Consider the following 57,855-nt stretch of genomic DNA (forward strand, 5'->3'; position numbering starts at 1 on the left):
GGGAATGCCAATTAAATTCAGTTCAACCAATCCCTAAATGCCTAAATCATACAATACATGATTAAACAAACCTATTGCAATCTGCATATATGATGATATGTACAAATTATGCAGCATAAAAATAATTTAGAACATGGAAATCTAACAGAATCAATGAAAATATTAGAATAACAATATTGATTTGAGACTTTAATCGAACATGTAAATGACATTGAAAAAGTGACATAGTGATAACAAGTGAAATACATATCCAAACTGCATGTAAAGAGTAATGATAACAGAATCAGAAAATAAAGCTAATTTGAGTTAGAGACACAAAAATCAAACACAATGTAATGTAATGCAATGAAATGAAATTCGGTTGAAGTGAGTACCAAAGCAGTGATAAGCTTGGAATTCTTGCCGCGTTCTCTGGTGACGACGACTTTGTGAGTGGAATTGGAAGATGAAGTTGGAGTGAAAGTGGAATCGGTTGCTGAAGAAGCGGTTGTGGGAGATGGAGAAGGAGTGATTGGTTGAGAAAGGAAGAAAAAATGTTGCCGGTGAAGTTGAAGACGAGGAGAAGGTGAAGAGTAGAGAGAGGAGACAGAAAAAAGAGCCATTGAAACGTGTTGGGTGAAGATACCTCTGTATCAATCCAGCTGTTATCACATCAGTCTAGCATTATAACACCCACAAAACGCGACAAAAAGCCATTTTCGATTAAATAATGGGTCTGTTTGTTAGAGATTTAAAAAAAATCATTTTTTTTGAAAAATATTATTTTTAAGAAAATCATTTTTTTTAGAGATTTTAAAAAAATTCTAAAGTTATTTGTCGTTGTTTACAATTATTAAAATTTATTTTTTTAAGATAGTGAGAGATGATGAATGATAAAAAAATCGATTTTGATAAAAGTTACTGAAAATAGATTTCATTTTGATAAAAAAATGATTTTTTTACTAAAATGATTTTTGAAAAAATCTGAAACAAACATAAGTAAGATAAAAAAATAGATTTTTTTTTAAATTTTTTTTTTTTTAAAAAAAAATATTTTTTTGAGAAAAATCTGAAACAAACAGGCCCAATGAGTCTCCTCAATAATCTAGTAGTAGTAACGTACTGTACTATGTAAGTGGGGAAACTTATTAACCACTTGAGCCAAATATTTTGATTTAAATGTTGAATTTTTACCTAACAAATAAAAATACAACTTTGATTAAATCTATGAATCTAAAATAAGATGTGGCATACTAAAATTATATTTTATTGTTAAATTTTTTTTTATGCAGCTCACATGGAAAAATGCTCTTAAAAATTACACTATTATACAATAAACAAATAGTTTTTTTTTATTTTTACAATGAGCTGGGAATCGAACACAAAACATGTAACGTACTATCCAAACTCCTCACCACTAGACCAAATTTAGTGGTTTAAACGAATAGTTATTTTTAAGTGATGCAATACGTCGAAGCCCGCTTAATTTCTATATTTTTTTTTTGGATACAAGTTCTATATTAATTAGATTAGATAAAAGTTATCAATGCGATAATCAAGTCACGAGATTTTCTCATCTCATTTAAAAAATTAGTCTTTTGGATTGAGCTCTTGTTATGGTTTTTGTTTGTGTTTTTTTTTGAAAAATTGTGATGGTCTTAGTTCTAACAAATGATTTTATTAAACTACATTATCTATAGGCTATATTAATGTGCTTCATTAAACTAATAAAATGAATAAAATCAACAAAAAGGAAATGGCTACTACCACCGTATCAATGTTGCTGTTAGACGATAAATTCTCTCCTCATGTTCCTTTTTCACTTCTTGGATTTCCGTTTTTGCCCTTGTGTAAAAAATTTGATTCCTGTTTATCGATTTTTTTCTGCTTTGAAAAAAAAATTCGGGTTCTGTTTACCAATTTTTTCTTGAATTCGCACTAACAAAAAATTTGGGAGGTTAAAATGAATCATGGAGGGTTAGAAGATAATTTATCCTATTAGACATCGATCTTAGATGGTGTTTGGACTGGGCCTTCAGCCCAACAACCGAAGAATTTCCCTTCATCGACAGTCGAATATGGCCCAAGCATGACAACCCAAGGACGTCGGCTCTGCCCAACAGTCTCAGTATCAGTATCCTACCATATTGTAACGTCCGACACGGAATGATGACGGGGGCTATATATATATATATAAACACTCCTCTCATGGATATGAGTTAGGTACACTATTTTTACTATACTAAATTATTTACTTCACACTTTACTTACTTGAACGTATCGAAACACCTGCAGGTACAAAACTCCCTTCCACTTATCGGATTTGAAGAAGATCACCACCTGACTAACTAAAAAAATTTATATCAAAAATATTATTTTTGATATTTTAAAAATATTAGCCACACAAATTTCAAAATAATTTTCTTATATTGAGTATTAATTAACATTTTCTTTGGCAAACAACAGTGGGCAATTAAAAAAAATACTAGTGGGCAATCAACGGCACCGTCTGTTTTGCTGGTAATGATGACTAATGGTGGTGATTTGCGTCCCAGTTCCCCAACATAATAACAACACTACCATAGTGCAATGCTGCTGTTCGACTATTTGTTTATCGGTCATGCTAACCAGTGTCCCCGGGGCACTAGTTAAGAAACTAAAAAGGGAAAGAAAAGAAAAAAATTGTATTGAAAAAACAAAAATTTAAACTTTTAAGATGTTGACTTCACAAGTTTCAAGATAATATTACTATCTTTAGTTACCTTAACCAGTGCCCCGGGGGCACCGGTTAGCATTTTCCTTTGTTTATTTAATTTTGCTCCTTCACAATTTATAGTTCAATTTTTTCCGTTAAAATATATAAAATTAGAAATTTATATTTAAAAGAGTTTAATACTATTTAGAAGATATAATGCACAAATTTTAAAAAACATTGCTATATTTATATTATTTTTAACATGTGCGTAAATATGTTAACATTTGTTTTTTCTATTAACATCTTAGTGATTCAAAGTTCAGTCATAAAATAAGTAAAATCTGATTAAGAATTGTTCGACTAAAAATTGAACATAAATTCTGCCAAACAATTAATCATTTATGGATTCTATCGAGTATACATGAACAAAGTAACAAATTATACTACATAGATCATAGATGGCTTCTATTGTGAATCACCATCATAAGTGATCATTGTAGTCTGTAGATCATAATTTAGATTTACAATGGTTCAATTAATATATTATATTGTTTTTATTTCTTGGTATTTAATTAATCTGTTCTTTGCATAGATGTAACATACCAAAAGACCAAAAATTAAACATATACTAGTATAGGCCTGCTCTCGAAGCATAATAAAAAAATGTTGCTTAAAGTGGAAAGAACCACTGTTTTCCTTAAGATAGCAACATTCTCAGATTCTATATAATATTATATTTCCATAATAATGCCCTTAAAGTGTATAAATAGTAGTATGTAGCTCATTGTCTAAGATTGCTGATTTGCTTCCCTCACAGGAAAATCTCACGAAATGGTAAGTAACAATAGTTGTATATTGCACTCGCACGGTTGGTTCAGACCATCCACAGAATATACAATACAAGTTCCACATGTGAGCTAAACATTGTTTCTCTATTTCTTTTTGACTAAAGGATTGTCTCTATGGGGATTGGAGACAATTGAAAGATGAACCTTTTTGGTTCATTCATCACTCATTTTTCTAATCTAATGATTAATGATCTTAGCTAATGATCAGAGTAGGTTGATGGCTAGCAACATGTCCGTAGTTGAGCAATTCACGGAGGGAGGATTTGTACCTGCAGGGAGCTCCGACGCTTAAGTCAGTTAAGAGTGAATGAATTGAATACCTTACCTCCTATAGAGAAGGGTTTTTATAGAGCTCCCAACACTGGGCCAAAGGTCTCCATTATGAGCTGCGTTTTACCAGCCCATAATGGATCGATGACTTCCAGAACTTCTCCTTGGATGGAGGAAGAAACCGTTTGTAGTCCTCATCGTGTGGAGGAGCACGTGGGAAACATGTATCCTGCTAATGTGGACGGGTAAGGCTACGTCTTATTGGGCCGTCTTCGATGTCCTAGCAGATTGGGATTTGGGCTAGCTCTAGGTCCAGTCCAGAACAGTTAATAAATTATAAAGTGCAAAAATGAATGACTAAGATTACTATAACATGTAAATGAGAGAAAACATTGAAGAGATTCAGATTCATCTCTCAAGTTTTGATATGCATTTTTTTTTATTTGCTCCAAATTTTGCTCTCATTTCAATAATGACGGGTCTAGTTTATAGAAGACTATCCTTTGTATAATAAAATAAATTCAAAGATTAAACGAAGTAGAAGAAATTAAGCCGATAGCTCTTCCTTTCATGTAAACAACTTCAAACTTACTCCCACCGGTAAACCAAGATATTTATTGATGATGAAAATAGTTATATATATATATTGATAAGTAATGTTAGTTGTTAGCTTACAATGTTATGTTAGTTTTTTTTTTTTGGTCGGGACTTGAACCCTGGACCTTCTGCTCCTTAACCCTTAGCTCAACCAGTTGAGTTACCCATCCCACCCGAAAATAGTTATTTGTTGGTTTGAATTGGTCTATAAGAATGTATCATCTGCGGATATGGATATGGATTGCACACTAGAGATGAAATACTATCAAATTTGAATTTCTTACTCCAAATTCTTTCAACAATCCAAGTGACATTTGTTAAAAAAAATAAAAATCCAAGTGACATTGCTTTAATAAAAACCTTCCACCACCGATAAAAAAAACAAATTAGTTTCAGGATCTCCTTGATAAAAACCTCTTTGAATATCCTCTTGATCGGTTGGTAATCCATTAAATAAGACCGAAATGTTATTAGTAAAAACTCACTCTTTAATCGAATGAAATTCATATTAATGAAAAATATTTTGAAAAAGACATTCACATTGATTTTATCCTATTAGGAGACTCATCTTCTTTTTCGCTACATCAATCAATCAGGTCAACACAACAATAAAAGCACCCACATGCACTATGTCCAAATGTTCAATTTTTCTCACTTTTCGTGAGATAGTTATACATAGGCACATGGTGTCGTTTCGTTTTCTTACTTCATTCACACTTTGTGAGAGCAACACATCATCTAATTTATGCAGGTACATCTATCATCGAATTGAAAAGGAAAAAATAGATACCTCCACATAAACATGTAACATCCATACAAACACAAAGCTAATCGTGTAAACTTTTTTTAGATCATCTAATAGAGAGAGATAGAGAATGGCGGCAGTAACTATGACTCTTATTGTAACTAAATATATCGCTAATTAGCGACCCGCATAAATGAATTAACGAGATTTCAGTTATCTTTGCCTGCACCATAACCAAGGAAACATTACGTAATCAAGGCTGGCCCAAGGGTAAAGCTACCTCACTTTAGGCCTCCAACAAAAATATATTTTTTATTAAACAAAAAGGCCCTGTATACATACAAAAAAAAAGGCCTCATTGCTTTAGACCTCACTTAATTTTGAAGATTATTGGGCCGGCCTTGTACGTAATCAACAAGAGAAGAAGACTCTGTTGAGCTTAACTCTAATTCGACTTTATCTAATGACTTGAGCTATGGATTGCATGCAATTAAAATATCAGCACGGCAAAGAAGAAATGCAAAGAGGCAAGGACCTCTAAATTTCACGCAATAGCTAGTGCAGGTATACTAAGATAATTATTGCGATAAACAAGTTTAAGTTCATCATTACTCCTACGAGTCTAAACGAATGATTAATCGAGTTCCTACCATTCTAGCTCAGGTTATCAAAATTCAACTCCACTCCACAATTAGGAGGGATTCTTCAGAATACAACAGATCAAGCAAGTTACAAGGTAGAAATGTTAACTTTTTCTCGTTCAAGCATGATGCTGTTGTGAGTATTACTTCTGCACTACACTTCGTTTAGCTTACTTGTTGCTGGTGTCCTCCATAAATGGGGTAAGCCCCATAACCAGCAGCATACATGCTCGGGTCATGAGGATGATGCAAAGCATATCCATACCCATCATAAACAGCTCCTCCATAATACGCCGGCGAATTCCAGGGACTGCCAAAATCCGTTCTAAACTGCTAGCCAAAGAGATATGTCAATTGAGATAGAATAATTACAAAATACAATTAATGACAGACAGCATGGAGACAATCTACTTACTCGAGCAGTTACTAGAAAGTTTGTCTTTTTTAAATAAAGTAAATTACGTAACATCATTAAACGAGCCATACTCTTCAATAGTTATTATTAGAGTCTTCTTTTGAATATGACAATTCATTAATGAACGATGTAATTATCAATATAATTTGATCGATCCACATTAAGCAAAAAAATTCAGAGCATGGTTGCATGATACTTCAATAAATTTAGCAGCTGAGAACAAATAGAATCATTTTCTCTTTACTAAATTGAAGCCGATGCTATTACTAGATGAGTTATTGGTCAATAAATTACAGTTGCCTCTATAGATCAATAAACCTCACAAGGTGACTCGTAAATGTATAGGTCTAAGTATGTGGTAGAGAACGAGTACCTGCTTATTTGCTGGGTTGCGACCCCAAGAAAGACGGACTGTTTGCTTGCCAATTGTTGTACCATTTAGCTTCTGCAATGCCTCTTCAGCGTTATTTCTGCAGATAAGTTGTTTTGAATGATTAGTGGAAACTATGTATCACTTCTCAATATGAAGAGATTTGAAAACGGATATAAATTTTACCTGTTGGCAAATTGTACAAAACCACATCCTTTTCCGACAGGGATCTTAACAGAGACTATCTCACCATACTGGGAGAATGGTTGTCTGAGATCTTCAGCAGTAGCACTAGGGTCCAGTCCTCCAACAAATATCTATAATGAATCCTTATAAAATTAGTGAAAAAATCAATTTCTCTAAAAAGAAACTTAATAAAAAGCTGAAAAACTAACAGTTGTATTTGTAGAATCAGCTTCAGATTGGCTAGGTGTGCCATTTGACTGGCCTCCTGTACAAAGAAACAAACTAAATGAATACTAAACTAGTAGAGATGTTCCAGAATTTCGATGCATAATTCAGGTGAAAAACAAATGCAAATGTTAAATCGGAGAGATATTGAAAAACATCCTAAACAAGGTTGAAAATTGCAACGTGGAGAAATGAACGACTGAATGGCCAGAAGTTCTATGAATGTATAACTTGCCTACTAAGGAACAAATACCATCATGCGACACTTCAATTGGTAAAATTGGAAGACATAGTAATTGACATTTCAAGCAACATATGTATCTATACAAAGATATGGCAATAACATTTTCTTAACAAAATTGATATCGCTAATTATACCTTGCGACACTCCAATTGGTAAAATCGGAAGACATGGTAATTGACATTTCAAGCAACATATGTATCTATATGAAGATATGGCAATAACATTTTCTTAACAAAATTGATATCACCAATTATACCATAAAATCATGCATACATTTATATGAGCAATAAAAATGTGATTCAACATGTTACTTGACAAAAATACAAAACAGAACAAAATAAAATTGAGGATTGAAAAGAGTTGGGATACCTTGTTGATAGCCAGAGGATTTCCTAGGAGTTGCAGCACCAATTCGCATAGGCCTGCTAGAACAGTAAACACCATTCATTTCATTCATAGCCTTTGACCTCTCATTATCATCTCCAAACCTGACGAAACCATAACCCTTTGAACGACCGGTATTGGCATCAAAAACAACTTTAGCAGCTTTAACAGAAGGATATCTATTAGAAAAAGTTTCAAGCAACATGCTATCTGTAACATCTGCAGCTAAATCTCCTACAAAAATTGAAAGATCAGGGACATTATCTGAGCGTTTGTGATCTCCTGTGCTAAATGTCGCCCAGTTAAGGCGGAAATATTGCTCTGTGTTGGGCATCAACATCCCAGCATAATTCTGCAAAACTTTCTCAGCTGTCCCATGTGAATGGAATTCCACAAATCCATATCCCTCCGTTTGACCAGTCTGCTTATTGCGAATAACCTTAATCGAGAAAATCTGCAAAAATACATCACAATAAGATCCAACAATAGTTTATCTATCTCAAACAAAATAAGAATCTCAGCAACCATTTTTCTACCAAAACGAGAAACTCAATTGTCCTAATTAAACACCACAGTATTTATTTAGATTACATAAAGGTCTCGATCAACAATCATTTTTCTACCAAAACAAGAAACTCGATTGTCCTAATTAAACACGACAATATTTATTTAGACCACATAAAAGACTTGATCGAATATTACAAGATTTTTCTATCATAAAAAAATAACTTTTTTTAAAATTCTTCAAAGTCCCATTCCAATACACCCTACTAAGCCTATGTTTGGTATCACAATGGATATGCCAGAATCATATTGGCCCACCATGATTTTCCAAAAGTTACACTCTATAGCTTCTGCAAAATCACATTGGATCGCCGCGATTCGGCTTACTCACCGTGCTAACAAACATACATTAAGCCTTCAAAATTAGATTATTTTTTTCACCAAACAAGAATGAATATTTTTTTTGCAATGATGTCACATTTTAGTTAAAATTAGCCACCTGCAAAAACTGTACCTAAACCCTTCAGTTCACCACTTGTCAGAAGTACTTGAAACTATACAAAAAAATCAAAACTTTTATCACACTTAAGAGTACAAACATTCCAATTACTCAATCTTTAGTCCTGATTTAACAATTGACGAGTACTTTAATTACACAATCATTACAACAACAACAAGAACAAAAAAACCGTTTCATTCTAGCTAGGTTGACAAAAACACAAAAGAAACAACATTAAGTATAAACGACAAACCAATCATCAAAAAACATAACGTAAAAACCAAACAAAAAAAGTACGATTTAATGTTCATAAATAAAAAAAACATAAAAAAACAAAACCTCGCCGGTAGAAGCAAAACAACGGTGAAGATAATTCTCATCCATCCAATGATGCAAATCACCGACCCAGATGGTCTTATTATCAGCACTAGATCCATGATGCACGTGAGGCACATGTTGTTGATGATGATAATGATAAGGCAAATAATGATGCGGTGGCGGCGCATAATGTTGAGGCGGTAACATATGATGTGGCATTACCATTGCCGGCGCTGGATATTGCATCGGAATCCACTGTTGGTGTGGCGGAACAGTAAGTGAATGCGGCGGCGTTTTGTTAGGACGGTGTTGAGTCGTCGTAGTAGTAGTAGTAGTAGTAATCTGTTCCGTTGGTTTGGAATTGGAATCAGAATTAGCACCGTTTGATGATTGCATCTTGTTGTTGTGTGAGTAATAGTAAATTACTAATTGCACCCCGTTCTCTCTATAAAGAGACAAGTTGGGTTTTGGTTAAGAGATAGAGAGAGAGATGAAGGAAGGAATTGAATTGAATAGAATAGAATCTGGATTTTGAGTGTTGCGGCGAGCGAGGGTATAAGGATTATGTGAATGAGTGAGGGTGGGGTATTAACCGTTGGATTAAATGAGAGGGTTAGATAATGAGCGTTGGATGTGGTAATGCTGAGTTTGTTTAAGTACTTGTAGTAGGGAAAGTACTATGCTGAGTTTTCAGAATCCGCCGCCACCTCTTTTCTTTCTTTCACTCACTTCTTTGTGGGATTTTATAGTACCTAACCTCTGTGTTGGTTTCTTTACCTCGTTTGTGTGTCTTGCTACGTAAGCAGTAATCTTCGCTTTTTTTTACCCTTTACTGCTTTTTTACTATATCTGTGTGTGTGTGTCGGGCAAATTAGCATATAGGGAGTATATACATATAGGAAAATTCTAATATTAACTATTTATATAAGTGGTTTATATGTGGTAAATGTAGATACTGAATATAAATAAAATTGAAATAATTATTTAATTAATATTGATTTGATTACAATAATAAAAAATAAAGACGTAATTCATATTCAACTGACGTTAATCATATAATTATTGCTGACTGATTTATTATTTACTTTAAAAAATATTGCTGACTGATTTACGTTGGACTAGTCCACAATATAGTCTATGGTTCTGTTTGGCAAAAATAGTTTATGGTTGATAAGCTAGCTGATAGCTTATGGCTGATGGCTGATAACTTCTAGCTGATTGAAGTGTTTGGTAAAATTAGCGGTTCAACTGACTGATAATGTAAAATGACATAAAAGGACATCTTTAATTCAATAATTGATCCGACCAAACCCGTTTAACCCAGTTTTTTAGTGGGATGAACTAAGGTCAATATCTTAAATTGACCTTACCTACCTAATTCGCTTAAAAAAAATCGAACGAATTGTCCCACGGTCATTTTTAAAAAAAAATTGTTTTACAAACTGAGATTGTAATTAGGAATCGATCTCAAGTATTTCTGAACAATTCGTCATATGTCTTGATTAAACTATATTTTCAATTCTATTTATGAATATTACCGGCTTCTCCCGCTATCATGTTCTCAATTCCAGTGTTAGTTTCCGAGTGCCGCCTCAATGTAAGTAGCTTAATTATAGTATATTTATTTTCTTTATTAATACTTTCTTCGATTTTTCTTTACGGAGTCTTTCTTCGATCTTAATCATAAGCAAATTTTCAATTTTTAGATCCATTGAATAACTAATGTATCTAGTCTATAATTAAGACTTGATACATTCATTATCCAATAAATCTAAAAAATTGGAAATTTACTTATTATAATTAAGATGAAGGGAGCATGTTACATTCTTTTTTTGGTACAAAAATGTTAATTACGTTCTTTATATAAGGCAAGTACTGTAATTACATGATAGACATGATTATGAATATGTGAAGCAAGTAATTACGGTATATGTCATTGAATTAATTGACAACCTTATCACTTTAGAGGCCTAAAAACACATTGATCAACTGAAATTAAACTCACAATTGTGAGATCTCGAGTTCGAACCCGGGTCACGACATTCAGTCTAACAATTTCGTTATTTTTTGCCAATTGAGCTAAGACTTATGGGACATCGCTTTAGAATGTTTACTACCTCTATTCTTAAATATAGGATTTTGTTGACTAAATCACGGGTATTAAGAAAATTGATAATTGTAATAAATTTATGGCTTAATTAGTAATTAAAATGGTCCCTTAAAGATATTTATGGTTTCAGATTGATCCCTTAAAAAAAAAGTCTGAATAGGTCCCTTAAAGACATCTCCGTTAATCAGTTTGGTCCATGAAAAAAGGTCTGAATAGGACCAAACTGATTAACTGATATGTCTTTAAGGGACCTATTCGGACATTTTTTTCTTTAAGGAACCTATTCAGATCTTTTTATCTTTAAGGGACCAATGTGAAACCAAAAATGTCTTTAAGGGACAATTTTACTAATTAAGCCTAAATTTATTGATTGTATGTATTGTTTTTACAATTTTATCCTTTAAAAGAGATAATTTATTTACCATTTATTGATTGTATGTATTTAATGTAAGGTTTAGAAAGAGAGGTAACATAATTAGGGGTATGTTTGGTAAAGCAATAATTTATAAAATAGAACAATAATTTTTTTAAAATGATTTTATAATTAGGGACGAATGTAGTATTAATATGTTAATTACATTATAGATACATTAGTTTTTTAATGAATCTAACCTTAATTATAGATCAGATAAATTAGTTTTCCAATGAATCTAAAAAGTAAAAATTTGCTTATAAAATTAAGATCGAAGGGAGTAACTTTTTTTAAAGTTTGAGTCAAAAGAATTTTTTTTAGTTATATAAAAATATTAATTATAACTTTGAGAAATATATTTGTACCAAAAAAAACTTTGTAAAATATAATAGGCATTAAAAACACATGAACAAATAAAAAAACAAGGAGATATTTATGTAATTGTGAATTTGTGATAAAAAAAAACCTCTTAGTAGAAAATAATAACCCAAAAATAAATAATTATTTTTTAGTGGATCGGTCTGCCAACTCACAAATAAATGAGGCGACTTTAGTATTTGAGCCCAAACTTTAAGTTAACTCCGTCTGTCCAATATTTGGACGGATTTAAATTGGACGGATCATCCGCTTTAGTGTTTTACCAATCATATTAGAGACAGATCATAATTTATGGTAGTTCAAAATTAATGATGCAATAACACGTTGATTTCATATCAGATAGCGGGAGTGGTTATGATGCATAAGCTTTTTCCTTCACCATACATAAATAATGAAAATTGCTTAACGCACCCCCCATAAATTGCTTAATGAAAACCATTTTTGTTGTGGAATGGTTTCACATTAGATGTACTTATAATGCCAAAACCATTTTTACTGTCGAATGGTTTTAGAGAGTTGTAATCCAAAACCATTTTGCTTGTGGAATGGTTTCGTGTGTTATTTATGTTAGGGTGGGGGCGCGCTTAGCAATTTGGGGGGAGCGCAAAACATTTTGGGGGGCACGCTAAGTAAACTGGGGGCGCTAAGCAATATGGGGGCGCATTAAGCAAACTGGGGGGTGCGCTAAGCAATCTGTGTTATTTATTCATGGCGTGCATAAGCAAAACTTATGCACCATAACTTATGCCTCAGATAGCTATGATATTGATAAGTGCCAAAAATTGGTAATTTTACATATATATTTTAAGCACTTATCGACTTATTTTAAAAGTAATTTCATATAAAAAACCAACTAATTGTAAATATTAGTTTTAATGAGAAAATTAGTTATTTTTGCTATTTCTATCTAATTCCAACACTTTTTGTAGGAAAATTTGGATTTAATGGAATTTGGAATGAAGAGATCAAAATTTTGAGTATGAGTTGTTGGCTAAGCGACGTCAAAGCGACAGACAAAAGGACGCAAGCTGTCAGAAAATGCAGAAAAATCAGTGTCGTCGCTAAGCGAGAGATAGCGAGGGATAGCGAGCCAAGTCAGTGGCAGGAGGAGCTGTAGCGAGAGATAGCGAGGGATAGCGAGAGATGGTCGCTGAGCGAGCTGTAGCGAGAGCCAGCGAAGCTGTGGCGGTTTAAAGTACTTCAGAGTGAAGAAACCTGCGTCGCTAAGCGAACAGTTCCGTCGCTAAGCGAAGATCCACTTTTCTGTCACTTATAAAAAGCCACTAGACTTCATTTTTTCTTATCCCATTCACATCCAACCACTCTAAACACTCAAAAACACGTCTAGAAGCAGAGAGAGATCCAAGGAGGCAGATTTAAAGGGATTTGAGGGTGGATCTACAACTTTTGTTGGGAAATCATCATTGATGTTTGTTCATCTCTCTTTTCTTCTTATCTTTTATGAAACTATCATGAAAATGAATAGTTAATCTCTCTTTTGTTGGGATTAGATGTAATTTACTCTATTAGTATGTATTTATCTTGATCATGGTGTTATGTATGATTTTAGATTATCTATTAATGTTGATATTATCTTTGATTTCAATGTTTTATCCTTGGATTTGAATTGTTATAGACATATACCTTTTGAATCTAAGAACTAAGATGATATCTATTGAACACTAAATTCTAGAGATAGATTTAGGTTTAATATTCACTTTTTGTATCGGATCTTAATGCTATTGTATTGATTGATCATCTGAGACATCAGAGGTTAATAGGTACAATAGATATCTCGGCGTTATCCGGACACGGAAACGTACGACGAGCGATACGTGATAATATTGGTAGATGGCTAAAATCTATATAACTGATTAGGGAAATACAAATGAATGAGTTAATGAAATCTAATCCCAGCAATCTTGTCTCTCTGTTATTTCCATCTTTTCTTTATCGTTATCATACTTTCTCGAACTTTCACGAACAATCATCTTCAAAACCACTCTACTTGAAATTATATTAATTGTTGAACGGCATCGATATCGCATCAGTCCCTGTGGAGACGATAAAAACATACTTACTTAAGTACATTTCAACAAAATGGCGCCGTTGCCGGGGACTGGCGTTTAGATATTGGAGCATTGCAACAATTTATATTCTTTTAAGTATTTGTATATATTTGTTTATATTGTAAAGTTTTTGCTTGTGCTAATCCTTCTTTGCTAGACAAAGAAAATTGTTTTTCTTGTTTGTTGAATCCTTTTTCAGATTCCCTATTAAAAGTAAAACCATGACTGATCGTGGTTATTACAACTTCTATACTCCGGATGAGTATGAATCATATCAACAGTTTCCTCCTTATAATTATGGGCAAACTTCAGAGGCTAAATTGGAGGAGACCATGATTAAATTCATGGAAATGCAGCAACAACAAATGCAACAGATGCAAGACCAGAACCAACAATATCTGAAAAACAGTCTTGCACGGGCCAAAAATTTGGAAAATCAGCTTGTTCAGTTGGCTAAATAGTTAGCCAATAACAATAACCAAGGAGAAACATTTCAAACCAACACACAAACCACTCATGATGAGAAAGATAATAATCCAATGAAAAATGAGGAAAGTGGAGAGAGTGTGAAACGTGTTGAAAACAATGAGGAAGAAAGAATGCGCGATGAATGTGGTGAAGAGAAAATAGTGATAGAAATAGAGACACCACACGAGGTAGAACTTCCTCAAGAGTTGCCATGTATTAAGAAGACTAGTTTTGTTGATAATGAAGAAGTGATGATGGGTGCAGAAGAAATTAAGGGATTACTTGACAAGGAAATATCAATTGAGCAAAAGAGGGAGATGGAGAACAAGGCGGAGATTGATCGGGTGATAGATGAAATATATGCCTTGTTCAATATGAAGCAATTGGGGAGGATATGGACTCCGCAATATCTATATTTCAAGTTCATGGAGTTCCTCCCAAACCGAAGGAAAAAAATGGATGATGTGTTGTCCGTTTCATTTTGGCCACCCTAACATCTCAGGCGTCGAGCTACCGACGCTAACCAAGCTCTTGTTGGGAGGCAACCCAATTTTCTTTCCTTTACTTTTATTTAAAGCATTTTTAGTTTCTTATATGTTATAATAGTTTTTGAATATGTTGTCCAATCACTTTTGAAAACAAAGTCTTTGAATTGGTGTGAATTTCATCTGAAATTCTGTTTTCTGCTATAGTCGCTGAGCGAGACCCTTGCTCGCTAAGCGAGCTTATCAGAGCTTTTGGAAATTCTGACAAAAGCCTAGGGTTGTATGTTTTACCTTGTTGTAAATGCAGGCATAACTTCATTTTCATGGCCTGAGGACAGTCCACACTTGTTGAAGAGGGAGAATAGCAGAAGCAGAGGATTAAAGCACGCCATATACAGTGACATTTTATTGTTTCAGTCATTAAATTCATGTTTTATGTTTATTGCAAATGTTGACTGAAATTTTTGTAAACATACATGGTTTAAACTTTTGTGATTGTTACATGTGCATATGAATTGAAAAGTTTAAGTTTGTGATTAATCAAATTCAAATGCATGGTTAAAATGACTTTTCTTTTAAATTGCATTGCTTGAGGTCAAATCTTTGTGATTATCTTTGAATGTTAGGATGAATTTGAACTAAGTAGCTTTATTCAATTTGATTTCATCCATTCCTTCTTAACATGATTGATTGATTATGAATCACGTAGACCTAGCCGGGTGAGATTGTGTGAACCTTCCATTGTTTATATATATGAGAGCCGGCAATTGTGTTTAACTCTGTTGATTTTAACTGAATCTTGCTATTACTTGATGTGTTTGATGTCATGGATATGATCAAGGCCTTGTTTCTTTTTGAGTGGTAACTACTTAAGCCAAAATAACCTACCTTGTGAGTTAGTGTGATCCTTTGCTACCCCCTTGAGCTAAAAATTTTGAAAATTTGTTTCTTTTGAACCCTTGAACCGAAATAAAGAAAAACAATGACTTAACCCTTGTCTTAGGATGATTGAGCATTGAGTTTAAGTAGGGTTGAAAACAAGTTGGGGAGAAAGAGGTTATTTGTTTGAATGGAAGAAAAAAAAAAAGTAGTTGAAAAATATGAGATGTTGAAGATGGTGATTGAAAAAGAAAAAGAAAAACATTGAAAGTCATTTGACACACAAATGTAAATCAAAGAAAATGTGTTACAAAAAGAAATTAATAGAAATTGTGTCAAAAGAATCACCAAAAGTAAAGAATGGGGAAAGTGAAAGAGGATGAATAACTTATGTAATGTTATGAAGATACTCAAAGTTTATGCTCTCTTATCCTTAAGGCTTTTTGAATCCAAAGAAAAACAATTATTTTTTGTAGCCTAGCCCCATTACAAGCTTAAGAAAGACCTTAGTGATCCATGATTGATAACATGTCTTGTGATTATGTTGAGATATATGTTTGAATTGATTTGTTGTGAACACATTGCTTGGATTGAGAGAAACACTACACCCTTGAGTTGAAACACTTGTGAGAATTGTGATTCTAGTTGATTGTCTTGTTGATTTGGAAAGTTTGAAATCTTACTTGAATTTTGAAACTATTTCACATTCATGCTTTGATTCTTTGATGATTATGAAGGTTTGATTTTGAACTTGCAATAAATTGAATCATGCAAACTTGAAATGATTTAAATCCAAAGTTTTTGATTGATTGCAAAGCTTGAATGAACTATGCACAAATGATGTTTGAACCAATGTTTTGAGAGTTTATATTTTGGACTTTTGTTTGAGGACAAACAAAGTTCTAAGTTGGGGAGAGTTGATAAGTGCCAAAAATTGGTAATTTTACATATATATTTTAAGCACTTATCGATTTATTTTAAAAGTAATTTCATATAAAAAACCAACTAATTGTAAATATTAGTTTTAATGAGAAAATTAGTTATTTTTGCTATTTCTATCTAATTCCAACACTTTTTGTAGGAAAATTTGGATTTAATGGAATTTGGAATGAAGAGATCAAAATTTTGAGTATGAGTTGTTGGCTAAGCGACGTCAAAGCGACAGACAAAAGGACGCAAGCTGTCAGAAAATGCAGAAAAATCAGTGCCGTCGCTAAGCGAGAGATAGCGAGGGATAGCGAGCCAAGTCAGTGGCAGGAGGAGCTGTAGCGAGAGATAGCGAGGGATAGCGAGAGATGGTCGCTGAGCGAGCTGTAGCGAGAGCCAGCGAAGCTGTGGCAGTTTAAAGTACTTCAGAGTGAAGAAACCTGCGTCGCTAAGCGAACAGTTCCGTCGCTAAGCGAAGATCCACTTTTCTGTCACTTATAAAAAGCCACTAGACTTCATTTTTTCTTATCCCATTCACATCCAACCACTCTAAACACTCAAAAACACGTCTAGAAGCAGAGAGAGATCCAAGGAGGCAGATTTAAAGGGATTTGAGGGTGGATCTACAACTTTTGTTGGGAAATCATCATTGATGTTTGTTCATCTCTCTTTTCTTCTTATCTTTTATGAAACTATCATGAAAATGAATAGTTAATCTCTCTTTTGTTGGGATTAGATGTAATTTACTCTATTAGTATGTATTTATCTTGATCATGGTGTTATGTATGATTTTAGATTATCTATTAATGTTGATATTATCTTTGATTTCAATGTTTTATCCTTGGATTTGAATTGTTATAGACATATACCTTTTGAATCTAAGAACTAAGATGATATCTATTGAACACTAAATTCTAGAGATAGATTTAGGTTTAATATTCACTTTTTGTATCGGATCTTAATGCTATTGTATTGATTGATCATCTGAGACATCAGAGGTTAATAGGTACAATAGATATCTCGGCGTTATCCGGACACGGAAACGTACGACGAGCGATACGTGATAATATTGGTAGATGGCTAAAATCTATATAACTGATTAGGGAAATACAAATGAATGAGTTAATGAAATCTAATCCCAGCAATCTTGTCTCTCTGTTATTTCCATCTTTTCTTTATCGTTATCATACTTTCTCGAACTTTCACGAACAATCATCTTCAAAACCACTCTACTTGAAATTATATTAATTGTTGAACGGCATCGATATCGCATCAGTCCCTGTGGAGACGATAAAAACATACTTACTTAAGTACATTTCAACAGATATATATGCATCAAAATGAACTTAGAGCATCCACAATGGAGCACTCCATTTTTGAGTACTTAAATGGTCTCACATAGACACATCATCAAAAAGTTCTAAAATGGGTACCAATGGAGCATTTCTTAAAAAGTTCTAAAATGGGTCCCATCAATAACTCCACATCATTAAAATTTGAAATTTAATTTAAAATAATATTGTCAAATTAAATTTTTTTGAATATATTAAATAAAGTGGGTCCCGTAAAAAGAAGAGAGAGAGAGTTCTTATATTAGAAGTGGTACCTATTAGGTACTAAAATGTGTTGTGCTCCAATGGTAGTACCTAATAAGTACCATGAGTACCTAATAGGTACTACACCATTGGAGATGATCTTAATTAACCATTCGTTTAAATCAGACATTTGATACTGGATAATCTATATGCCATCACAACAAAATTTAACTAGGACTTTTAAAATTATTATAGTTTGGACAATTTTTTATTAGTATGTCATAATGTCTTCATTTTTTTTTATTGGGGGTCACAAACTTCCCTAGCTTCAAGAGTCAACTAATTAAATCTTTATGAAAATCCCAAGCTTTCCCTGAACACAAGAGAGAAATAATACTAGTTTTAAATAATTTGAAGAATACTTGAAATTGATTATATATATATATATATATATATATATATATATATATATATATATATATATATAGGTTAAATTCTTCTAATACAGTTGTAGATGATCGTAAAATAATTCATATGTAATTATCTTAAATTTATATATTGCAACTTATCTCTTTTTTAAACAAAAAAACTTAAATAAACTATTAAGTAGCTAGAAATTAGAAATTGAGAACTATTAATTAGATGAAATTCTCATCTAAATTAGATGAGAATTTCAATATTAGTTTGAATCTGAAACTTAGGGTGAAGGTGAAGATTGAATAGCTTAGGGTAAGAAGAAGATTGATTCTGAATGAATCTGAATCTGAGTGTGATTGCATGATAAACGAGATGAGTGAAGACGATGAGATGGAACGAGATGGGTGAAAAAAAACGGGTTCCGAAAGGAAAAAAGAGGGAATGAGAGTGATTGTTCCGCGCTATGATATAAGCCACGACGGTTTAGAGGAAACGACTGTAATCCTCACAATTGAAAATAGCGACGACTGTTTGTAGGAACTTTCGCGGGTCATCAGTCGCAAATCAAACCTTTTTTTTTTTGTAGTGATATAATCAAACAAATTATCGAGAGATATAAGTCAAAAATGATTTTCCATTTTCCATCTATTGTTCCAAACAAGGCTTGTTAAAAATGACACACCACCAAAATAGTACCTTAATTAATAATCTTATGCCTAATCTTAAAATAAAATCTTTCATATGTACAAAAAATATAAGTAGAATCAGAGACTTCTACATTTTATTAGTCATTGTAGAGAAAACTCTCATATGGTGTCCCGGTAAGCACTTTTTGGACTTCATCCCAGTTTTCAATTTGCATTGATAATGGGGCGGTATGTATCTTCACTTGACGACTCTCCAGTTCTCTGTATGGCACCCTCAGAAATTCTTGTACATCCTTCAATTTCTATATAATAAAATGAAATATTCAGAAACATATATATTGGATGTGTTTGATCGGCTAAAAAACAGAGAATTTGACAACTTTTGTTGAATCCTGTTTGATTTGAAACTGGTTATGGGACCGAAACCGAACAAATTAGGTAGCAAGTTACCAAACAAAAACAAGATTTTTGTCCTTACTGAACCACATGACATCTTTTTTCCACGGTACAACTATAAAAAATACGAAAATACCCATTTTATTTTCTAATATAAAAATATTATCGCCCTATATTCTTCCGGTACAATTTTATCATGTCCTGTATTATCTTGTTCTATCTTGTACTGTTATGTCCGGTCTTTATATTATTTTACGAATCAAACGCACCCATAAATTAGAAAGTTCATAATGGACACATACACCTAGTAAAATATAGGGCCGTTCCAATTAAATTAGAGTCCCGGCTCTCATTGTAAAAATGGACCTTTAATAAAATAAAAATAAAATTTGTTATAAAAGAGAAATCTTCTATTTAAATTGTAAATAAATACAAAAAAAAAAGTAATTTAACTAGGGGGTGCAAACAGCAAGTCAGCATAGCATAGTGGGTGTAAACAGAAAGTCAGCAATTTACTTGAGTGGGCTGAGCTGGTGGAAGTAGATGATGAATTTCAGTTTACACCCCAAGGATACACCGACTTATTATTTGCACCCTAGGTTAAAAAAAAAAACAAGGCCCCAAATATCTGCAGACCCAGCTCTGTAGAGCTGTTTGCACCTCCCTAAGGCTACCCCTGGTAAAATATAAAAAGACAGGTTGTAGAATTATGGTGTGGCACATGAGAAACATAATGTGCCCCCTTAACAAGTTAGCTAATCTTTGGATAGACGGTGAGTTTTAATAGAATTACGATGACACTATAATTTTATTGAAGTTAAGCATAACTTTTGCCAAAATCAGATGACTCGCCTAATTCTTTCAATTTCACTAAGAATCTAAACATACACTTAGTCTTACCGTACGGTTGTTGACAAGATCCTCGTAGTAAAGAACAACGTGCCGGATGTTCTTAAAATATGCTACAGCTTTTGCAACTGTCTCCTCTGTTTTCTTTAGCTCTGGTATCAATAACGTGACATTGATTTGTGGCTTGTACTTTGCAAGAATTGTAGCCTGCAGAAGCATAACTGAATAAGTTCTGAAATCAAAGGAGAGTATAAGTTGAACAAAAGAGTGAATAAAGTAGAGAGACCTCCATTGTAGAGTGCACATGAGACTTATGTGTTCCATTCAATAGCTTAAAATCTTTGTCATAAGTATTGGCTAGTACAGATACCATTCTACGCAGCAAATTTCTTCTGAACAAGAATATTGCAGAAACTTGTTTCTGCTCCAAGTATTCCACTATTTCTTTATGATGATCCATCAAACCCTTCATAAAAAATAATAGTAGTTAGGGAAATAACAAGATACAAGTATTCCGTCAAATCACTCTACTACAGTTACTTTAATGGTATGACATTGAAAAGAAAAAAAGAAGAGAGAATTCCTTTTTTTTTTTGGTTACAAAGAAGAGAGAATTCCTATTGGACGTCAGTGTGAAATTAATTTACACCGACAATACATATTGATTAAACTCTTTATTTTAATGGTAAAAAAACAAGAGAAAATAAAATATACACTAACGGTGCAAAATAATTATACATTGTCAATCAGTAACAATATGTATTTCAACATATCACATACTTTCTTAATATGAAATGAAAGATTATATTTCATATTGATTGTAAGTGTAAAATTAATAAAATTAATTTACACTGACAATGCGTAATTGTTGTTATGGAAACCATGTAAGTAATTAACATGATGCTTACCTGATTAAGCATCCATTTGAAGCCAACAGCAGCAGAGCACTCATTTTTGGAAGCACTAGTGAACCAATCAAGATTATAAACTTCATCCATCGTCTTCAAAATTAAAGAAACGTTTTCCCTTCTTTTGCTAACAGAAAATATTTCTCCATTGGAGCTTACGTTAATATGACTGTTCAAGAATGTCTCAAACCAGCCACTCCCAGATCTTTGCATTGATACGATGCAAAAATACCGAACAGGATTGCAACTACATTCGTCTCTGCAAATTCATCAATCATAATGGAAATTATTTTGATAATGGTAGTTAGGTGATTTAATTTTTTTAATTACAAAATAACATCCATCTTTTAATTACGAAATTATCTTAAAATTTAATGAAAATTTAAACGAAATAAACTCAAAATTTGGCGTAAATGAAGAACTTATATTGACATTAGTAACATACATGACCAACTTGTAACTTTTTAAATCTAATGAACCAAATTAAAATTTAAAATAAATTTAAGTCAAAAATCTATTATTGATAAGCTACTTTTAGCAACTTGTTTCTCTCTATAATAAACAAATACAATTTTTTTTAAAATCTTATGAAATTGATTAGAAGAACAAAAAAAATCAGCCATTTAATTTGGTATAAGATGAAAATCATTTTTACTAAGTTTAAATGAAGTATAAAATCAAAAGAAAAAAATGACTACATGAAATACCTGCTATAAGTTTTGGGTTCTGGATAATGCAAATAGGGAAGTTCCCATTCTTGTACATCTGAAGGACGAGGACATGGTTGCTTGAAGACACTGATTCCTAAGAACTTTGAATTTGTGCTGATACCTTTTAGCTCTAAACAAATTGAGCAAATGTATATTACACAAACCAATGCAATAGCTAAAATCACCAACCTCAATGTTAATGGAAATTTCTTTGTTGATTTTATATCTAGTGTGTCCTGTAATACATGAATTATATATACCAATGTCAGTCTCAAATATAAGCATTGTTAACAACTTAATATTATTACCAAAGTGTATGCAATAGTAATAACAATAAGAAAAAGAGATCACACATGTTGCTTACTTTGGTTTCCATCTAAAGATCTCCATAAAGAAAAATAGAAAAGAGATCCAAAGAATATTGAAGGGTATTTTGTTTCACAAATTTCAAAGGTAGAGAGATACATGGCGAGAGAAGGGGTCAGAGAGTAGTATATGTCTATACCATGCAGCAAAAAAAAAAAAGTAATGTGGCCAATGAATGACCATGTATAAATATGTCCATATATATATACCTTGCACTTGCATGCATCCCTTTTCTTTAATTTAAATAATGTAATATTTCGCAGCTAATAACTAAATTTATGAAAATTGCAAAAATTATATAATGTACTATTGTGGCAAGTGTGAGTGGTTCTGTTGGGTACATCACGAGGGGGTAGTTAGGGGGATCATCCACATTAGGCTCAAGAATAACTTCACAAGTGAGTTGGACACCACACTTTAACCAAAAACCTTAAGGGCCCGTTTGGTGCACAGGATAAGAGACAGGATAGGATAACTATATCATATCCTGTCTCAATCCAGTGTTTGGTGACACAACATGATATGATAAGTTAATCCTGAAGCTTATCCTATCCTGTTTCTCTAGTTAAAATCCTTATCCTGAATTTGAGCTGGGTTACCAGCAGGATAGGATAAGAAAAAAAAAATCGTTGATTTATTCTATAAAATATATTTTAAAATAAAAAATTGAAAATTAATAAAATAATTTGATAGTAAATTAATAATAAAATAATTAATTTTTAAATATATATGTGATTTTCTCACAAGGGTAATTTTGTAATTTATATAATCTAAAAAATCAAAATTCTCCTAAAATTACAATATTTTAAATTAAAATAATTATTAAAAAATTTCAAAATAAGAATATTAATTTAAATTTAATAACAACTTAAATATAATTCTTTTGCAATGGTAGTTTTATTATTTACATATATCATATATTTATTTAGCTTATCTAACATGTATAATTGAGTTATTTATTTGATCATGATCCATATAAAAAACTTAATTTGCTTATTTTCTCATGATTTGTATTTAAAATTTAAAGTTATTTGATTACTTTTTCTTTTTGTACAATTACTTATTTATATTTTTATTTATAAAATTCAAAGTATTACAATATAATTTTTAACAAATAACAATTGTTTTACGAGGGTAATTTTGTCATTTAAATATGTTATGTATCTTATCATATTGGTATGAACAAATATGTATTAAAAATATGATATAATAGTTATCATGTTTGTTATCCTGTGTGCACCAAACACATGATAGGATAACTGAGGATAACTTTTATCCTGCTGATATCCTATCCTATCACTATCCTATTGTATATCCTATCCTGTCACTATCCTATCCTGCGCACCAAACGGACCCTAAGGTGTTAGGTTTATGGGTCCTCTCACATATAAAGTGTTCAACCTCCACTTTTCTAAGCAATGTGAGACTTAACACTCACACTTGTCGCAACAATCTCCTCCTCAAGTGCGAGTCCATCCATTCTTGGATATGCTCCCCCTCAAGCGGAAGCTTTCTTCATCCTACACTTGTACCGCTGTTAGCCACACTGCTCAACGAGACCTGCCGCCTGACCACCTTTGTCAGGAATTTTTTTTGATACCACTGTTAGGTCACGAGGGGGCAGCTAGGGGGATCATCCACATTGAGTTTAAGAACAACTTCACATGTGAGTTAGACACCACACTTTAACCCAAAATCTTAAGGTGTTAGGTTTATGAGCCCTCTCACTTATAAAGTGTTCAACCTCCATTTTTCTAAGCAATGTGGGACTTAACCACTCACACTTGCCACAACAAAGCTTCAAATGAAAAATTGATTTAAATAATTTATCTTAAAATATGATTTTAAGTATTTCATTATTTTATTATAAATTTTTTTGGATCAAAAAATTTCAAAAAAACTCTTAAAAAGAAGCTATTTCAAATAGCTTTTTATAAAAATTATTTTTTAGAGATAGTTTTTTTTTTTTTTAAAAAGTGAGTTTTATCAAGTAAAAATTTCTAAGATAAATATTTAAATTATTAAAAGATGAATTTAAAATAACTTTTACTCTTTTTAACCAAATTATCATAAAAATTATTTTTAAAAATACAAAAAATATTACTTTTTTAAAGTTAAGGATACACAAGTTTTTTGTGTTGTACCCATGTGAGTTGGAAGGACTGTGAAGGACCATATGTATATTGTCATTTATCAATTAAGAAACAAGTTTTTAGTATATGCTATATGGTCTTGGATTGCGAGGACTCTATTCGGTAAAGTAAGCTTATTGAAAAAATGCAACTAAACAATTTTTTTTTTGTCAGATAAATTTATACTCCAACTCTACTTATAATTTGACTTAGACACAATGATTGGTACCTTGATCACAAAAGTTATGTGTATCCAACTCTACTAATTAAAATATTAACGGTAACACACATGAGTCACTCTCATAAAAACTCTAATAAAGATTAGAAAAATATGTAAATAGTAAGCTCCTACGAGTTAAAATAACAACCACACATTCCTTCTCAAATAAAAAAAAATAAAAATCAACAACAACACACAGCTTGATTTAAATTATTGTTTTTTATTTGCCGATTTAGTTCTATAGTATAGTCTTTCCAAGAATAATTCATTTTATTTTTTCTGTTTTTGTTGCAGGGTTAACCCCATGTTATTCACACACAAACTTTAAATTCAACTCGATCGGGGATCATCTTGGTTTGTCCATCACTCCATTGATCACAACTTCTCATTCAAGAGAGTAATATTATTCTCAACAGTGTCATCTCTTATGTCTTAATCTAATGGTTGAGAATGTTTAAAAAAATAAAGTGGTTTAAAGAGAGAAACAATAGGGTAGATCAACAACTACAATTATCGCGCATGACAGACGACATGAAAGGATTTGTTGACATGTAGCGGTTGTCTGTGAAGATAGGCCAGACTGAGACATAAGGTCTAGCTTACAAGAGCTGCGAAGAGAAAAACACTAACATAGTTAAAAAAGAAGTTCATCAAAATTCAAGATCTAACAAATCGAATAATTGAAAATGATTCTAGAAATTAATATTTGTGAATCACGAATATCCAACTGGTTTATTAAGTTTTTATAACGTATTTTATTTTTCTTTGACAAATAACACGACTAAAAGAACGTGAGCGCACAACATATTTTTAAGATAATACTACTTGATCATATAATGTGAAATAGAAATAAGGTTATATTAATTAAGATATCTTCTTTTGAGCACATGCTAGTCACGTCGACTTTGCATAATATACACGATATCGTTAACAACTGATCTAAACTAACGAATTAAGACATATGATGTTTATTTATTGTTAAGCCTGTTGAAAAGGAAGTTGAAGAAGGCAAGGCTAAGGGTGATGCTCTTTTCAAGGCTATTGAGGGTTATGTTTTGGCTAATCCTAATTACTGATCCATCTTCCAAGTTTGGCTACTATCATCAATAATAATAATAATAATAAACAAAAACATGCTTGTTAGTTTTGTTGGTGTCTTTTTAATGTAATAAGTGTTATGTTGTCGATTTCACATTTTGATGTACGTGTATCTCACTTATCACTAAATCAATCATAATACAAATTAAGAGGTTCTTGACCGACATACAAAAGTACCCAAAAAGAACGCAAATCTAACGAATAAGACCACTGCTTATCAAAAAGAAAAAAGAATTAAGACCACTTATAATTTATTTAACACATATTACACAATAACACAATCTAACGAATTAACACACCACTTATAATTAACACGCTTTATTATAATAATACAAACAAAAACATAAACACACGTAATTGAACTTGTCCTGGATCCGTCAAAATAAAATTTGAACTTGTCCTACCCAGCTAGCTATTGACATATCTATAATCCATACACTGAAATTTTACGAAGAAGATCGATTTCGTGAAAGGTCCAAGCAATGTGAATTTTTTTTTGTTATTATTTTATATATTAATTTTTTTAAACGTGCACGAAGCCACCAAAGTAATCGCATTTTCATCATATGCTTAACTGAAAAATGTCATATTGACCGAAAAAAAAAAGGAAAATTGCAGATTCGATTCATACGGTTGTACTTGGTGACAAAAGACCCAAATTATTTGTGATAAATTATACACGTAGACAAAAGACCTAAATTATTTGTGAATTGTGATAAATTATACACGTACTTAAGTATCTAAGTATCTTTATAATTACAACTAATGATATCGGAGTTTGTTTGGCGTTTTTTGAAGAATCATATTTCTACTCGTGATAACTTTTTTAAAAGGTGGTATTTTGAATATTGATGCTCAATATGTGTTCTTGGTTTTTGTTCTAGTGAGTCGTTATTACATATTTTCTTCATTTTTGATCTGTCCCATATAAGGTGTGGTGTGGTGTTCTTTAATGGTTAGAGATACAAGCGCTTTTCATAATAATCAGCTTGTTCATACTAAATATATTATTTTTTTAATCAACTTAAAAATTAATTTTTACTTATAATAATGACCGAATAGTACTAGTATTATATTTTATCTTCCTTCCTTTCATGAGATAAATATGTATTATTAATCCTTTGTAGGTTCGCAAAATTACTTTCACAAGAGAAGAGGATTCGAGAATTGACAATTCCGCAAACTAATATGACCTTGATATAAAGAGACATCAACTTGTTATTCATGAACATGCTTAGTTTTCGTCCTACAACTATTTTCGAGTCTTTCTATGTATCAATTATCTATTTTATTTTATTTTTGAATTGTATTGGATTCAATTGATGTAAAGAATAAAAGAAAAAGTGTGCTTATTTATTTTTTAATTTCATGAAAAAAGATTTAAGTCAATGTTCTTCTGAATACATAATAAATTAACTATGCCAACGGTAAATGGTTAGAATTTTCTTTTTAATGTTTTGTCTATTTTTGGGTACAATTTAATGTTCAGTCTATTTATTTAAATGAATTAATATGCACTTATTTATGAGCTATACTATTATGTAAATTAATACTCCCTCCGTCACAAATTATAAGAGAAAAAACAAAAGTCACATTTATTAAGAAAAAGTAAAACATGATAATTTGAAATACTTCCTCCGGTCCTTTTTATAAGGAACACTTAGGGCAAAAAATTTGGTCATTTTTATAAGAAACTTTGACCAATTTTCAAATGTTTTAAATGTTCAATTTCACTTATACCCTTATTTATTATGAGAGAGAATTTAAAAATAAGTAAGTTAGTTGAATAAAGAGTAATTAAATAAGGGTATACATGGAATAAATTTAAATTTATAAGAGTATTAAATGAAAATAACTATGTTAAATGTGTTTCATTGGTCTGTGTGATTTTTTCAAAGTGTTCCTTTTAAAAAGGACCGGAGGGAGTATATTTTTGTGGGTTTTTCTAAGGGTGTGTTTGTTTCAAGGTATGAAATTGCATTCCTTGGAATGATATTCCTAGGAATATTATTTCCAGGAATAACATTCCTACTCATGTGTTTGGTTAAAAACTTAAAATTTAGATTTCCTGGGAATGTTTTTAAAATTTATATAAAATAAAAAATTGAAAAAATAAAAATGCAAATAAATGTGAGTGGTAGTGGGAAGTTATGAGAAGTTATAGGAAGTTGAGTTTTATTCCCATGAGAATGTTATATTCCCACCCTATTAGCATGAGAATAACAAGTGTAGAAGTTATGTGTAATTAACATTCCTGAGATTAAAAAATTCCTGGGAACAAACTTTCAAAACTTGAAACAAACATAGCAATGTTACATTCCAGATCTCATATTCCCAGGAATAACATTACAAACCTTGAAACAAACACACCCTTAGAATAAGTTGCATTGAAAAATGGGAGAGCGAGAAAATTAAATGTAATTTGCATTTAATTTTATGAGATTAAGAAAAAAAAACATTTATGAAAATGGTTTTTTCCTTATAATTTAAGAGAAAAAAATTGGATTCCTTAATTCAGTATGAATATTGGTTCAAGTAAAGAAGTATTTGATCTTTAAGCAAGCAATTAAGAGCTCAATATTTAACTAATGGGTAAATGAATTCTCTAATACGAGTCATTTGAAAAAAATTGAATTCGATTTTTAAAATAAATAATTTTTATTAGATCTTACTAACTCACAGTTTAATTAACTTTAGATTATCATATCTCTTTTCTTTGAAATTTGAAAAGAAGAAATTAACACCCAAAAATAAAGGAAAATATATGTATAAAAAGAAGAAATTAAAGATTTGAACGATTATAAAAATGTCTGTTATGTTACATGTAAGGTAATATTCACACTAAGATCAGATGTCAACCACCCAATAAATTGAACATGCAAAAGCCACATAACAAATATAATTTAAATTGTCAAAAAGATATAAAAATTGAAGGAGGTTAATATGAATTTGGTGACGTTACTAGTTTAAATAAATTTTAATAAAATATTAACTAATTTTTATAAAGAGGAGATATTCTTGATGCATTTGTGCACATACTTTAAAAAAGTAGAAAAAAAAAAGAATTAAATAATGTGTATTTTTAATATAATTAAATGATAAACAAAGTATTGTGAGTGTGCCTAAATAATGGGTGGCTCAACGAATTTTGGAGAGGCTCTAATATCATCTTAAAATTGGATATGATCTAACTCAACCCTACAAAATCGACTTGTAAGGCGATGATTGTCTCTTACTTATAAACCTAACTCAACCATACAATACCATATATAGTTCAAATTCAGAAAATTTTGGAAAACATATTTTGAAGTTTTTTTTAAGGGAAAAAAATTCAGAAAACGCATTCCAAAATACGTATTTATTCAAGGACAAAAATAAAAATCCGAAAGTAGAAAAGAAACACGGGAAATTGAATGAGAAAAATTAATTGGAAATAATGTTGCTCATTCTTTGGCCCATATATAGTAATATAGCCCTTCAAGAGCTCAGCATGATTTGAATTGAGGAAGCTCCTCAGAATATTGTACAGCTCTATGTTGAAAATTTCTATTACACCCCCCCCCCCTCCCCCGCTCCCCTTATGTTTCTCCTACCCACAAAGTTCGTTTTTTTTTGCCCTTATTCTGAATATATTTATCAAAGTTAAAAATAATTAAAGAATTTCGGTAGAATCCGATTTTTTTATTTTTAGATTTTTTTTTTTTTTTAATTTAACAATAACTACATAATTAACATAATCAAATAATGCATTTAACATAATTAAATTTTTTGCACACAACATTATAGTTTTCCAACACCTTAATGCCCCAACTTAGGTCACAAGCAAGCGTTACCAAGCTCGGCTAGATTTTTCACTTGTGCTTTATTTATATTTTTTATCTAGATTTTATGTTTATACGTCGTTATGAACTTTGTATCGTTTGGATATTTTGTTTATAATGGGACATATTGATGAAAGTACAAAAATAAGTATTTTTAATATATCGTATCCACAGAAACTAGTGTGATATTAATTGTTCATTCACGATTTCCATAATTTTAAGTGCGGGTTTTATATGATTTTTGTTTCGGAACATAAAAAGTGCGATATGAAAATATTTAAAAATGCAGAGAAGAGAAATTGTCGGGATTAGACTTTATTATTTCATTCACATGTATCATTCAACTATTGACATATATATTTCATTCACCAATCATTATTACCACATATCTCTCATCGAACGTATCCGTGTCCAGATTATGCCGTGAAATCTATTGTATCGATTACATATCAATGTTCTTTTGGTGTATTTTAATTGGATATCAATTTGTTATGCATATTCAATTATTTCAAAAAGCAGAATTCGAACCACATAAATATATACTTACAAGTAATATTTTTTTTTTCGAAAATATTCATATTCTAGAATCCAATTTTTTATTATTTTGAAAAATAGATTCCGAATAATTTTAAAGAACAAATACAACTGTGATATAACTAAAAAATAAACTTATAAACATTTTTGACCAAAAATATAAATTGCGGGTACTTCTCTTAGTTAGATTTTATCATTGGTTAGATGCAGAATTTATTAGGACTTAAGCAAATGAAGAGAGCAAAATTCAAAAGACTAGTCCAATAGGCGGAAGAGCATAATGACTCAAGTACCACATTGAACACTTTGATATACTTAATGTAGAACTCCTAATATTGCCACACCCTTTAAGAGTCGAAGTCCACGATGACTTTCACTCTATCAGCACTGACCCGATGATAGCTCTTTTCTTTTCGACTACTTCATTCACCTATCAGTATTCGGTGGAGTACCTTAATCCAACCTATAAAGCTCTTTCCATGACCCAACCCTCAAGAAAATCACCAATTGTTAAGACTTAAAACACATGAGGAGAACCCAACCCGAAAGACTACTCCAATAGGTAGGAGAGCCTCATGGCTTAAGTATCACATTGAACACTTTGATATACTCGATATGAGACTACGTACTAACCGAACGGTCCAACAAATTTAGAATTCTAAAATAACGTCTATTGTGAGAGACTTTTTTAAAGTTTAAAATAAAAATTGAACATGCTCTATAAAAATGAGGCCAAGCTTTGAACAATTGTCAAGAAAAGATATGACACTTTTCTTAAATTATACATTTATATTAATTGAGTTTTTTTACACTTTTCTTAAACCAAAATCTTGATGTCTAAACTTTAAATTGATATATTCAATCTTGTTGATATATTCAATATTCTTCTCACTTCAAACACAACTAATTGAACTTGTCCTGCCCAGCTAACATATATCCATAATCCATGCAATGGGCAATAGAATGAAAATTTCTACATAGAACAATCTTATAACATACGTATACATGCTTTCTCTGATTCGCAGCATTGTAGTTGGATACATCCAATCCAAGTCATTGAATACCACCATGTACTTGACATTGTTGACAACAACTATGTTACATAAGCATGTATAACTAATTGAATTCTTTGGAACGCATATTATGTGGATATGTACCGGTACATTTGTTGATGTGGATAATTATATTTGATTTACAAATAATAATTATTGATTTTTCTATATTAATACTATTTATGGACCAATCACAATCATCTACCTAAATTATATACCGGTATATATATCCATATAATATGTGTATCGAAGTGTTCACCCTATATTGTTTCAAACAAATACAAAGCCAACCCACGCATGCATGATGCATGACATTGACATGTATAAGTATAAGTACTCTCAAGTTTCTTTAAGAAGTAAAAAAAACCAAAAAATACTCTCAAGTTATTATCAATATATAATCAGTCTAAAATTTAAATTACTACTTTTTTTTTGACCGAAAATTTAAATTACTACTATCAATTAATATATATGTAGAAAAATTTGTCTTAACGCTTTGGCGTGGACCTTCCATTAATTTAAGAGAGAATTATTCTTATTGTAAGGATTGTAGCTCAAGTAACCAAGGCAGCCACCATATTTTACGAAGAAAATATCGGTTTCGTGAAATTTTGTTATTAATTTTTTATTTAAACGTGCACGTAGTCACCAAATTAACTGGCCATGGCTAACTGAAAAAAAATGTCATATTGACCGGAAAACTAAAATAAAATTGCAAATGGGCATTAAGTATTCAACTAAGGTTATGCGTGTCAAGCATGGTAAGGTACTAACAAAAGTATAAATTGGGCTGATTTATTCAAATCATATCTTTGTACTTTTTATTATTTTATTTTTAAATGGTAATCACACGAATGTACGGTCATGCAGTGACAAAAGACCTACTTAATTCTTTATAAAAGGACCTAGTTATTTTTTTTTTGGTACAAAAGGGACCTAGTTATTTATTTGCCATAAATTATAAAATTAAGTATTTTTATGAATTAGAATTACTCATGATTTTTTTTCTTCTATTTTTTTTAGACATGCATCCAATTAAATTCACTACAAATTAATATTTTATATGATTTAATTGTATGCATGCTAAAAATAGTTTATTCTATCAAATTAGCGATGCATAGAAATTAATGGATCTGGATTACCTGCAGTTGTGTGCAACTGCAGGATGACACAGTTGAGTAACTTTGCCCAATTATTATTTAAATAATATAAACAAATTATAAACTAAAAAAAAGAATGTGGTTTTCTGCTTCGGCCGGGGGAGAGAGTGTTTGTAAATGAAGATCGTCTCTTGGAATATAAGAGGGTTGGGTGGGTTAGAGAAGAGGAAGGCAGTGGGAAATTTGGTAGGGGAACTGAAGCCCTTTATTCTCTGTCTGCAGGAGACAAAGTTACAAAACTACGACGTTCTCCTTTGTTCTAATCTTTGGGGTAGCTCTTTTCACGGGTTTTCCTTTCGTCCGTCGGTGGGGGCTTCGGGCGGGATTTTAACTTTGTGGGATTCTTCTGAGGTGGAGATGTGGTGGACAGAGAGTCGTGAGCATGTGTTGTGGTGTCATGGTCGTTTCACTAAGTCTGGCAAGGAGTTTTTTGTGGCGAACATTTATGCCCCTTGTGATGATTTGGCTAAGCAACGGCTGTGGGAGTCTATTTCGGAGCGGCTTCTCTCGCTAGTGGGGAAGAGAGTGTGTGTTTGTGGGGATTTTAATGCCGTGAAACATGTGGATTAACGACGTTCGGTGCGGGGTAGTCATCGTTCCTTAGATCACATTCCTTTTAGTAGGTTCATCGAAGATAATACCTTGGTTGATCTTCCCTTGATTGGTCGTAAGTTTACTTGGTTTAAAGGGGATGGTCTCTCAATGAGTCGCCTAGATAGATTCCTTCTTTCTGAGGAATGGTGATTGGCTTGGCCTAACTGTAGGCAGGTAGCCAGGCTGCGAGGGCTATCTGACCACTGTCCTCTGGTCTTATCTGCGAATGAGGAAGATTGGGGTTCTCGCCCGTCTAGGATGCTTAAGGGTATGTTTGGTTCGGGGTTTTTGGAGGGGAGGGGAGGGGAGGGGAGGTGAGGGAATATTTTAAATGTTTTGTGTTTGGTTCAAATTTTATGAGGGGAGAGGAGGGGAGGGGAGGTGAGCAAAATCCCTCCAATGACCAATTTTTGCTTCCCCCCAAATTGGGGGGATTTGGAGGGGAGGGGAGGTGAGGAGAGATGAATTATTATAATTTTAATTACATTGACATAATTATCCTCATATTTATTTGAAAATACCAAAACTTTCCTTTTAAAATTTATATTAAATATACTAAGTTATTTGCTTGTTGCCATTTTTTTTACGTTGCTAACATCCTGTGTTTATTTTTTACCTGTACTATTTTTTTTTTAATGTACTTTTTTTTACAAGATACTTGTTTTTATTTTTTACCTATCCTACAACATTTTTGGATGAATACTTTTTTTTTATATATAATAAAATGAACACTTTTTAATTCATTGCACTCTACATATATATATATAAACTATCAACAAGTTTTTTTAGGAAAATTAACTATCAATAAATTGTTTTATACATATTTTCATATTCTACACATTATATTTTAGAAGTGTTCTAATATTTTTGAACATAAAAAATTTTGTTAGAATTTTGTATTTGATTATTTATGGAGTTTTCGGTTATTGAATTTTCATATTTAATTGTTTATGTAGTGAATACTGAATAATTTTAAAATGTTGAGATTTTGTAAAGATGACAAGGATAAAAAAGTAAATTAATTTTAGAATTCCTCCCCTCCCCTTGTGAACCAAACACATATTTAATAAAAATCTGTCACCTCCCCTCCCCCTCTTTTGAACCAAACATAAATATTATCCTCCCCTCCCCTCACTTCGCCTCCCCTCCATTAAAATTCCCACCCTTCCCTCCCCTCCCCTCCCCTCCCCTCCCCTCCTTCTATTTCGAACCAAACAGACCCTAAGTGTTGGAAGGATGTGCCTGGCTATCATTCGTTCGTGCGAGAGAAGTGGAATTCGCTTCAGATCGATTGTTGGGGTGGTTATGTGCTTAAGGAAAAACTTAAGTTGATTAAGGCAGGGCTGAAAGAATGGCATATGGCTCACACTCAAAATCTCCCTAGTCGCATTGACAAGTTGAAAGCTAGGCTTTCGGCCCTCGATGTGAAGGGTGAGGAAGAGGCTCTTTCTGAGGAGGAGTTAGTGGAGCTTCAGGGGGTTTCGGTGGATATTCACTCGTTTTCGCGGTTGCACGCCAGTATTAGTTGGCAACAATCCCGTTCTCTGTGGCTTAAGGATGGAGATGCTAACTCGAAGTATTTTCATTCGGTTCTGGCGAGCCGCCATCGAAGGAATGCTATGTCTGTTATTCAGGTGGATGGGGTTACTATTAAGGGTGTGGAACCGATTAGGCAGACAGTGTTTTCGCATTTCGAGTCTCACTTTAAGGCTTCTAATGTGGATCGGCCCGGGGTGGGGGATCTCCAGTTTAAAAGATTGAACCATGTGGAGTATGGTAGTTTAATTAAACCTTTTACAGAGGCAGAGGTGAAATCCGCTGTGTGGGATTATGATAGTTTTAAAAGCCCTGGTCCCGACGGAATTAACTTCGGTTTTATTAAAGACTTCTGGGCTGAGCTGCGGGGTGACATTATGCGTTTTTATCTCCGAATTCCATCGGAATGGAAGGCTTGCTAAGGGTATAAATTCCACCTTTATAGCTCTGATTCCTAAAGTTGATAGCCCCCAAAGGTTGAACGATTTCCGGCCTATTTCGCTTGTGGGATGCTTTTATAAAATTTTGCCAAAGATTTTAGCGAATAGGTTGCGTCTTGTGATTGGGAGTGTGATTTCTAAGGCTCAGACTGCATTTGTAAAGGATAGGCAAATACTTGATGGCATTCTTGTTGCTAATGAGGTGGTGGATGAGGCGCGGAGGTCTAAAAAGGAACTTATGCTGTTCAAGGTTGATTTCGAGAAAGCTTATGACTCGATGGACTGGGGCTATCTGGATGATGTTATGGGGAGAATGTCTTTTCCTGCCTTGTGGAGAAAGTGGATTAGAGAGTGTGTTTGTACGGCTACGGCGTCTGTTTTAGTCAATGGTAGTCCGACTGATGAATTCTCTCTTAAGCGTGGTCTTAGGCAAGGCGATCCGTTGTCTCCTTTTCTCTTCCTTCTGGCTGCTGAGGGTCTCAACGTGTTAATGGAGGCTATGGTAGCGCGAAATTTGTTTACAGGGTATAACATTAGCGAGCAGGGTTCGATTTCGGTATCGCACCTTCAGTTTGCGGATGACACTCTCCTGCTAGGGGTTAAAAGCTGGGCAAATGTTCGGGCTTTACGAGCTGTTCTTGTGTTGTTTTGAGACTATGTCACGTTTGAAAGTTAATTTTAATAAAAGCATGTTGGTTGGAGTTAATATTTCTGATTCCTGGTTGAGCGAAGCTGCGTCTATTCTGTGCTGTAAGGTGGGAAAGATCCCTTTCCTTTATTTGGGTCTTCAGATTGAGGGTGATCCGAGGCGTTTGAGTTTTTGGGATCCAGTGTTGAATCGAATAAAGAATAGATTGTCTGGGTGGAAGAGTCGATTCCTGTCTTTTGGTGGTCGTCTGGTTCTGTTGTGATCTGTCTTGACCTCTCTACCTGTCTATGCTCTTTCTTTCTTCAAAGCTCCCTCAGGTATTGTTTCCTCTATTGAATCTCTTTTTATTAATTTTTTTTTTTGGGGGGGGGGGGGGGGGGTGTGAGGATTCTAGGAAAATTTCTTGGGTTAATTGGAAATCTGTTAGCTTACCTAAGGAGAGTGGAGGTTTGGGGGTACGGCGGTTGCGGGAGTTTAACCAGGCCCTTTTGGGCAAGTGGTGTTGGAGGATGTTGGTGGACAGCGGCGGGTTGTGGTTTAGAGTGTTGGCAGCGAGGTATGGGGTTGAGAGAGGCAGACTTCGGGATGGAGGTCGGAGGGGGTCCCTGTGGTGGAGGGAGATAGTGCGTATTAGGGAGGGAGGTGGCGAGTCAGGGGGCGGGTGGTTCGAGGAGCATGTTGTGAGGAGGGTGTGGGGGATGGGTCAGAGACTTTTTTCTGGACCGATCCCTAGGTGGATGGTACTCCTTTGTGTGAGCGGTTTGAGCGCTTGTTTGATTTGACAGCGAGCAAATCGTGTACGGTGGCAGAGATGTTCGCTTTAGGGTGGGGTGCGGATGGAGGGGCGTGGGAGTGGCGGAGGCAGTTGAGGGTGTGGGAGGAGGAGATGTTGGGGGAGTGTCAGTCTCTACTTTCTAACATTTCCTTGTAGGCCTTTTCTTTGGACAGGTGGCAGTGGTATCCTGATCCTGACTCAGGTTATACGGTTAGGGGGGCTTACAAGCTCCTGATATCTCATGCTTTGGTTACTATGGATGTTGCAGACAATCTCATTTGGCACCCTCAGATTCCTTTGAAGGTTTCCATCATTGTGTGGCGTTTATTGCGTGACAGGTTGCCCACGAGGGTGAATCTGGTTACTCGACGGGTTTTATCTCCTACAGCTCACATGTGTGTTTTTGGATGTGGTGCGGCTGAATCGGCCCCTCACTTATTCCTATCCTGCGGTTTTGTTGGTTCTCTATGGGATTTAGTGCGTTCGTGGATTGGCATTCCTTTGGTAGATTTCGTTTCTTTGCGTGATCACTTTATTCAGTTCACATCTTCAGCAGGTGGATCTCGAGCGCGTCGATCTTTTCTACAGCTCATTTGGCTTGTTTGCGTTTGGGTTGTATGGACGGAGAGAAATCACCGATTGTTTCGAGGCTCAGCAGATATGCCCCATGTTTTGTTGGACAAGATGAAGCTGTTTTCATTTAGATGGTTGAAGTCGACGAGTATTACGTTAGCTTTGAACTACCATAGCTGGTGGTCTAGTCCTCTACTTTGTCTGGGCCTTGTATGACTTTTGTATATGTTTTGATTGTTTGTCTCATCTTGTAAACTTCTGTAGTCTACTTCGGTACGTCTTGTGCCGGGGAGACTGAGTTAGTTAATATATCTCATTTTGGCTTGTTAAAAAAAAAGAATGGGGACGAGAATGGCTTAAAAGCCTTACAGCAGACCAGGACCCTGTAGTAAAATTCAACTGCAGGCAATCATTTTCATATATTTTTATCGGCATAAATCACATGTTGGACTTGACTATAACTGTAGTGTCGTTCCTGAAGGTATGAACTTCATTAATTAATATTTTTTAAACTGTCAAAATTAGTAATTAGTTGTTAAATTATTATATATATTTTAATCGTTTTTGTCAGAATTAAATCTGAACTTTAATTTTCATTTCTTCAATGCTTACCTTAAATTTGTGCTACTCATTGTACCGAAAGAAAATAATCTGTGCTACTCAACTTATTAGACTATTAATTAATTAGCTTGTTGCCAATGATTTTTTATTTTTTTTTGAATCTGTGCTACTCAACTTATTAGACTATTATTAATTAGCTTGTTGCCAATGATCACAAGCCACAATATGGACTTTGTCTTATCGTTTAGAAAGCAGCCATTTGACCAAAAACAAAAAAACAAAGCAGCCATTTGGATTTTAGTCATTTTTCCTTGTAGTTTTTTGGACACACCTTGTTTAGGCATATAATATACCAGTATTCACATTTTAATGGGCACCAGGACATGGTAACAAGTTATCTTACCATGCTCTCGAAAGAAAAGCCATCTTACCTCTTAAACATGGACTCTACTGTTGGATTTATCTCCTTTTATTTATTTATTAATTTGAATAAGGGATAATTACTGCTAAGTACACATTGTGGTAATTATCCGTTAAGCCTAAATTGTGGTCTTTATTCTTTCCCTAAAATATAGTAACCGCCCATAAAGATAGTGTGGCAGTTATGATTGCACTTAAGATATTTTTGTGATGGACAAAAATTATAATAGAGTGCAACCCTTGTTTTGGTTCCCTAAGCCTCATATCTCTATTCAGTGACTTACACCATCTAAGGGAGATTGTAGAAGGTTTAGAAGAGCCTCAACAACCTCAAGCAAGATCAATCCTCAACAAGAACAAGTTATAGCAATGGCGGGAGGTATTTCGGCTATTTAAATTCAATTTTGTTTCCGCTGTTTAAGGTTGAATTTCGTTTATGAATTAGTAGAAATTCTTACATTTGGTATCAGAGCCCTATTTGCCTCTGCCTTGCAATTTCGTGTTCTGATTATTGCAGTTTTAATCCATTCTAAATTTTTTGATTTCATATGTTTGTAACTGTTTAATTTATACACAGAGAATCTTTAAACCATATAGAAATAATTTCGATTCATGTGATTTAGAGTTAAAAATAGTTATGAAATCAAAAGCTTTAGTAATCTGGGTTTTGCTTGAATTTTTCATAAATTTCGATTTCAGATTAAGAGCGTTTTAGATGCAGAAAAATATTGAATCATACGGAAATATTTTAGATTCATGATTCTGTGTTTAAAACATGAATTTTCGGTGTTATTTTGGCTTGAAATCGATTTTTCCAGTTTCGGGTCGCGTGAATTTTTCAACCGGGTCGTTTTGACCCGTCTGGAGGTTGAAGATGATGATATTTATTTTAATCAATGCTTTCATTATAAATATTATGTAACGCAAATTATTTCAAAACTGATTCACCTGTCTTAGTGGTTGATTTATTGACTTGCTGCTGAGACATCGTGGGTTCGATTCCGCTCTTTGCCTTTTTTGTGAATTTTCAATTTTCTTTATGAACAGCAATGATTAAAATTAAAATCACGAAAAATTTGTCCTAACACCGGTTCGAACCAGGAACCTGTAAGACGCGCCCATTAAGAAGCGGCATTCAGTAACCGCTTGGTCAGGTGTAACGTTTTTGTATTTAATTGCATTGAACTTTATTTATTATGCAGCTACGTGTTGTATCCAATTAAGGCATGATAATTGTGTTTTTTAATCATGTAATTGTAATTAAAATTAATTGGTATATATGCCATGTTGAAGTTATGTAACACCGATTCTAGTCATTCACTTGATTAGTATTATTACATGGTTAATTTATGTAACCTACTAAAGCATATAATATGTAAGTTTTTTAATCATGAAATTATGTGCATTAAAATGAATCGGTTACATTTTATGCAATTGAATATTATGAATTAAATGTCAAAATGATTTATATGATTTTATTTGATTAAGGAGTAGCCACAGCATCTTTAATCGAGTGAAATTATATATTAAGAGTTTAAAATCATGTTAGTGACATTGGTTGTAATTGACTATATTGAACGTAGTAAATTTTGTCCCACAGGAATTTTTATTATGTTTATGTATGGTTAATTAGGATAAAATATTAAATTATATTTTCTAATTTACCCACAGGGATTAGAAAAGGGAACATAATTTGATAGTTTTATCATTAAGTTATATGAATCTAATTGAATAAAACTTTAGCCTACAGGTAAGTTTTATGTCACTAGATTCATAGTTTGAAACATGATTTACATTGGTAAAACATGGTATTTGTTTAGTAGTCTCAATTTAATTATAAGCATGTAAATTTAATTTTACAGCTATGCAGCCTATAAATTTCTCTCACTTTAAGTGTGAAATTCCCGAACTAAAGGATGAAAATAATAAGGTGTATAAGGAGAGAGTTCTTCTTCATTCAGGATGAATGAATATTTGATTATGCTATTCGGAAAGACGAACCATCTCCTATTATAGAGACTAGCCTTCAGGAAGATGTCGATCTTTATGAAATATGGGAGCGACCTAATCGTCTCAGAATGATGTTCATAAAGACCAACATTTTTTTTTGCTAGCATTCGTGGTTGCGTTGATCAGCATAATAATGTTCAAGCATTGCTTAAGGTCATTGATGAACATTTTAAAAACATCAAATAAGACATTTGTTATCACCTTAATTATGAAGTTCTCATCAATGAAGCTCATCATTGTGAAAGGAGTGCGTCAGCACATCATGTGAATGAGGGATATAGCAGCACAACTAAAGACTCTTGAGATTAACATTTCAGAATCTTTCCTTGTGCGTTATATTTTTAGCACTCTTCCATCCTCAAATCAGCCGTTCATAATTCCATGTAACACACATGCGTGTTCAAGAAGAAAGAAAGATTGATGATGGAAATGGATAAAGATGTTATAATGACAAATATGGAAAAGAGCAAGACCCTGAAAGGTAAATGAATTTCATTTGTCTGCTTTGAGTCTAATATGATTGATGTTATTTATAACACATGGTGGATTGATTTTGGTTCTACAATCCATGATTATCGAATACCTTACAATGTATAATCAGCTTAAGAAAAACGCTTCCAAGTGAGCAAGGCATCTATTTAGGAAGTCAAGATGCGTTCACATATAGAGGCTGTTGAAACATGCAATTTAATTTTTTCAGTAGTGGCTTTGTTTTAAATTTGAAAAATACTTTTATTTATATTCCAAGTTTTTCTAGAAATTTAATTTCTATTTCAAGGCTTGAACCATTGGGATATTCCATTATTTTTTTATAAAATGTCTTTCAGTTTGTTTAATAAATCTAAATTTCTTGGAAATGATGTATTATCCAATGGTCTCTTTTCTCAATTAATTTTCAAATTGATGCCACTAATAATGTTATGCATGTTCAAGTTGAAACTAAATGATGTGTTATAAATAAGGAATCCTCTATTCTGTGGCACCGGAGATTAAGATATATCTCCATTCAGAAAATTAAAAGACTAGTGAATTTAGTACTTTAAATTTCACTAATTTTTTTTTTTTTTTGGACTTGTGTAAACTGCATTCAGAGAAAGCAGACTAACACACATAAGAAAGTGCTAAGAGGAAAACTAAAATATTAGAAATCATACATTCAGATATATGTTGTACGTCCAAACATGGACATACAAGGTCCGAAATATTTCATCTCCTTCATTGATGATTACTCACGATATATGTATGTCTACTTTCTTCATAATAATTATGAAGCATTGGAAGCCTATAAAGTTTTAAGGCTGAAGTAGAAAATAATGCGAAAAGCAAATTAAGATCGTGAGAGATTATAGAGGTGAAAAATATTATTATAGATATACTGATAATGGACATAGTTAGGAGTATGCGTAGCAACTTCAGACTTTCAACGTCATTGTGGAGCGAAACTCTTAAAACGGTAGTGTATATATTGAACCGTCTTCCAACTAAGGTTGTCCCAAAGACACCTTTTGAGTTATTTAAAGGTTGGATACCGAGTTTGTGTCATATACGCATTTGGGAATGCCCGTCTGAAGTAAGAGTTTACAACTCACAAGAAAAGAAACTAGACCCTATGATTATAGGTGGGTATTTCATTAGATATGCCGAAAAATCTAAAAGGGTATTAAGTTATATTGTCCATCTCATAGCACTAAAATTGTGGAATAAAGAAATGCAAAGTTTCTTGAAGATGACTTGATTAGTGGGAGCAATCAATTCTAGGACATTTGTTCTGATAAAAGTAATATTGATGTTGAACCCTCTACTTCAAGTGATCAATTGATTGTCATTTGTATTGCCCCTCAAGCTCAAATGGGTATTAGACAGTCAGTTATTAAAGTTACACAAGCGGCTTATAATAATCTAGTAAATGAAGATGTTCAAGAATTTTTTGAAATTATTGAACAAAATGTTGAACCAACATTATGAAAGATTACTAGAGAAATAAAGTCAACTATAGCTAGTGATTATGTGGTATATTTACAAATGTCGGACTATAATATTGGTGCTAAAAATGATTTTGAAACGTTCTCACTTGGATGTGAAAACTGCATTCTGAATGGAAATCTAGAAGAAAAGGTTTACATGAAATAACCCGAAGGAATTTCTTCTGGTGGTGATGAGCTTTTGGTATGCAAGCTTAAAAAAATCCATATATGGACTCAACAAGCTTCCCTTCGGTGGTATTTGAAATTTTCATGGTGTCATCTCTTCATTTGGATTTGTAGAGAACATTGTGGATCAATGTATATACCAGAAGGTCAGTGGGAGTAGAATTTATTTCCTTATTTTGTTCGTGGATGATATTTTACTTGCTACTAATGATAAAAGTTGCTATATAAGGTGAAACAAATTCTCTCTAAGAGTTATGATATATAGATATGAGTGACACTTCTTATGTCATTGGGCATTGAGATTCAAAGAGATAGAGTTCGTAGAATTCTAGATTTGTCATAATAGGCTCATATCAATAAAGTCTTAGAGATGTTTTAGATGAAATGTTGTTCACCACGTATAGCATCCATTGTGAAGGGTGATAGGTTCTATTTGGACCTATGCTGAATAACGATTTGAGAGGGAACAAATGCTTAATATTCTATATGCTTCCATCGGTGGAAGCCTAATGTATGCTCAGGTTCGCACACGGTCTGACATTGCATTTGCAATTGGAATATTAAACAAATATTAGAGAATCCAGATATGGAACACTGGAAAACTGCAAATAAAGTAATTAGGTCCTTTCAAGGAACTAAAGACTACATGCTTATGTATATACGAACTAAAATTTTAGAGGTCAAAGGTTACTCTACTTAAGAGTTTGCAGGCTGCGTTGACTTAAGAAAATAAACATCCGATTACATTTTCATGTTAGTCGGTGGAGTTGTTTCTTGAAAAGACGCAAAGCAGACCTTGACCGTCACTTCCACAATGGAAGCTGAGTTCGTATTTTGTTTGAGACTACATCACATGGTGTATGAATGAAGAGTTTCAATTGTGGGTTGAAAATTGTAGATTCAATCTTTTGACCGCCAAAGATGTATTGTGACAATTCAGTTGCGGTTTTATGGCTAAGAATACCAAAAGTGAAAGTCGAATTAAGTATATCGACATTAAGTACTTAGCCGTAGATGTCGAATTAAATATATCGACATTAAGTATTTAACCGTAAGAGAGCGCATTAAGGATCAAATAATTGTTATTGATCAATCATATTAGTACTGAATTGATGATTGTCGATCCTTTGACTAAAGGCATGCCATCGTAAAAATTTAAGGATCATGTAGAAAGAACGGGACTTGGTTCCTATATCTGATTTTCGTTATAATAACGATTTTTGTTTTATGAAACTCTATATATGATATATTCTCATGTTTTAAGTTCTAAAGTGTACGTACACATTTGATTTTGAGAAATATCGCTTAAGTTTGGAACCTAAATAAACATAAATGTTGTGAGTTTATTCATTAAGTTATATTTGGTTAGAGACTCGTTACATTGTGATACATAGAAGATAATACTCGATATTATAGAGGACCTATCGCTATGATCCATGTGTCTTGTTTCTTATTATTGTAAGTGAAAGAATATGTCGACCAAGTGGGAGAATGTTGGATTTATCTCCTTTTATTTATTTATTAATTTGAATAAGGGATAATTACTGCTAAGTGCACATTGTGGTAATTATCCGTTAAGCCTAAATTGTGGTCTTTATTCTTTCCCTAAAATATAGTAACCGCCCATAAAGATAGTGTGGCAGTTATGATTGCACTTAAGATATTTTTGTGATGGACAAAAATTATAATAGAGTGCAACCCTTGTTTTGGTTCCCTAAGCCTCATATCTCTATTCAGTGACTTACACCATCTAAGGGAGATTGTAGAAGGTTTAGAAGAGCCTCAACAACCTCAAGCAAGATCAATCCTCAACAAGAACAAGTTATAGCAATGGCGGGAGGTATTTCGGCTATTTAAATTCAATTTTGTTTCCACTGTTTAAGGTTGAATTTCGTTTATGAATTAGTAGAAATTCTTACATCTACAACATATCAAAATATAACACCAAGGAGTGTAATTGGACCGATTTTTGGATAAACAATGTCTGAACTAATGAACTAAAAAGTATATATTTTCTTATACTTACATTCAGAGGGAGTGTTAGATAATGTTAATGTCAGGATAATCTGTTACCACGATTTGATTGAGTGACTTAGATTTAAAATAAAACAATGTTGACATAACATTTCAATCATGTTAATAATAAAATTTACTTGGGAAATGAGAAAATTTCTGCATTGCACGAAAAGTTTGAGCGACAAGTTAGATTAAAGCAGTAGTATGTTTTACCTGTAGAGTGTATGAACCCGATTCATTTACCTTTTCCAACTTCCTTCAATTCTTAACTCGACCAAAATAGTTAAGTTATCCAATCCTCTTCAAAATACCAAACTTAAAATTTATACCATCAGATACTAATTTAACAATTCAAATTCCAAATGCAAGAAACTTAACTTTTTAAATATTCTTCTTCCGACCTTAATTATAAACAAATATTTCTCCTTTAGCTTTAATAAATATCATATTCATCAATTATTCAATAATTTTTTAAAAAATATTTACTTATAATTAAAGCATGAGTAAATATATATTTTTAATTTATAATCTCCACTTGATATATAAGACACTGAAATTTTTTCCACATATAGGACAAATATTTTTCCAAAGAAAACTCCAAATTGCTACGACGACTTTTTAATGTAAAGATTTTGTTTTGTCCAAAAATGATCCACTTTCGTAGAAATTAATATATACGTACGTAGAAAGTCTAGGGCAGAATAAGATCACCACAAAGGCAGAATATTCAACACGTACGTACGTGGCTTGATTAGTATTGGACTTGGTAAGCATTCAACACTTTTACCTGACCATATAATATGGAACATACTCTTTCCATGTATGCAATCTTAAAAACTCCTATAAATACAACATTAAGGAATGCAATGTAACATAACAACCTACCAAATATATACTTTCAATATATTAATTTCTCATAAATACTCCCAAGTTCTAACTTTTGCGCTTCTAACCAAACATATATACTTCAACTTAATTTCCAAATATATTTCAATCAAAAATATCAATGGAAAGAACACAATCATCACTTCTACAAATCCAAGCTCCTACCTATGGAAACTTGGTGACTATTCTAAGCATCGATGGTGGCGGTATTAGGGGCATTATTCCCGCTACCATCCTCGAGTTCCTTGAATCGCAACTTCAAGAATTGGATGGTGAATCAGCAAGACTTGCGGATTACTTTGATGTGATTACAGGAACAAGTACCGGTGGCCTTGTAACTGCCATGTTAACCGCTCCAAATGATAATAAACGTCCGCTTTTTGATGCCAAGGATATCAAGCCCTTTTACTTAGAACACTGTCCAAAGATTTTCCCACAACAAAAGTACGTGTATATATACTCCCTCTGGTCATTCTTATAAGCAAATATCAATTTTTTTAACATTCATTGAATAACTGATGTATTTGACACATAAAAACTAATCAATAGCTTATAAAATTGGTCTCGATTGAACTTATGCAGGCACACGTTCGGATCAGTGGGGAAATTGTTCAAATCATTGACAGGACCAAAATATGATGGAAAATATCTTCACAATGTTGTGAGGGAGAAGCTTGGGGATGTTCGCGTGCATGAGACACTCACCAATATCGTGATCCCCGCTTTTGACATAAAGACATTGCAACCAATCATTTTCTCATCTTATAAGATTAAGAAAAACCCTTGCTTTGATGCTCGACTCTCAGACATATGCATCAGTACCTCGGCTGCTCCTACTTATCTTCCTGGTTACAACTTCAAGAACCAAGACACCGAAGGGAACATACATGAATTCAACCTCATTGATGGCGGTGTTTCTGCAAATAATCCGGTATATAAATGTTTATATACACCTTTTGTCACTACTATAAGAAAAAAAAAACTTTTTAAATTAATTAAATAACTTGTATATGTAGTCTATATACTAATTTTCATTTTATGACGGTTGATCTTCCAGACTTTAGTAGCCGTGAATGAAGTAACCACACAGATAATTAATGAGAATAATGACTTTTATGCCATCAAACCCATGGAATATAGTCGCTTTTTGATAATCTCGTTGGGCACGGGGACACAGAAGAATGAACAAAAGTTTGATTCGAAAATGGCCGCCAAATGGGGTCTATTGGATTGGTTAACCCATGGCGGATCCACTCCCTTAATCGATATCTTTAGCCAATCCTCTGGAGATATGGTTGACATTCATCTGGCTACGGTCACTGAAGCACTTAACTGCCAAGAAAATTACCTTCGAATACAGGTAATAAAAACAATATTATAATTAGTTTTTAGAAATTTTATATATAGTATGTATACATATATTTTTTCCATTTTTCAATTCTCATATTACATAAAAATGCAGGATGATACATTGACTGGTATAGACTCTTCAGTTGATATTGCCACAAAAGAGAATTTAGATAAACTTTGTCAAATTGGAGAAAAGTTATTGAAGAAACCCGTAGCTAAGATCAATTTGGAGAATGGAATGTGTGAGCCTACTCAAAATGGGGAGACCAATCAAGAAGCTCTCAAAAGGTATTAATGGTCATTGGTCATTGATTCAATTATTATATTATATTTATAAAAAAAAAATTGTTGATCTTCTATATATATTTTTCATGAGTTAAATATCAATATTAATCTTTGCAGGTTCGCAAAAATACTTTCACAAGAGAGGAAGCTTCGAGAATTAACATCCCCTCACGTACACTAAACCTTGATTTAGAGAGACATCCATTAACATTATTACTAATTCTTTCTATGTACTATATAATAAAATTATTCGTCTATTTGTACCAAAAAAATAAAAAATTATTTGTCTATAGTTCATTTATTTAGAGTTTGCATTGGATTCAATTGATGTATAGAAAATGTGGGCGTATTTGTTTGTTGATTTATTAATAAAAAGATTTAATTTATTGTTCTTCTTTGTGTACCAATTCCAAATAAACTAACTTTAATAATGTTAGAATTAGAATGTTCAAAACCAGCTACAAGTTGGATTTGGTGAATGGTTAGAATTTTTCTTTTTGATGTCTAGTCTATTATCTTGAGAAATATAATACATGAATAACAACAATAAATAAACATTATGTAAATTTTGTTCCTCCTAGTGCTTTTTTGGTTTCATCAGCAATGAAGAGTGAATCAAAATAAACATATACTAGACCCTTACCCGTGCGATGCACGGGTGTGATGCAATTATTTTTATTTTACAATTGCATAAAACTGAAACATTACATATTATCAAAATAATAAGAATAATAAAATAGAGAATCCGAAATTCAAAAGATTTATTTTCTAAGGAGAAGTGGTGTGGCATTGTAAGTGAGTGGTTAAATGAAGAAATATTATTGGTTTAAGGATTATGGTTTACTTTACATGAGTAACGGAATGACTATCTAAAATTTATATATACAGGAGTAATATGATATATCTCCGCACAACATATAAATCTATTTCAAAACACACAAAGGATTGGATGAAAAGATATGTGACAAAATCTAAGTCACACAATTGACATATAAATAGTGACAGAATTAGAAAAACTCAAATAAAACAAATAAAATTAAAGGGTACATACCTTTTAAAAATATTCCAAAGGGACATATGTGAAGAGCATCAACCTCACAGTTCAGTTCGTTTGAGTAAGAGATGATGACCCAAAGCCTAAAATCAAAAATTATAAAAATAAGTATATCAATAAAAAAATGAATAAATAAAAAAGTAAAGGAAAGGAAAGTAAAACAACTATTACATAATTCAATTAAAAATAAAGTATATATTATTTAATTTGTATCATAATAGAATATAAATACACATATACAGTAACAATTAACTAAACCTATAAATGATGTGCAACACAAAAGTTGAATGTATGATCTGCAAGAAACAAAAAATGTCAAATTCTCTTAATTTTATTTGTTATGCAAAAAGTTAATTTTTGCAAAAAATAAAATAACTACAACAAATCATGATTTTAGAAAATAACATAAGTATTTATACCTGATGCACAAAAGATGAAGAGGCAAGATAATGGAAAGAGAAATTGCACATTATAAGATATGAAAAAATCTATTCTCACATTCAACCGGAAAAACAAATGGTAATCTTATTAAGCACATGATTGAGCACCAGGGTACAACAAATCATGATTTTAGAAAATAACATAATATTTATACCTGATGCACAAAAGATGAAGAGGCAAGATAATGGAAAGAGAAATTGCACATTATAAGATATGAAAAAATCTATTCTCACATTCAACCGGAAAAACAAATGGTAATCTTATTAAGCACATGATTGAGCACCAGGGGATGAAAATATTTGTTTCTAACATTCGTAATGGTTAGTTAGGAAAATATGAATAAGATACAAATTAAAACAGTTGTAAGCTATATATTAAAATATTGGTAGAAGAGTCCAAGGGATGAAAATTGAATTGTGACTTAAGAGATGAAAAATATATTACCGAGAGTTATAAAGTTAATTAGTGTGTATTTTTGTATTCTCCTTATTATAATATAGTAAGCAAAAATTATTATATTCACCAAAAAAAGTAAAGGCTAAGTAAAAGCTTGAGTGAGTGTATATTAAAAAGGCATAAGTATATAAATGTAGAATATGAAAAGTATAGAGATGACAATAATAATTATAATAATAACTAATAATAATAATAATAATAATAATAATAATGATGTGGCTAAATGAAACAATTTGATTGGTCTAAGTGGATTAGGGTTAGGAGAACTATTTAGGAATTATATATATAGATTTGAGTAACCACAAACTCCAATCACTTTTTCACACTCATTTTCTACGGTAAAATTTTTCAACTTTTCCTAAATATATAACAACATTTGCAACTTACACCACGTTTTTTCATTCCCAATATAACTCGAAGCACTTTTATTCCCTAAGACTATATAAAGGTTATTCATGAATTCACTTGAACAATTTTTGTTGCTTAATTTTTGCTTATGAAATGAAATGAACAATATTTTATTGGACTTACATCAAGACTTCTATTTCTTCCGATAGAGCAATAAATTGTACATCATCATCATATACTATATCTTGTTAGCTTGAAATTGATAACTTAATTACTAGATCCAAATTAGATTGTGAATTAGCTTTCAAAGATTAATCATTTTGCTTTGTGAAATATCTCTAATCCAATCATCTAGTGGAATAAATTCTATATTTTGCTAAAATTGTTGATATTTCCAAATAAGTTTGCTGTTCTGGATATGAAAGGTGAAATGAGAAATAAATCTGAAAATTAAAGAAATTTAGCTATTAAACCCAACAAAGTCCACTAAAACTCGGCCATATCTTTAATTTTTTTTTTTGTTAAGTAACCTAATAGCTAGAATTTCACTTTTTAAGGTGAAATAGTGGAAGTGCCAGTGTTCGAATTCCGATCCTTGTATTTTACATGCAATGTCCTGACCAACTGAACTATGCTCACGAGGACTATCTTTAATTAATATTATTAATTAAGCACAGAATAGAAAATATTTAGGCCAATTATAAAGTACCAATGTAAATATTCAGATATAATGAAGATGAATTGGAATTGAAGGTCAATCTCATTTTCTTAGGGAAAAAATATTAGGTACAGTTTTCTTGTTAAATTGGGATAAATAAATAATAATCTTGTTATTTACAAATCTTACCCTAAAGATTTGAAAACTATTCTTTTGGCTGCTTCACTCTAAAATCTAGATTCTTCATTTACTGATTTCTTTTTCTTTGCCAACGTAAACAATTTGAAGTGGATCTAGATATTGCTAATTATATATTTGACAAAAATGTTATCATAATTTTAAAATCCTATTTTTTGTAAACGATGTTTTTAATAATTTTACAGCCATCCAAAAATGCTGGCGAAAGCTTCTTCCACTTGATGTCAGAACTCGCCCCGAATTCTGAACTACTAAAGTCCCTTTTCCCTATGAATCAGAGGGTGAAAAAAAAATAAATTAAAATATAGTTAAAGAAAAACATTTTGAGTTTGAATTAGGCAATGATCCACTAATTTTGAAACTCCTCCCTCCACCTTCGTAGAAATAAGTGATCTTAATTTTGGGTTCTATGGTTGAATTGTCCATTGTAATTTGTTTCCTACTTTGGTTTGCTTTATAATAATATATACCATACTATAATTTAGTAACAAAGAAATGATCTTAATTTGGACCTACAGCATAGACGACAAATTATAATATTCAACGCTGGCACGCAGCCTTGACTGATGATGGAGACACAGTCAACAACATTCCTCTTCCTCGCATATACTCACTCCATCCTTAATTATAAGCAAAAGTCAACTTTTCAGATTCATTGAAAAACTAATGTATTTGGCCTATATTATAGACCACATACATCCATTATTGAATGAATCTCAAAAGTAAAATTTTGCTTATAAATCAGGATAAAGGGAGTATGCATGCAATCTTAAATCTATAAATACAACTTTAAGGAATGCAATGTAACAAACCAACTAAATACTCATAAGCTTTCATTTGTGCAATCAATTAACACTACCAAGTAGCGTGATCTTAGCGATGTGGGACTTAAAGAGTCTTTTTTCCAATTCACACTATACATGGTTCTAACACTATGTGTTTACTTTAATACCAAGTTTCCTCCAATTCTCATCATGTTCCAACAATTAACATTCATAAGCTTTCAAAACTTTAATTTCTTTGCCATTCTACACAACAACCTCACCAAACATACACATCCAAACTACTACAACTTAATTAATTTCCAAATACAAATGTTTGTTAACTAGTTGTGGTTTTTGAAAATCAAACTTTATTTAATTTGCAAACATATCACTGATTAGTTTTTTTTTTGGTGATTATATTTCAGACTTTAGTGGCTGTAAATGAAGTAACAAAGCAGATAATTAATCAAAATAATGACTTTTATGCCATCAACCCTATGGAATATAGTCGTTTCTTGATAATCTCACTAGGAACGGGGACACCGAAGAATGAACAAAAGTTTAATGCAAAAATGGCATCAAAATGGGGTCTATTGGATTGGTTAACTCATGGTGGTTCCACTCCCTTAATTGATGTGTTTAGTCAATCATCAAGAGATATGGTTGATTTTCATCTTTCAACAGCTCAAGCACTTAATTCACAACATAATTACCTTAGGATACAGGTAATATTTTCAATATATATAAACTCATTTGTAATTTTTATATAGAATTAGTATTAGTATGGCCCAAAAGAAATTTTCTTATACTAAACTTTATTATAATACAGGATGATACATTGACTGGTACAAGTTCTTCTGTTGATATTGCCACAAAAGATAACTTAGAAAAACTTTGCCAAATTGGAGACAAATTGTTGAAGAAACCAATATCTAAGGTAAATCTAGAGACTGGTATGCTTGAACCAATTGAAAAAGGGGAATCCAATGAAGATGCACTCAAAAGTTTAGTGTTTCTATAATTAACTGTGAATTTATTTGCAAGTTTGTATTTTTATGTTCAAATAATCGGACTAGTATTCGTTTGTGTGCTTCGCGAATTTATAACTATTTTATCTAAAGAACAAACTTAGACAACAAGTTCCTACCACCCTGAGTTGGTAAATATAATTGTGTTAAGGTCTCAAAGACTTAGACAACAAACTTTTCAATTTGAGAGAGAAAACAAAATCTAGAAACGGATATAGCTTAGAAATCTTGAGTGTTTGCAAACCTATAAAATCAAACTATATTAGAGATAAAGATATACAATTTGTATTTTGAATTTCAAATAACGCGGCTATTAATCATTTGCTTTGATCATATGATTATAACCCGTGCGCTACGCAGGTTATCAAAAGAACAAATACAGATAGCCTGAGTTAGTAAATAGTACTTACTTGTGTTAGGTCTGATATATTATAACCTGCTACTGCTAAAACATTTGTTATTACTGTTTCTGATCTAAATTTAAAAATACTGAGTAATAATAATAATAGCCTCAATTAAAATCCAAACATTACCTTAATTAGTCTAAAAAAACAACAGCCACTAATTTTAAAAATGCATATTATTATTAAAAAAACAAGGTTCCCTCTTTATCTGGGTGATCCAATTGATTCAATAATCAGGAATTTAAGATCACAGGCCTAGAGGATTGAGCACTTGCCCAACAAAGAGTATCGTTCCAGATAAATCTTCTCTGATCAGAAACAAGAAAGGGTGATCAGCTACAAAATCTATTGGAGGTGGAGGCTCGACGACATAACCACACATAGCAGTAGCCATGCAAGTCGTTGCAACAGCAGCAGCTTCAGTACCTTCTTCATTTACTTCAATAAAAGACTTCTGAAAAATGTTAGAAACATAAAGGTCTTGGTCTATAGGAGAGTCCACGATTTTTGTCAAACCTCCCGCAGAGAAAGGTAAGACCAATCCTAAATCCTTCAACATTTCAGAAGTTTCAAATCCAAAAGAAATTTTGAATTTTGGAATCCTGAAGGCACCAACTGCCACTTTTTTACGAGGCAGCTTTTGTTCCAAGAACTCAGATTCGGAAGCTACCTTATCAATCAAAGCTAACAACCCATCTTTTGTATCAGCAAGAAAAATGTAAATAGAGAATTGGCGCTTGTCTTCACTCTTCACCTTGCTTATAAGGAAGACGAAGTACTTTAAAACCATAAAATACACTGATAAATTGCGGATTCCAGCTCCTCGTGAAGGGAACCTTCAGAGCAGGTGCAGAGGGACAATGGCGAAAACAACATGTTGTTTATCTTGATATTGTTGTTTGGAGAACAAATGGTTGGCCATGGTCATAGAAACTTTGGTTAGGTCGGTGATTGATTCGTCGTGGAAATCCATTCTACTTCTCTCTGAAACTGAAAACATCTTTGAAGCAGAGAGTCTTTGCAAATCCTTATTTTATATTTATAATATAAAAGATGTCTTGCTGGTCAAGTCATGCAAAAAAAATCTGCCAAATCTTAATTTTTTTTTTTTGGTATAACATCTTTTTTTTTTTTGTTTGTAGATAAACCAATGTTGACTATTTTATCTACACGGCAGTTTCCTTCTCTGAAAATATGAGTGACTTTAAAATGCAGTTGGAAAAGAAAGATGCATGCAATTTCTCCATCTATTAGGAAGAGTCCAAAATATAATGTGAAGTTGCTTGAAAGCCAAGGTAACAAGTTGAGAATTAGTTTCTAGCTAAACGTGATGCTAACTCTTATAAAAAAAGAGTGTAATTGTTTATTCATTAAATATATGAATTTATTTTTAAAGTTTGTATGTTGAAATTCAAATAACCGACTATTATTCATTTGCTCTGTTCATATCACCTCAGTTGGTAAATACTTGTTTTAGGTCTCATACACATAAAAAACAAACTTGTTAATATGGAAAAGGAACATGGCTCAGAAAGCTGTGTTTGGAATTTGAGTGAGAAAATAGAGTTTAGAAAGGGACATGGATTAGAAAGCTTTAGTGTTTGAATACATATAAAATCAAATTATATTAGAGATATACCGTGTTTGTCTTTTGTCTTTTGATGTTCAAATAACACGACTATTATTCATTTCTCTGACCATGATTATAACCGAGCTACGAAGGTCTACACTAGTTTATCAAAGAACAAGTAAATACTTGTGTAAGGTCTGATATACATAGAAAACAAACTTGTTAATATAATTAAAAGGGATATCAATTAGAAAGCTTAAGTAGTGTTTGGAATTTGATTCAAGACTTGAAACTTTTCAAATCCGGATAAGTAACAAGAACTTATACTCCTAAAACCTTTTCCTTGGGTATGGAATATTGGAATCAATTTCTGCATAATCATGCAGAACCTATGCTTACTGTTTCTGATCTAAATTATAAAAAGGAGAATGTTAACTTGTGCCCTTAAGGGCACATGTTAAGGAGATAAATGTGGAAAAAATTTATTGAACTTGTGGTGTATTCAATTAAATACTATATTTCTATCATTAAATACTATATTTCTATTTTTAGGTAGTTTAACATGTGCCCTTAGGGCACAAGTTAACATAACCCTTATAAAAATTAATAGCCTCAATTCAAATCCTACCATTACCTTAATTAGTCTCAAAAGAACAACAGCCACTAATTTTTGACAATCTTAATCCATTTGAGATACACTTAGATCATTTCAAAGACAGTAAGCAATTGTCATATAAAATACATATTCTTCATAAAAAGTATTGTTCCAGACAAATTTTCTCGGATTGAGCACTTGATTCTATAACAGGAATTTAAGATCACTTGATTATCGGATTGAGAACTTGGCCAATAAAGAGTATTGTTCCAGAAAAATCTTCTCGAATAAAAAACAAGAAAGGGTGGTCAGCTACAAAGTCTATCGGCTTTTGCAGAAGTCTGGTACGCTTGCGACTCTTCAACAAGTATGTAGGAACGGTCACTGCAGCAGCTTCGGTACCTTCTTCATTTACTACTTCAATAAAAGATTTGTGGTATATATTGGAAACGTAAAGGTCTCGACCCATACGAGAGTCCACCATATTCGTCAGACCTCCCGGAGAAAAAGGTAAAACCACTCCTAGCTCCTTTAGCGCGCCAGAAGTTTCAAGCTCAAAAGAAATATTAAATCTTGGAATTCTGAAGTCACCTACCTTAACTTTTTTTCGAGGACACTTATGTTCCAGAAACTCGGATTCTGAAGCTACCTTGTCAATCAAAGCTAGCAACCCATCTTTTACATCAGGAAGAAAAACGTAAATAGAGAATTGACGCGTATCTTCACCTTGCTTATAAGGAAGACGAAGTACTTTGAAACCATCAAATACACTGATAAATTGCTCTTCCCGGCTCCTCATGAAGGGAACTTTGATTGAGTTGTCATTAAGAAGATGAAAATCATAGTCTTTTGTATATAATGTATCAAACTCCTCCTCCCATGCTCCTTTGAAGTAGAGTGCATTTGCAAAGATGAGCTTTGTTAAGTTATTAACAGACCCGGGTGGAAGTACATTTTTTATAAGACCATTTGTCATTTTTTAGCCCATGAATTAATTTTTTTTGTCACTCCAAGAGCCTTTAAAACAATATTGAAAAAAAAAAGAAAAAAAAACATTATCCGTGTAAAAAGATAAATTGAATTTTTCAGTAAGAAATTTAATAGAAGAATTGAACATTTTGATGATATTATTGTAACATGTTGTGTTTGATAAATCAGTTGTATACCATCACAGAGGAAATATGAACATTATATAGGCGAGACTGAGTTGCAAAACAGACAATACTTCTAACTAATTAGCAAAACATTGATTGTGTAGTGTACATATTATGTGTACAGTTGTTATTGTTACTGTTCTAACTTACTAAAAATAGTCTCCGTCAGCTTAGCTCAGTTGATAGGAAAATCGCATTATATATGCAGGAGTTGAGATTCGAACCCCAAACACTCCACCTATTCATCTTTTAAGGTTGAATGTCCAGCCACCGGGCTACTTTGACAAACAAAAAAAAAGAGAGACAAAATAAAGATTGATATTTATGTCATTTGGTACCCTAAGTATTTCATGATTTCATCAAATAATTAAGTCAAAAGAGTAAAGAAAGAAAAGAACAGATAAATGTCTGTGAAGGTAAATTAATTGATTAATACCAAAAAAGCATGGCATGGATTCAAGATTAATAAAAAGAGGGATTATAGATTATGATACCTTGGTCATGAAATCAACTGAGGCAAGAGAGGCTTTGAAATCAGTAGCCACAATTTCTTTGAAGGAAGGTTGAAGTGGAAGTGATTGTTCAACCCACATACCATTGACGAACAACAGCAAAGGTCCGCCTGCCGGAGTAGCATCGGTGAGCGCGTAGGAAATGAGCTGAGAGGATAAAGATTTGAGTCGGTCGATAGATTCGGATTGTAGGAAAGACAAAAGCTGTTGTTGTGTCGGACCCTCAGAGCCAGCAGCGATGATGCTGAGCACCGTGTAGATTGACAATGGCGAAAACACAATGTTGCTTTCTTGGAATTCTTGTTTGGAGAACAAGTGGTTGGCCATGGTCATAGAAACTTTGGTTAGGTCAGTGATGAATAATTTGCAAGTATACAATTAACCGTCAAGTAGTATAAAAATCGTTCTTTTCACAGGGATTGTTGTAATTCAAAAACAAGTTGAATACATATTTAAACACATAAATTTAAATGTAAAAAGGGGGGAGAATTTGTTTGGTTCAAGTTTGATCATAAACTAACAAATGAAGAAAAGCGATTGATCCTTTTGGTTCATCTAATTACTACTTCTCTTGGTAATTTCATGTATGATTACAAATTTACTCAATTTAGTTTCACGATTAGATTAAATAAAAAATGATTATGCCCAATGTCTTGGTAACATAATCCTCTCCCTTGATCATCGATTCCTAATGTCTTAGGTAATCTATGATCAATTGAGGATTACAAACTTTAATCTATAAAATCTCAATTAACAATCCGAAATGTCTTAAGTGAAAGTTAATCGATCAATTATTCCTAGATCGATGATTCATTCCTATTGTCATAGTAAAATAAATCATTGAATTCATCATATAAGTAGCTAATTCATATAAAGCATTAGGCATAAGTTATAATCAAAGAAACTAACTTCGTAATTCATATATCAATTCAAATGAGAATCACATGGTTCAAGAGAAATAGAAATCAGAATCCCCTAAGGACCAATCATGGGAATTTAGTTACACATAGTATAAGAAAACATTACAATCAAAGAAATGAGAGAAAGCATGTTTACAAAATGATCTTGATGTGTTTCCACACTTCAATCCTTGCCTCCAAGCTCCTAGATCTTCAAAAGTTGTTTAATTTGATGTTTCCAATGTCAATTTTCGATCCCTCATCTCAGATCTGCGTTTTCCTTTTATAACCGGAGTCAATAAATGAGAATTTCGCCTCAGGCACGAGCATTTTCGCCCCAAGCACAGAAGTTTCGCCTGAGGCACCAACATTTTCGCCCCAGGCGAACAGGCAAACAGAGAGGTACTTTTTCTGGTGAAATTTTCGCCTGAGGCACAGGATTTTTCGCCTCAGGCGAACAAGCAAACAGAGAGGTGCTTTTCAACTGGGAATTTTCGCCTCAGGCACAGGATTTTTCGCCTGGGACGAAAAAAACAGAATATTAGCTATTTTCTTCATTCTTCAGCTACTTTCATCCTTTGCAAATATCTTCAAACTAGTGCATTATTCTTCCATGAAATGAGTTACAATTCTTCTAAAAAACACTTGAAATTGGTCTTATTTTCATGTAATGACGCATGTCATCAGTGTGTCGTGGAAACCTATTTTTCTTCTCTTTGTTCTTCTCTTTGAATTTGAATCTGAAATCATCTTTGCAATACAAACAAGAAAACAGAAAGTCTCTTGATGCAGTCTTTGCAATCTTTCTTCTTCAGTTCTTCTTTTTATATATAGAAGTGTTTGCAATCTATTTCCATAGTATATCCCTTATTTTATAGAATAAAAAAAAAAAAAAAAGTCTTGCAGATCAAGTCATGGAAAAAGATTGGGAATTTTTTTTCTCTTCATTCATTTTTATTCAATATTTAAATTTTTTAGTCCTAGTGGTTGGAATTCTATCTTTTTAGTATTCGAACTCTGGTTCAGTATTCGAACCT

The 57,855-nt window shown here is 32.5% G+C and overlaps 5 protein-coding genes and 2 pseudogenes across 5 annotated transcripts in view; 2 read left to right on the top strand and 5 right to left on the bottom strand.

The window, feature by feature from the left end:
• Positions 1–676, bottom strand: part of LOC123917375 (uroporphyrinogen-III synthase, chloroplastic) — a 5,754-nt gene extending 5,078 nt beyond the window's left edge. The window contains exon 1 of the mRNA XM_045969074.1: positions 375–676. Coding sequence (XP_045825030.1) covers positions 375–602 — 228 coding nt within the window. The 5' untranslated portion in view covers positions 603–676. The remainder of the gene's footprint in view (positions 1–374) is intronic.
• A 5,000-nt stretch (positions 677–5,676) lies between these two features.
• LOC123916641 (polyadenylate-binding protein RBP47C-like) lies at positions 5,677–9,708 on the bottom strand. The gene is made up of 6 exons (XM_045968149.1): positions 8,942–9,708; positions 7,585–8,053; positions 6,956–7,011; positions 6,747–6,877; positions 6,564–6,660; positions 5,677–6,105 (listed from the first exon to the last, which is right to left on the bottom strand). The coding sequence occupies exons 1-6, from the start codon at positions 9,314–9,316 to the stop codon at positions 5,941–5,943; spliced, it is 1,293 nt and encodes a 430-aa protein (XP_045824105.1). The 5' UTR covers positions 9,317–9,708; the 3' UTR covers positions 5,677–5,940.
• Positions 9,709–19,384: 9,676 nt separating this feature from the next.
• Positions 19,385–23,956, bottom strand: LOC123915053 (nodulation protein H-like). Its single transcript, XM_045966206.1, has 6 exons — positions 23,915–23,956; positions 22,108–22,346; positions 21,401–21,659; positions 20,779–20,958; positions 20,544–20,699; positions 19,385–19,549 (listed from the first exon to the last, which is right to left on the bottom strand). The coding sequence occupies exons 1-6, from the start codon at positions 23,954–23,956 to the stop codon at positions 19,385–19,387; spliced, it is 1,041 nt and encodes a 346-aa protein (XP_045822162.1).
• Positions 23,957–32,610: 8,654 nt separating this feature from the next.
• LOC123915055 (exodeoxyribonuclease-like) lies at positions 32,611–33,063 on the top strand. Its single transcript, XM_045966207.1, has one exon. It carries the CDS (start codon positions 32,611–32,613, stop codon positions 33,061–33,063), a length of 453 nt encoding a protein of 150 aa, XP_045822163.1.
• Positions 33,064–45,002: 11,939 nt separating this feature from the next.
• Positions 45,003–47,131, top strand: LOC123916178 (patatin-like protein 2). Its single transcript, XM_045967564.1, has 5 exons — positions 45,003–45,546; positions 45,685–46,033; positions 46,160–46,462; positions 46,565–46,740; positions 46,855–47,131. The coding sequence occupies exons 1-5, from the start codon at positions 45,224–45,226 to the stop codon at positions 46,916–46,918; spliced, it is 1,215 nt and encodes a 404-aa protein (XP_045823520.1). The 5' UTR covers positions 45,003–45,223; the 3' UTR covers positions 46,919–47,131.
• Positions 47,132–52,335: 5,204 nt separating this feature from the next.
• On the bottom strand, positions 52,336–53,061 carry LOC123915056 (annotated as a pseudogene).
• Positions 53,062–54,390: 1,329 nt separating this feature from the next.
• LOC123915057 lies at positions 54,391–56,276 on the bottom strand (annotated as a pseudogene).
• Between the last annotated feature and the right edge of the window lie 1,579 nt (positions 56,277–57,855).

Source organism: Trifolium pratense, linkage group LG3, assembly GCF_020283565.1.
Source record: "Trifolium pratense cultivar HEN17-A07 linkage group LG3, ARS_RC_1.1, whole genome shotgun sequence".
In the NCBI taxonomy this organism is placed as follows: domain Eukaryota; kingdom Viridiplantae; phylum Streptophyta; class Magnoliopsida; order Fabales; family Fabaceae; genus Trifolium; species Trifolium pratense.

Excerpts from the sequence above, each read along its gene's own strand:
- LOC123916641 (XM_045968149.1), bottom strand. The coding sequence starts at position 9,316 with ATGCAATCATCAAACGGTGCTAATTCTGATTCCAATTCCAAACCAACG. Across the intron at positions 7,012-7,584 it reads ATCCTCTGGCTATCAACAAG|GAGGCCAGTCAAATGGCACA; the intron begins GTATCCCAACTC and ends TTCTTTGTACAG. Across the intron at positions 6,878-6,955 it reads CTGATTCTACAAATACAACT|ATATTTGTTGGAGGACTGGA; the intron begins GTTAGTTTTTCA and ends GATTCATTATAG.
- LOC123915053 (XM_045966206.1), bottom strand. The coding sequence starts at position 23,956 with ATGGATGGACTCGCACTTGAGGAGGAGATTGTTGCGACAAGT. Across the intron at positions 21,660-22,107 it reads GAACCCAAAACTTATAGCAG|AGACGAATGTAGTTGCAATC; the intron begins GTATTTCATGTA and ends ATGAATTTGCAG. Across the intron at positions 20,959-21,400 it reads TCAAATGGATGCTTAATCAG|GGTTTGATGGATCATCATAA; the intron begins GTAAGCATCATG and ends TTTTTTATGAAG.
- LOC123915055 (XM_045966207.1), top strand. The coding sequence starts at position 32,611 with ATGAAGATCGTCTCTTGGAATATAAGAGGGTTGGGTGGGTTAGAGAAG.
- LOC123916178 (XM_045967564.1), top strand. The coding sequence starts at position 45,224 with ATGGAAAGAACACAATCATCACTTCTACAAATCCAAGCTCCTACCTAT. Across the intron at positions 45,547-45,684 it reads AAGATTTTCCCACAACAAAA|GCACACGTTCGGATCAGTGG; the intron begins GTACGTGTATAT and ends GAACTTATGCAG. Across the intron at positions 46,741-46,854 it reads AATCAAGAAGCTCTCAAAAG|GTTCGCAAAAATACTTTCAC; the intron begins GTATTAATGGTC and ends TAATCTTTGCAG.